General features: G+C 52.2%; 3 protein-coding genes across 5 annotated transcripts in view; 2 read left to right on the forward strand and 1 right to left on the reverse strand.

Moving 5' to 3' along the window:
• The first annotated feature begins 5,942 nt into the window (after positions 1-5,942).
• Positions 5,943-22,013, forward strand: LAD1 (ladinin 1). Its single transcript, XM_061161155.1, has 10 exons — positions 5,943-6,343; positions 16,885-17,019; positions 18,001-18,646; positions 19,104-19,214; positions 19,503-19,546; positions 20,503-20,575; positions 20,659-20,796; positions 21,039-21,125; positions 21,317-21,397; positions 21,570-22,013. The coding sequence occupies exons 1-10, from the start codon at positions 6,306-6,308 to the stop codon at positions 21,573-21,575; spliced, it is 1,359 nt and encodes a 452-aa protein (XP_061017138.1). The 5' UTR covers positions 5,943-6,305; the 3' UTR covers positions 21,576-22,013.
• Positions 22,014-23,831: 1,818 nt separating this feature from the next.
• Positions 23,832-35,673, forward strand: TNNT2 (troponin T2, cardiac type). 3 transcript variants are annotated; one of them, XM_061161302.1, is made up of 14 exons: positions 23,832-24,798; positions 27,922-27,971; positions 28,609-28,734; positions 29,437-29,502; positions 29,839-29,874; positions 30,821-30,854; positions 31,864-31,924; positions 32,150-32,266; positions 32,655-32,732; positions 33,090-33,200; positions 34,150-34,259; positions 34,596-34,686; positions 35,162-35,202; positions 35,434-35,673. In XM_061161302.1, exons 2-14 carry the CDS (start codon positions 27,962-27,964, stop codon positions 35,477-35,479), a joined length of 927 nt encoding a protein of 308 aa, XP_061017285.1. In that variant the 5' UTR covers positions 23,832-24,798; positions 27,922-27,961; the 3' UTR covers positions 35,480-35,673. The 3 variants fall into 3 exon arrangements, with proteins under 3 accessions (XP_061017285.1, XP_061017286.1, XP_061017283.1); XM_061161303.1 differs by having other exon boundaries at positions 29,842-29,874; XM_061161300.1 differs by having other exon boundaries at positions 29,842-29,874; positions 35,182-35,202.
• Positions 35,674-65,365: 29,692 nt separating this feature from the next.
• The window catches only part of LOC133068910 (patched domain-containing protein 3-like), a 36,701-nt gene continuing 32,436 nt past the window's right edge, over positions 65,366-69,630 (reverse strand). The window contains 3 exon segments of the mRNA XM_061159822.1: positions 65,366-66,870; positions 69,339-69,379; positions 69,381-69,473. Coding sequence (XP_061015805.1) covers positions 65,366-66,870; positions 69,339-69,379; positions 69,381-69,473 — 1,639 coding nt within the window.

The following is a 69,630-nucleotide window of genomic DNA, read 5'->3' on the forward strand; positions in this document are numbered from 1 at the left end:
ACTCTTAGTCACGACTGATAACATGCTTCATCAGGATCACTCATTACGTACTCACAGAAACCTATGCTCAGATCCTGTTACTTTAGACCCATTCACACACGAGGAGACAGAGGTTTGGAGAGCTGAAGTCATTCACCACAAGTTTTGGGGTTTGACAGCTGCAGACTGAGGACAGGGATCTGGGGGTCACCCTTTTCTGGGCTCAGACTCAACAGAGCCCAACCTGTAACTTTCCAGAAGGGACGTGGCCAGGGACCAAGGGCAATGCAAACCTTGAAGTTTGCCTGTTCCCACAGAGGGGAAAACATTCAAATGAGATACAAATGCACCCGACGGGCGAAGGGTTTTCTCCCACCAGCAGGGATGCAGACCTGCAGCAGCGGCTTAGGGCGGGGTAGGGGGCGTGGAGCTGCTCCTCCTGAGGACCCCTGGGTGGAACGCCTCCTGTGTGCGCTCCAGCCAACCCTGGGCTCTGTCTTCACGGGGCAGGAGGCTGAGTCCACTCTCCGCCTGGAGCCCCCCTCACAGCGGGTGGGCCCTTCAGTCCCTGGGCGAAGGAGGGAGCCCGTTAAACATTAGCCCCAGTGGCCCCCTACGAAGGGAGGCAGGCTTCCCGCAGGGCTCCGGGCTGGCCAGAGTTGTTCCAGGTGGGTGAACAGGCTGCTGTCCCAGCCAGGGACAGGCCGCTGGGACTGTAGGGGCGGCGGTCTCCTCCCTGACCCCCAGAGCAGCCTGCGGCCACAAGGGAAGGACAGCCCCGCACCCGGGAAGACACTTCCTGGCGGATCTGCGGGTCCTGGAGAACACGAGCCCCGCGGTGTCTGGAGGCAGAGAGGGAGTGGTTCCCTGAAGGTCACGGGCCTAACGGGGCTGAGACCCAGGGGCTGGACTCACCGCAGACGGCAGGGTCAGGGCCCAAGGGCCTCGGCAGGCGGCCCCTCTGGCTCTGGCTCCACACCACTGGGCTCCACGGTTACACAGGCGGGGTGAGCCCACCCTTGGCTCTGGGCTCAGCAGAGAAGTCTGGTGTCAGCTGGGCGCCAGGACAGGCATTCCCACGCTGGAGCCCCACGGAGGAGCATGTGTGTGTGCGTGTGTGTGTCCATCAGAAGGGGTGAGCCTGGTGTGTGTGCCCCTGTGCACGCACCTGTGAGGGCGGTGGCTTGCCTGCCCGAGTGTGATGGACGGCACGTGTTCCTCCTGTTAGAACTTCCCAGATGGTGATTCTGATCAGATCTCTGCCCCAACTCCTACTGCAGCTTGCCAGGAAACCCGGGCTTGAAGTTTCTGTAAAGCTAGTGTATTCAGTGAAAAGGATTCTCCTCTGTTCAAAGTATGCATCAGTCAGTCAGTTTAGTCGCTCAATCATGTCCGACTCTTTGTGACCCCATGAACCACAGCACGCCAGTCCTCCCTGTCCATCACCAACTCCTGGAGTCCACCCAAACCCTTGTCCATCGAGTTGGTGATGCCATCCAACCTGCTCATCCTCTGTTGTCCCCTTCTCCTCCTGCCTTCAATCTTTCTCAACATCAGAGTTTTTTCAAATGAGTCAGTTCTTCGCATCAGGTGGCCAAAATATTGGAGTTTCAACTTCAACATCAGCCCTTCCAATGAACACCCAGGCCTGATCTCCTTTAGGATGGACTGGTTGGATCTCCTTGTAGTCCAAGGGACTCTCAAGAGTCTTCTCCAACACCACAGTTCAAAAGCATCAATTCTTCGGCGCTCAGCTTTCTTTATGGTCCAACTCTCACATCCATCCATGACTACTGGAAAAACCATAGCCTTGACTAGATGGACCTTTGTTGACAAAGTAATGCATGTCTTAATTTTATTATTTTAGTATCAAATACCCTTTACTTATCGGGTGGGAGTACAGGAGGTGGTCATTATTGTCTTTTAATTTCTAACTTCAAAAAACAATATGGTGGTAACACCATTGGTATATTCATATTTTTAAAAAGCATCAGTTTGTGAAAATCCAAAGTCAGGGAACCACTGCCCTGGATTCTTTAGGGTGTGGGTCTTAGCTCTCATTTGGGAACTGACACATCAGGCTGACTCACAACCTTCCTGGCCTGGAGCCCACCAGTCTCCACTCTGGCTCCTGGGGAAAAAGAAGTTTCCTTATGTCCTGTGTAGACAGGAGTTGGGGGCTGGGAATTCCAGAGCCTGACATCTTCCTTGGGAGGGGAAGAGAAAGGGGCTCCCCCTCCCACTGGCTGTGGAGTCTTGAAAACTTCCTTCCTGGAGCAGGGGTTCCTGGGCTGAGAAGCCCTGTCTTCTTGGATTCTCCCCAGGAGAAGTGGCCACTGCAGGCTCACACCAACCTGCACCAACCTCTAATTTTATGAACTAGGGGATTGCAGTTCAATATCTTATAATAATGTAGAGCGGAAAATAATCAGAAAATAAGAAAATAATTATTATATATATATATGTGTAACTGAATCATTTTGCTGTATATCTGAAACTAACACGATACTGCAAATCAACTATACTTCCATTAAAAAAACCAGGTGATCGCAAATGCTTTTGAAGCCCCTGTGTGTCCCTTCCCAACCACAGCCCTTTCTCTCCCCAAAGGCAAACACATCCTCAGCTTGTGTGTTTCACTCCCCTGGTACTTTGTGTTTCTGGTTCCTGAAACAATACATTGTATTTGTTTGTCAGTTTGACATAAATGCTTTCTGCTTTGAAGTTCATCAGAGGCAGAGATTGTAGTAAAAGAAGAAAACAACAAAATACCAACATTTACTCCCCCATTTTCCTGTGAACAGACCTCTGGGTGGTCTCCAGAATTTTGCGACTGTAACCAGTGCTGCTCTGTGTCCTGTTGGTGCTGCGGTCACAGTGCTGGGCCGGCAGCCCTCAGCCCTCGCTGGGTTGTGGCACAGATGCTCTCGCAGCAACTTACCGTCAGGGCCACCCCGAGCCTGGAGAAGATGGGTCCTGGGTGCTGAGAGACCCGACCCAGTCCCCTGGCTAATGGAGGCGATCTTGGGCCTCTGGGGTTTCCTGGTCTCCTTCCCAAAGGAAGTTACTGCAGTTCTCCAAGCCTAGACACGGGTGAAGGAGGCATCCCCCTCTCCTCAGGACGCTCGAGTGTCAGGGCACTGCATGGCACGGATGAGTGGAACACCGTCCCTGCCTCGTGAGTGTCCCCTCTCCCCCTGCCTGCACGTGCCCCGGGGGCTGTGTCCCGAGCCCGTGCTGGGCAGCTCCCTGCTGTCTCAGGGCCTCCCCGTCCAGCAGGTTGGCTAGGGGTGCTGCTGACCTCACGGGCTGTGGACAGCCCCATGTTGTGCACTCTCAGGCCCTGGGTCTCAAGATGCCGAGCCTCAGGCCCCTGGGACACCTGCCCTCATTGCCCCTACTACAGCTGTGGGGGTGGGGGCGCCCGGCCTTGCCCCCCACCTATGGCCAGCCCTGTGACCGCTCGGCCTTCTGGAGCTCCACTGCTGCCGCTGCCCCTCCTCTGGGCTGCCCGTGCTCAAGCCCCTTCTTTCTTTTATAGACTTAAAAGTAACCCCTCCGCGGTGGCCTCCCCTCTTCAACCTGACCTCTTGACTCGCAAAGTCTCAGGGGTTTTCCCACTCAGAGGTTGTTCACCTTTTCATTTCAGGCCCTCCCTGTTCTGCGGGGTCACAGCCAAGCTGTGACAGGAGCGCCTCTCCTTGCCTTACCGCCTCCCGCTTGCACCCCTGCATCTTCATTTGCACCCCGTCTTGTAGCCGGTCTGTTGCCACCTTCTCTGACAAGTGAATTTGTTTCACTCAGCCTTCAAGCCCAACCCGGGTGTCCTTGCCCTTCAAGGTGCCCCAGTCCCTCCGTTAGACTTAATCTCTCCTGATGACACAATTTCGATTTTCATCACAGCCTGTCTTTTAAAAAATTTATTTCCACTGGAGGATAATTGCTTTACAATATCATGTTGGTTTCTGCCATACATCAATGTGAATCAGCCACAGGTATGTGTGTGTCCCCTCCGTCTCAGCCAGTCGCGACCACAGCATGCTGTATGCATCACGGAGGAGTGCATACATGTGAGTAGGTACGCTTGTGCGTGTCTGTGCAAATTAAAGTTTAGGAGCACATGTGTGTGTGCCTCTCCACTGCCTGAGTGGGAGTGTTTTGGAGTCAGGAACCGAGTCCCCAGCATCTTTGAATCACTGCAAGCCAACACCGTTTGCTGACTGCAACAGGAACTGTGTTCTCCCACAAAGACGCGGGCAACCCCTAAGCCCTGCCAGCTGTGAGTGCCGGCCTCTGCAGATATGATCAGGGTGGGCCCTGGGCAGGGACTGGTGTCCTGATAGAAGGGGGACTTTGGACGCGGGTGCAGAGAGGCCGGCATGGCTCCCCGGGCCTCTGAAGGCAGACATGGAGTCACGCAGCCGCAGGCCCAGAGCTGCCGCAACCACCGGCATCAGGAGGACGCAGGACGGATCCTGCCCCAGGGTCTCTGGGGGAGTGTGGTCCGCTGAGGGACCACAGCCCTCGGAACTGTGAGAATATAAACACCTGAGCTCTGCAGCCACCGAGCCGGTGACACTGGTTACTGCAGCACTGGTGCTGCACACGCAGAGCGAGTGCCCGGGACGCAGAAAGGGTCTGCCCTCAGCAGACTGCAGGGCCCTAACACACACAAAGCTCACTTTCCTGCACCTCTGGAGGGATCTGCACACCAGCCTTCCATGTCTTTCGGTTTTGTGTCCATAGCACCGGTGGTGGAGTTTGAACTTTTGGAGACACTCCAAACTGCTGGCTTCACAGAGTGTCCCTGGAAGGGCTGGGCTTCCAATGACAAGGGTTACTTTTCTTTCTCAGTTGAAAAACCAAGGGAAGGACATTTTCTGGGTCCCTGGGGACAGCAGGCACCCCGGAAGGGGTGGCCCCGAGTCCCAGCACACAGGGGCCGGGTTGTTGCCACCCCCACTTCCTCTCTCCCTGGAGGAGTCAGTGGCCTGGCCTGCCTTGGCCTCGCATGGACCTGGGCAGCTCTCACTGCTCACCTCAGGTTCACCCGCATTCAGCAGCAGACTCATTTGACCCCCACAACCTGGAAGGAAGCTGGGTAAAGTGTCATTTCTACTACCCAGCAGAGGAAACAGGTGACTGGCCCCAGGTCACATGGCTCATCCATGCCAGCGCCCAAAGCCTGGTCTCCAGCTCTCATTCTTTGAAAGTCGTTCAGCTCCTCTAGCCAAGAAGGAGGACTCCCTGGAGGAGGGGGTGTTTGGGGAAGGGGCTGCCTTGTGTGCCCAGGCTTTTTGCTCAGCAGCAGGCTTGCCCTTCACTGGGGATCTCAGAGCTGGGAGGCACTGTAGAGACCCCCAGCTCCGGATCAGCGCCCCAAGGGGGCCAGGCTGGCCAGCGAGACCCAGCAGGCCGCGTCATTTCCAGCCCTCCTACCCCCGTCTTCTCCTACTGGTGCAGGGGGTTGCACCTCCTTCCTCTGGGAGCCGCAACAGTCTGATGCCCAGGGAAGACAAGATTCCCCTGCTAGGCACTGACCCTCCCTGGTCCCCTGAGGTCCTGTAGCATGGGAGGCGCGCGCAACCGGACGTGCACCTAAAGGGAGCCAGGTGGTACCTCACTCGCTCCAGAACTTCCGCTCTAGTCCCCTGTTCGCTGTGCCCTGGGGGAAAGCCGGCCGGGTTCAACCCCCTGCCCCGCCAGCCCAAAGTCCGAGCGCGCCTCCGAAGCCTTGGCTTCTTCGGAGCCGTGAGCGCTCCGTGTGCAGAAGGAATCCCGGCTCTTCTTTCTGGAGGGGCGTGCCCGCAGTTTTCCGCGCCCCGCGCACTCCTGGGAAGAGCTCTGGCTCTGGACCCAAGATGTGCGCCTGCCCACCCGCTTCCCAGCTGGGTTTCGCGTGGTCGAGCCGGTCGGCGGGCGGAGAGCGGGCTTGACCCGGGGCACCCCACTGCCAGTCGGGCACCCGCGGGAGGGGGCGGCCCGGCGGGCTGGTTCGACAGGTTCGGAGCAGGAAGTCTCGGTCCCCACCCTGGGCGGCCGCCCCGCCCCGCGCGGCCTGGGCGCCCGTCCGCCGGTCCATCCGTCCGTCTGTCCCTCAGTGCGACCGGTCTAGGGCGCGGGGCCGGGAGGCCGGGGTGGGGATCGGGGAGGCTCTGTCCACGACGCCCCCACCCACAGGCCAATCCGAGGCGGCAGGCGGCGCGGCTGCGCGGCTGCGGCTGCGCAGGGCGCGGCCTGGGATAAGAGGCCAGGTGAGCCTACCTGCACCGCGGGCGGGGCGCGGGGCGGCGCGGAGCGGACGGGACGCGCGGCGGTCCGGCGGCATGTCGGTCAGCAGGAAGAGCTGGGCCGCTCTGTCCAGGTGAGCCGGGGTCCTGACTGCTCCGGGGGCCACAGGGTCGGGGCCACGCCGCACAGCGCCCGTGGTTCCGGACCTCCTTGCTCCTTGGGGACGCAGGCCCGAGCAGGCTGCCTGCTGAGGGCTGTCCAGCCCGGAGACGCCGCTCTGGGGGCTGGGGAGGCTTCCGGAGGTAAACGGCCAAGTCTCAGCTTCCAGCCGCCCCTGACTGCCTGTGTCAGTCTCTGGAGAGTCTGAGAGGCCCCTCCGGGAGAAGGCCGCCGCACCGCCTCAGAGGGTCAGTGAGTAGGCCAAGCGGGGCAGGTGCCTTTCCAGGGATGAGGCTCAGGTTCTGGGCACAGCGTTTTGGGGTGCTGTCGGGGCTGGGAGAGCTCACGCTTGGCACTCCCCTCTCTGCCCTTCAGTCTTCACTCACCAGTGGGGCCTTCAAAGGGTCCAGGGCCTGGGTGTCTCATCCTTGTCTGCTGGACAGCTAGTCAGGTCAGAGAAGCCTGGGGGGTGGGTGTCCAGGAGGCAGCAGCCCCATGAGATTGGTGACCTCTGAACTTCTCTTAGGGTCTCCCCAAGAGCATCTCCTGGCCCCCCGCCCAACACCACCCCCAGAAAACTGAGGCCCATGTAGTGGATGGGCAGGAGTTGGGTCCCTACTCTTTGACCTGAAGGCTCTTGCTGGTAGAAATTGGCCCCAGGTGGGTGTTTGGGTGGGGAGGCCAGTCTGCCTCTGCAGGTGTGGGCAGCTCTGCCCATCAGGACCTTGACCCTCCCCTCCCCCCCACCCCCCAAGGGCCCCAAGCTCCAGGGACCCCCCCCCCCCATGGCAGCACCCCCCCAGGGCTGGGGTCCCCCTGGACTCTCTGTCCTCACTGCTCTGCAGCAGAGGCCTGTGGGGTCTGGAGAGGGGAGGATACGCCCCAAGAAAGGAGGTGCTTGGTGCTCTGGATGGGGGCCCAGCGTCTCAGAGGCCAGTCACACCCAGGGAGGGTCTGTGCAGAGGGTGGGGCTGGCGGTCAAGGTCTTGGACTCTGCATGTGGGCCTGATGTGGGAGTGTCTTTTGCTTCCAGGCGGGGCCTGTCTGTGTTCGGATGTGTGTGCACACGCACGTGTGGGCCCTGCATAGTGCATAGTGCTGAGAAGTCTGGGTGGGTGGGAGGTTCTGACGTTGCCATTTGGGCCTTGGGCATTCGCGTCTGCTCAGATGTCCATTGAGGACGACAGTGCAGGATCTGGTCTTCACTGGCCCTCTGCTCAGAGGCCCCGGGTTCCTGTGTCTGCAGGGGTGGACTTGAGTGTCCTGGGGAAGCTGCCCTGCCTCCTCAGCGCCCTGGGCAGCTGCAGCTGTTGGCAGTGCTCGCCCAGGAGGCAGCTGGAGCCGGGACCCTCCGCCCTGCTCCTGGGAACAAGCCCCAGCTGGCAGAGGGAAGGGCTGTGAGTCACTGTCAACCAAGCTTCCCAGTCAAGGGTGGGGGGTGCTGAGGAGGGGGTGAGGAGCGTGGCTCCAGGCAGGCCCAGGTGGGCAGCGGAGGGCCAGCAGGCCCCCCATCCTTGGTGCCAGGTTGAAATGCAGACGTCCAGCCCTGGATAGGTGCCTGGTGCCTGGCCCTCTCCTGCCCATGAGGTGGTGGAGGGGGGGAGGGGGGCCCTGTCCGCAGGGAGCAAGGGTGGGTCGGGTGCCCAGGACAGAGCGGTTGGGGGTTAATCATTGCCCTGCCTGGCCTCCTGCAGCCCTGCCACCTCCCAAGCCACCTGGTTCTCCTTGGCACCTCTCCTTAGACCGTCAGGGCTGGAGGGGACCTCACTGACCACCCACAGCGGCCCCTCTCATGGGGAGGCCAGCTCCTCTCCCGCAGCACACCAGCCCCAGGTCACAGGGCTTGGTGTCAGGCCTGCACCCCCTCTTCCCCTCCCAAGGTCTGCACATCCTGTCCTTTGAGCCTGGGCCTCCACGGAATGCCCTGGGGTGGCCACTGTGCCCTCCCCTGCTAACCCTCCCCAGGCAGCTGAGCCCTGACCTGCTGCACAGAGGACTTCTTTGTGCAATTCCCTTAGAAAGGAAGGGTTTTGCTGGTCAACCTGACCGCAGGGACACCCCTGCCCTCAGCTGCTGACCATGGGCAGGGCAGACTCAGGAAGAAGGGTCTGGGGGAGGGAGCTGAACCGGCTCTCCCATGCACAGCGGGCAGGTAGTTTCCTGAAACACAGAAGGGAATAGGAGATCCCTTCCTCTAAGGATGGAGCGTGGGGGTTGGCAGGCCTGCCTGGAGTGGAGAGGGCTGCGTGTCCCAGTGCCGGCTAGGTGGTGGGGGGTGGGGCGGGGGTGGCTGCTGGGGCTTCAGCTGGTGGCTGTGGCTGGCACCCCCGGGTGTCGGCGTGCACTGACTGTGGTGCTCTAAAGGACAAACTGTTGGCCACTGGGTCTCCCCAAACCTGCTTCCCCAGGCTGCGCCGGAGCTCAAACCGGGCTGGGGAGTCCTACACCTTCTGGCCCCTCCCAGGCACCCCACTCCCTCTGACTGCTCAGCTCCTGGGCTCCTGAGAAGGTGGAGCCTCCCCGGGCATCCTTCCTGGCACGGGGCCTTGTGGTTAACAGGCTGCCGTGGCTGGGAACCTTGGCTCCTTCTTTTACTGGCCATCCTGCCTTGGGTACGTGGCTGATCCTGCGAGCCTTGGAAGCCTCATCTGCAGAATGGAGGTGACCCCCCACCCCTGCATTCCTCAAGGTTGTGGGGGCCTCTTGTCAGTCGCGCTTGTGAGCACCCGGTGCTGTCTAGGCACATGTCAGAGCCCTTACTGCTTCCTTTATTTATTGGTTTTCTGGTCACTGTATTCACCAAACATGTGTGCTTCTGAGTGCTGAGCACTGCTCTGGGCCCTTTGTTGTTGTTCAGTCCCTTAGTCATGTCTTTGTGACCCCATGGACCGCAGGAGGCCAGGCTTCCCTGTCCATCACCAACTCCTGGAGCTTACTCAAACTCACGTCTGTTGAGTTGGTGATGGCATCCAACCATCTCATCCTCTGTCGTTCCTTCTCCTCCCACCTTCAATCTTTCCCAGCATCAGGATATTTTTCAATAAGTTGGCTCTTCCCATCAGGTGGCCAAAGTATTGGAGCTTCAGCTTCAACATTGGTCCTTTCAATGAATATTCAGGGTTGATTCCCTTCAGGATGGACTGGTTTGATTTCCTTGCTGTCCAAGAGACTCTCAAGAGTCTTCTCCAGCACCATAATTCAAAGGCATCAATTTTTTGGTGCTCAGCCTTCTTTATGGTCCAACTCTCACATCCGTACATGACTGCTGGAAAAATCATAACTTTGACTATATGGACCTTTGTTGGCAAAGTGATGTCTTTGTTTTTCAATGCACTATCTAGGTTTGTTATAGCTTTCCTTCTAAGGAGCAAGCATCTTTTAATTTCATGGCTGCAGTCACCGTCCATAGTGATTTTGGAGCCCAAGAAAACAAAATCTGTCTCTCCTTCCACCTTTTCCCCATCTATTTGCCATGAAGTTATGGGACTGTATGCCATGATTTTAGTTTTTTGAATGTTGAGTTTTAAGCCAGTTTTTTTCACTCCTCTTTTATCCTCATCTAGAGGCTCTTTAGTTCCTCTTCACTTTCTGCCCTAAGAATGGTATCATCTGCATATCTGAGGTTGTTGATATTTCTCCCCGCAATCTTGATTCCAGCTTCAGATTCATCCAGCTGCATTTTGCATGATGTAGTCTGCATGTAAGTTACAGACATGTAAGTTATAGTCTGCATTTAAGTTATAAGGGTGATAATATACAGCCTTGTTGTACTCCTTTCCCAACTTTGAACCAGTCCTTTGTTCCATGTCAGGTTGTAACTGTTGCTTCTTGACCTGCATACAGGTTTCTCAGGAGGCAGGTAACATCGTGGTCTGGTATTCCAATCTCTTAGAGAATTTTCCACAGATTGTTGTGATCTACACAGTCAAAGGCTTTATCGTAGTCAATGAAGCAGAAGTAGATGTTTTTCTGGAATTCCCTTTCTTTCTCTATGATCCAGCAGATGTTGGCAATTTGATCTCTGGTTCCTCTGCCTTTTCTAAACCCAGTTTCGCAATCTGGAAGTTCACAGTTCACGTCCTGTTGAAGCCTAACTGGAAGGATTTTGAACATAACCTTAGCAGCATGTGAAATGAATGCAATTGTCCAGAAGTTTGAACATTCTTTGGCACTGCCCTGGGCCTTTGGGTACTGTATATTCATTGCTGGGGCTTCACCTGCCCCCCTGGGAGCCTGACCTCCACCCCTCCTGTCCTTCTTTCCCTTTCCTTCTCCTAAGAAGGGTAGCTCTTTGTTTGGTGGAGATAACGTTTCTCTTGGGCTGGGAGGTGTGGTTGGGTGGGTGACCACATCACCAAGGTGAGCAGTGGGGTCTTGATGTACAGCTGGGGGTCACTCCAGGGCGCCTGGGCTGACACCCTCCAGGCAAGGAGCTGTCTGGGGTGAGTCACTTCCCTGAGACTAGGCTCCAACAGATCACACGCTGTCTGACCCAGGCTCCACTGACAAACCAGCAGCTCCCCTGAGGGCTGAGCAGCCTGCGTGGGAACAGGCTTGCTCAGGCCCAAGGAATCCTGGGCGTTCCATCCCTGCCTGGCCACAGGTGTGTGGGGGAGTCCCGGCTTTGTGGGCCAGTCTCCCTGTCGGGGGTGGTCCCTCATCTCTGCAGTGCATGGCCAACCGCAAACTGTGGACTCGAGGGAGGGTCCACAGGGGGAGGGCTGACCATGTGAACCCAGGGGAAGCCACATGCAGGGGGCCTTTATCATCTGGACAAGTGCATCAGGGCCTGGTTGGAGGGGCCGTGGGTTCCCGTGGAGTGAGTGAGGGCAGAAGCCTGGGGTGGTCCGGTTTCCACCCCGTGATCAAGGCCGTGGGGCCTGGGCTGGAGCCCTTCCCACCCACTTGGGGGTAGTCCAGCCCTGACAGGCAGGGGTGCTGAGGTCTGCACTGCCAGTGAGCCTGACGGCCAGGTGTGGGCAAGTGCCAGTGTGGGGCCTAGGGTGTGCTGCCCCTTTGTGCTCCCACATGTCAGGCAGAGATCTGGTAACCCCGCGAGGAGGAGCGCCCTGCCCCCTGTACCTGGCGCCATGTTTGGTGGCACGAGTGTTCTGGGCACCGTGGTGGATGCTCCCTGTCCTATGGCCTTTTCTCTCCCCGTGGGACAAGTCTCCACACTTTGTTTGCAAATCTCTGATACTGCTACTTGTTAACCCTTCTCAGATGCTGGGCATCACCAGCTCCCCCTTCTGGAGCCCCCTGGTTGTCTCTTGTCTAGTCGGGCTCTTTCTAAGGGTCTGGGAGCCTCTTTGCCCAGCATTGCCTCAGCGGGCCCCTTCCTGCGGTCCGCCAGGCTGGCTCCTCCCTCCTCCGTTGAGTGAGTGTCTCCTCACCCTTCATGTCTTCCTGCCCCCCTCCCCCCACCACTGCTGCAGATATCTCACTGAACCCCTCCCTCTCCGATGGCCCCCAGCCTTCTAAAAGCATCACAGGAGCTGCTCAAGCCTGCTTTCCTTCATTTTTCTCGTTTCCTCGCTGGCCCCCCATCCCCATCCAGCCCCCCAGCAAACCCAGTGGACTCTGCCTTCAAATTGTGTCCCAGATCCATCACTTAAGTCTCCTAGTGGCTCCCCACACACGGAGTGAACCCGCGTCTCCTTGGTCCCCAAGCACCTACCCTGGCACCCCTTCTGCTGAGTCCAGCGTCCCCCCACTGCACATCCTGGCAGGCCTGGGCTCACACTCCGCCAGCACACCCTGCTCCTTGGAGCTCTGTCCCCTCCAGCGCTGCTGCCCCTTGTTCTTGGTCCCTCCTGTCCTTTTGTTCACGAGTGGGGGAGCCCTGGAACCCGCTTGTGTGTAGACCCTGCTCAAAAAACGTGAGTTTACCAAACACCAGGTCAGTAAACATGACACTGCGCCTGAATGAAGAGGTCAGGGTGGTGGTGTGGCTCCTGCCCCTTTTAGGGAGGAGGACTGGGGAGGTGCAGGGAAGTGACCCCCCCCTTAGGTGGGAGGATCAAGCAGGCTGTCTGACCTGGCCCTGCAGAAGTCTCCCCAGGGTCGGGGGGCTCTTTCCTTTAGGAAGCTTCTTAAATAGGTTTTATATGTCATTCAGTTGATAAAATTTGTGGGTTTCCCCCTGGAAACATGCCTGCTCCTCTTGTGATACTTCTTCCGTGGTTGCACATGAGACTCTGTAGAGGCAGGCAAGGCCACGGTAGAAACAGGGCAGCGGAGAGGCTGGGGAACAGGTTTGGGTGCTGACCAGGCGGGGGCCTTACTACCCTGCAGTGATGCCAGGAGGCAAGAGGGCGGCCTTCCCCGGACCCTTCTGATCGGGGCCCAGACAGTGCTGGAAGGTGCCCACGGCCCACACGGCCTGGAGCTTCTCCAGGGGAAGCTCGGCCTCGCTCCCCGTGGTCCCCGCCCCTGGCCCCCCTCCCCGCCGGCCCCGCCCCCGACCCCCCTCCCTGCAGGCTCTGCCTCTGGCCTCCAGGCTCTCCTGTCCCCCTCTGAAGTCCAGCCCTTCCCCTCCCGGTGCAGGCCGGGGCTCACCTCCCTTTTTCGGTGTTTGGCGGGTGGATCTGTGACCCCACAGTTCACAGTGGGAGGCTGGCCCAGCTCGGTTCCTCAGAGATTCTTTGCTCTTTGACTAGAATAGGGGTGGGGCGCTGGGGGGAGGTAGGTGTGTGGGCAGGTGGGTGAGGATGACTGGTGGGAGGCTGGGGCAGGGTGCTGGAGGCGGGATGGTGGAAGGGGGGTTCTGGGGGGTGGCTCTGACAGGGTCCGGTATGAGAGTCACTATGGCTCAGAGAGTGACTATGAGTGACTGTGAGTGACTATGGCTGGGAGAGTGATTGAGTGACTGTGAGTGACTAAGGCTGGGAGAGTGACTGGTGTGAGTGACTGCGAGTGACTAAGGCTGGGAGAGTGACTATGAGTGACTGTGAGTGACTATGGCTGGGACAGTGACTGATGTGAGTGACTATGGCTGGGAGAGTGACTGGTGTGAGTGACTGCGAGTGACTAAGGCTGGGAGAGTGACTGGTGTGAGTGACTATGGCTGGGACAGTGACTGATGTGAGTGACTAAGGCTGGGAGAGTGGTGTGAGTGACTGTGAGTGACTAAGGCTGGGAGAGTGACTGGTGTGAGTGACTGTGAGTGACTATGGCTGGGAGAGTGACTGGTGTGAGTGACTGTGAGTGACTATGGCTGGGAGAGTGACTATGAGTGACTGTGAGTGACTAAGGCTGGGAGAGTGACTGGTGTGAGTGACTGTGAGTGACTATGGCTGGGAGAGTGACTATGAGTGACTGTGAGTGACTATGGCTGGGACAGTGACTGATGTGAGTGACTAAGGCTGGGAGAGTGACTGGTGTGAGTGACTGCGAGTGACTAAGGCTGGGAGAGTGACTATGAGTGACTGTGAGTGACTATGGCTGGGACAGTGACTGATGTGAGTGACTATGGCTGGGAGAGTGACTGGTGTGAGTGACTGCGAGTGACTAAGGCTGGGAGAGTGACTATGAGTGACTGTGAGTGACTATGGCTGGGACAGTGACTGATGTGAGTGACTATGGCTGGGAGAGTGACTGGTGTGAGTGACTGTGAGTGACTGTGGCTGGGAGAGTGACTGGTGTGAGTGACTATGGCTGGGACAGTGACTGATGTGAGTGACTAAGGCTGGGAGAGTGACTGGTGTGAGTGACTGCGAGTGACTAAGGCTGGGAGAGTGACTATGAGTGACTGTGAGTGACTATGGCTGGGACAGTGACTGATGTGAGTGACTAAGGCTGGGAGAGTGGTGTGAGTGACTGTGAGTGACTAAGGCTGGGAGAGTGACTGGTGTGAGTGACTGTGAGTGACTATGGCTGGGAGAGTGACTGGTGTGAGTGACTGCGAGTGACTATGGCTGGGAGAGTGACTGGTGTGAGTGACTATGGCTGGGACAGTGACTGATGTGAGTGACTATGGCTGGGAGAGTGACTGGTGTGAGTGACTGCGAGTGACTAAGGCTGGGAGAGTGACTGGTGTGAGTGACTAAGGCTGGGAGAGTGGTGTGAGTGACTGTGAGTGACTAAGGCTGGGAGAGTGACTGGTGTGAGTGACTGTGAGTGACTATGGCTGGGAGAGTGACTGGTGTGAGTGACTGCGAGTGACTATGGCTGGGAGAGTGACTGGTGTGAGTGACTATGGCTGGGACAGTGACTGATGTGAGTGACTAAGGCTGGGAGAGTGACTGGTGTGAGTGACTGTGAGTGACTATGGCTGGGAGAGTGACTGGTGTGAGTGACTGTGAGTGACTAAGGCTGGGAGAGTGACTGGTGTGAGTGACTATGGCTGGGACAGTGACTGATGTGAGTGACTAAGGCTGGGAGAGTGACTGGTGTGAGTGACTGTGAGTGACTATGGCTGGGAGAGTGACTATGAGTGACTGTGAGTGAGTATGGCTGGGACAGTGACTGAGTGACTGTGAGTGACTATGGCTGGGAGAGTGACTGGTGTGAGTGACTGTGAGTGACTATGGCTGGGAGAGTGACTATGAGTGACTGTGAGTGACTATGGCTGGGAGAGTGACTGGTGTGAGTGACTGTGAGTGACTATGGCTGGGAGAGTGACTGGGTGACTGAGTGACTGTCGCTGGGAGAGTGACTGGTGTGAGTGACTGTGAGTGACTATGGCTGGGAGAGTGACTATGAGTGACTGTGAGTGAGTATGGCTGGGACAGTGACTGAGTGACTGTGAGTGACTATGGCTGGGAGAGTGACTGGTGTGAGTGACTGTGAGTGACTACGGCTGGGAGAGTGACTATGAGTGACTGTGAGTGACTATGGCTGGGAGAGTGACTGGTGTGAGTGACTGTGAGTGACTATGGCTGGGAGAGTGACTATGAGTGACTGTGAGTGACTATGGCTGGGACAGTGACTGAGTGACTGTGAGTGACTATGGCTGGGAGAGTGACTGGTGTGAGTGACTGTGAGTGACTATGGCTGGGAGAGTGACTATGAGTGACTGTGAGTGACTATGGCTGGGACAGTGACTGAGTGACTGTGAGTGACTATGGCTGGGAGAGTGACTGGTGTGAGTGACTGTGAGTGACTAAGGCTGGGAGAGTGACTGGTGTGAGTGACTGTGAGTGACTATGGCTGGGAGAGTGACTGGGTGACTGTGAGTGACTGTCGCTGGGAGAGTGACTGGTGTGAGTGACTGTGAGTGACTACGGCTGGGAGAGTGACTGGTGTGAGTGACTGTGAGTGACTACGGCTGGGAGAGTGACTATGAGTGACTGTGAGTGACTATGGCTGGGACAGTGACTGAGTGACTGTGAGTGACTATGGCTGGGAGAGTGACTGGTGTGAGTGACTGTGAGTGACTATGGCTGGGAGAGTGACTATGAGTGACTGTGAGTGACTATGGCTGGGACAGTGACTGAGTGACTGTGAGTGACTATGGCTGGGAGAGTGACTGGTGTGAGTGACTGTGAGTGACTAAGGCTGGGAGAGTGACTGGTGTGAGTGACTGTGAGTGACTAAGGCTGGGAGAGTGACTGGTGTGAGTGACTGTGAGTGACTATGGCTGGGAGAGTGACTGGGTGACTGTGAGTGACTGTCGCTGGGAGAGTGACTGGTGTGAGTGACTGTGAGTGACTATGGCTGGGAGAGTGACTGTGAGTGACTATGGCTGGGACAGTGACTGATGTGAGTGACTATGGCTGGGAGAGTGACTGGTGTGAGTGACTGTGAGTGACTATGGCTGGGAGAGTGACTATGAGTGACTGTGAGTGACTAAGGCTGGGAGAGTGACTGTGAGTGACTAAGGCTGGGAGAGTGACCGGGGGCCAGAGGCAGGCTGTGCCCCTTGCTGCTGCACACGGGGAGGCTGGTTTTCGGAGGTGAAGGAGGCTGACGGAACGCCTAGGTGGTAAGGGAAGTGATGCTGGGTTCCCCTTTAGGGATGGCTGGTTCATCTGGGATCTCTGTCTGGGGGAATGGGATGTCCCAGGGGAGCTGGGGAGCTGGAATGTTTCTCAGTAACTGTTCAGCTAAGAGCCTCAGATCAAAGCTGGGCTCTGCCAGGTTCACCTGCCTCCTTCGGGCCAAGGACACCCACCCTGCCATGTCCCTGGGCACCCAGGCAGGTGGACCCCCATTCCAGTGGGGGTGTGGGGGCCACCCAGGTGGGTGGACCCCCATTCCAGTGGGGGTGCGGGGGGCCAGGTGGGCAGACCTCTGTTCCAGTGGGGGCACGGGGTGTGCCCAGGTGGGTGGACCCCCATTCCAGTGGGGGTGTGGAGTGTCCAGGCAGGTGGGCCCCCGTTCCAGTGGGGGTGCAGGGGCACCCAGGGTGGTGGATCCCCATTGCAGTGGGGGTGCAGGGGGCCCAGGCAAGTAGACCCCCAGTTCCAGTGGGGGTTCAGGGTGAAGTCTGGCCCGCCACCCCTCCCCCCAATGTCAGCCACGGGGACACTCTGGGCATCACCCTGAGGCCTCACTGACCCCTGTACCCCCCAGCCTGACCCGGCAGTGGACCCTGGAGGATGAGGAGGAACAGGAGCGAGAACGCCGGCGGCGACACCGGAACCTGAGCTTCGCCGCGGACGACGAGGACCTGCCCGCCCGGGATGAGGACCCACCGGCCCCCGAGAGGTGCGGGTGGGAGGTGGGATCCCAGTGAGGATAGACCAGCCACCCCTGCCCGGAGAGCGGGCTGACCTTCTGCAGGCCCCACCCTGGTCAGGACAGCAGTCTGGACCAGTGTGGGTGAGCTGGGCCACTCTTGCTGGGCATTTTATAAGCGTAGCTCATCCTTCCATGCTCCTGAGAGGGTGCTAACCCGCCTCACGTGTGGGCAGTGGTCAGAGAGTGTGCGGCTCATGCACCGGGGCAGGGCCTGGGGCTTGTCGGGCCCTGGGCTGACCATGCCCCTTCAGCCTGGCCCTTTCCCGCTAGTGGACCCCAGTGGTTTCTGACGGGAAGGAGGCACCACTGGCCTGACCACCAGCCCCGAGGCTGAGCGCCCTGACACACCTGTCCGTGGGGACAGGGCCCACTCAGGGGGTGCGTCTCCTCTCGCCTCTGAATGAGCCCAGTTCGCAGATCTGGCAGCGGGCTCAGCGAGCGAGCGAACTCACCCAAGCCACGGGCGGGCGGATGGAGGCACAGGAGGGGCCTCTCTGCTGCAGGCTCGGTTTGGGGCAGCCTCGTGTGTGCCTCCCTGGCTCCTGGAGAGGGGGCCGCGGGGTGTGCGGCCTGTGCTGCACCCATGTGGCTGCGGAGGCCTGGGCTCCACTCCCAGCTCCCTGCCCGTCCCCGTGTGACTTGGGCCAGCTCCCTGCCCATCTCTGCTCCTCATCTGTAAGCAGCAGGGCCTGACACAGGAGAGGTGTTAGTTGAGCATGGAGTGGTTGCACCTTACAGGTGTTTATAATTTTTTTTAAGCCTCTTGTGCTTTGTTCAGATGATACCTCGGAAGCCTGATGGGTAAAGCATGAAAGCGATCCTAATTTAAGGGACAGTGGCTCGAGGGGTTGGGAGGGCATCAGGTGCCCTGAGGCGTCCCCCTGGGTCGGGTGCTCCTAGGGTCTCTCCTGCCACTGACTGTCTCCCACCATCTCCCTCCCGACTCAGACTGCTGAGTGTGGAGGAAGCAGAGGGGCCCCAGCCACTGGCCCCAGACCCCAGAGATGAGGAGGACGTCCGGGCTGTCCTGAGGACGCGGCAGGAGCGGAGGCAGAGGTGCCGGGAAGCCCAGGAGGAGGCCAGGCAGCCTCCCCCGGTGCCTGAGGAGCAGGTGCAGTTGCCGCCCGGCCAGAGACTGAGCCCGGAGTGCAGCTCCGCGGAGGAGGGGAGCCTGGCGGGCAGGGCGCCTGCGGGCTCCGAGAAGCTGTCTGCTGCGGGGAAGACACTTGAGCCGGAAGCAAGCCTGGACCCTGAGACCCCCAGCCCCAGTAAATGCTCCGTGTCCCAGAAGATCGCTGTGCTGGAGGAGAGAGCTGTCTCAGGAAAGAGGGCTGTTTTAGACAAAGCCAGCATCTCGGAGAAGAGACTGGTGTCTGAGAAAGCCACCATCTTCGAGAAGACCCCGGCCCCCGAGACACAGCTGGCCCCAGGCAGGGCCGTGGCCCCAGCACGGCCCCAGGCCTGGGAGCACCCAGCCTCAGTGGGGCGCCCATCCAGCCCCGGGAGGCAGCGGGACGCTGGACCTGAGAAGGATCCCGAGTCCTCGGCAGGGCCTCTGCCCCGGGCGTGCGGCCTCCCGCCCGTCATTCTGCAGGTGTGCGGTGCCCCCCGCCTCCCTGTCCTCCCAACATCTCTGGCTGCCTCCCCGTCTCCTGTCCTCCTGTCTCCTGTCCTCCCAGTGTCTCTGGCTGCCTCCCTGTCTCCTGTCCTCCTCCCTCCAGGCCAGCCCCAGCTGTGTCTCCTCTCCTCGCCTGCTCTGCCGCCTGCAGGACAGGGGACTGGGCTGGGGTCTCACCTGGCACCCACACAACACTCTCATCCCAGGCCCAGACCCCAGGGAAGCCTCAGATGCTTCTAGAAGCCCCCTGCCCTCAGAAGCCCTGTTTCCTGGCCTGGCCCTGGGCCTGTGGCCGCACCCCCACAGCCCAGGCAGCAGGTGGGAGCAGAGGACCAGAGTGCTGCCCCTGCCCTGTGGCTGCTGGGGTGAGCTGGGCCCACAGGGGCTCCAGGCTGCCCGTCCTCCCGCATGACTTGCCCCCTGCTCTGTCCAGGTGAGGACCCCCTGCACGGAGGCTGAGGCCGAGGCCCCATCACCAACACGGGCCTCGCCCACCTTCAGCAGCGCCCTGCAACGCTCCAGCCCCCGCACCATCTCCTTCCGGGTGAGCCTGGCTGCCAAGGGCCCCTCCATACAGGGCTTGGGGCAGTGGGGAGGCAGGCAGGAGGCACCCCAAGAAGATCTGGGGAGCCTCAAGGCGGGGCTGCTGACCTGGCTTGATGGGAGGGGCTGTGCCCCAGGCCAGAGGTGGGCCTTTCATGGGGTGTGGCTGGGGTCTGTATAGACCGGGGGCAGACCCCAGGGCGGGCTGCGTTCTGAGAGCTGAGTCCTTCCTTGTGGAGGCCGTGGCTGCCATGGACCCCGCTCACTGGCGCCTTCCTTCTCCTTCCAGATGAGCCCCCGGAGAGACGGCTCAGAGGTGGCCTTAACCCGCAGGTCAGGGCCTGGGGGCCCCAGGGCTTGTCTGACGTGGGGCTGAGGCCCGAGGTGCAGCAATGGGAGGGTCCGGCTGCCTGGAGGGGGTGGGCGGGAGGGGCCGTCCTGAGCCACGGGGGTACCCTGGGGGGAGTGGGTGTGCCAGGATCGTTTGAGTCAAGCACTGGGGATTCATGCACGCAGGCCGCACTGTCTGCCCCAAGACTGTCTCTGAGGCCAGTGGTCCTGGGCGAGGCCAGGGGGCGTGGGGCACACAGTGGATGAGGGAGTCGCTGCCCTTGCATCAGAATGAGACGTGCAAGAACCATGGGGCACGGAGGTGCTGGGGGTTCAGAATGGGAACCGAGGGCCGGGAGCCCCTTGTGGACAGGGGAACTCAGCCTGTGAAAGTGGGGTGAGGGTACAGGGTGGAAGGCATCAGGGGGCGTGAGGTGGGGAGAGCTCTGTGAGAGAGCGGGGCGAGGGCACGGGGCGGCGGGCATCAGGGGGCGTGAGGTGGGGAGAGCTCTGTGAGAGAGCGGGGTGAGGGCTTGGATTGGAGCCCATGTAGAGGCCAGCCAGCTTGCATGGCAGCATGGGGAGCAGGGTGGGGGTGCCAGGGTCAGGAGGGCATCAGACCCTGGTCATGAGCCTTTCATGCTGCTTGTGCCTGAGAGCAGCATGGGGTTGATCTGGGATGGGGGCCCTGGGGACTGGGGGTGGGGTGGAAGGTGGAGAGAGGGGAGCAGCGTCTGAGGCAGGACTGACTCCATGGGGCAGGGACAGCAGCTGTTTCTGGCCTGGGGGGCGTCCTGCTGAATGGAACATGTCTCAGGAGGACAGGGAGACCCCTCAGTCTATATATGGAGACCGTATTCTCTTTGCCAGAGTGAGGTGGGGTGCAGGGGCAGGCCCAGTGTCCCGTGGGTGGGCAGAGCCTCACCGGCTTTGTCTCGCCCTGTCTTCCTGCCCTGCAGCGCCAGCGTGAGGCTCCCGGCCAGCTCAGTCAAATTAGGCCCAAAGCTAGAGCGATACCACTCGGCTATACAGGTGAGCGGGCCAGTCCCTGGAGTGTGCTGGGCGTGCTGGGGCCTCACCCTCCAGGGTCAGTGGCCTGTGCTCTCTGCTCCCAGAGATCAGAGTCTGTCAGGTGTGCAAGCCCATCCCGCACTGAGTTCCTCGTGGCTCCCGTGGATGTCGCCAGCAAGCGCCACCTCTTTGAGAAAGAGCTGGTGGGCCAGAGCCGAGAAGGCCCAGCCTCCAGCCGCAAGGTAAGTGGCTCTGGCCTGCCAGGTGTCTGCAGGCCGCTGAGCCTGGGGTCTGCAGGACAGCTCCATGCTTTCCTGCATCCATCTGGTGGACTCGAGGGCCTGGCCATGCCTGTCGCTGAGCTCCCAGCCCAGCTGTACACACAGCTGTTGGGGAGGGTCCCATGGCCTGAGCTGTGCAGATGTGGTGAGGGGGGCCCTCTGGAGATGCCAGCCCAGCCCCAAGGTGGAAGCTCTCTTCTCAGGAGAACTTGCAGCTCTCAGGGGTGGTGACGTCGCGGCTCAACCTGTGGATCAGCAGGACCCAGGAGTCAGCACAGCAGGGCCCTCAGGTACCGCGCCCCTCTGCCCCGCCCCCACCCCGGTCTCCCTGCAGGCCTCGCATAGCGGGATGACCCGTCAGGGGAGGGACAGCTTGCACGCGGGACAGCGTGGGGAAGCCTGCGGGTCAGAGCACGGAGAGGATGGGGTGAGCCCGGGGGCTCTGCGGTAGCCTGAGCCCGGTCTCTGTCCCAACACCCAGAACCAGGAGATGCAGAGGGAGTCGGCAGCCGGCAGGAGGTCCCAGTGGAGGAAGAAGCCAGAGCCCCCGCTGGGTGCCGAGGTGAGCGTGGGCCCAGGGGCTGGGGTGGCTGTTTCTAGAGAATTCGGGCTGGCAGGCGCCGACTCCTCCACTGCAAGCCTGGGCTTTGCCCAGCGCAGGGGGCCTGGGGAAAAGGGGGCATCCCTGCACTGCCCTGGGAAACCCCTCATCCTAACCGCCCTTGGTCCCGCAGGTGTGAGGAGCCAGTCTCAGGCCAGCAGCCATGGTGGTCACCTCTCCCGCCCGCTTCCCGCCCTGGACCCAGGAGGACACTGGCCAGCATCCTCCCCACCCCTCTGGAGCAGGCAGGCGTGCCCCGTGCCTTGGCCGGCTGCGGGCACTGCGTGTCTGCACACAACCTTGCCACCCTGTCTACGTGGACTCCTGTTCTTCCTCTTCCTCCGGGGCCGTCGGGTCGCACCAGTGTCTTTGTGCACCTCTCCCCGGCTGGCCCCCACCGTCCCTGCGCCGCTTGCCAGGCTGGAGGAGCTGTGCCAACCCCTCCCAGGCCCTGCCTCACTCCCCTTCATGCCACACCTGCTGCTGTAGCCAAGCTGTCCTGTGCCCTCTCCCCACTCTCAGGAAAGAGATGATAAACTCATTCACTCAGGTGTGACCAATAATACCTTAAAAATAATTCCTTCTGGAGGCTTTGCTTTTCAGTGGAGACTGAATGGCTTGAGGAGAATGTTTTGGCTGCAGGGGCCCAAGGAGGGCAGGCATTGGTCTGCCAGCAGCCTCTGCGGCCACAGCCCTGCACACCTGCCCCCAAACCCGGTTCTCTGCTCCCCTGCCCTCAGTGGGCCGGGGGGATGCTGAGCTGAGTCTAGACCAAAGCAGCCGGAGCCAGCCTGCATGCTGTGTGTGGCTGAGGGTGTGTGTATGTGTGGGGTGTACGTGTGTGTGTGCGTAAGTGTGTGTGTGGTCCACACGTTTTCCCATCACTAGACTTAGGTTAGAACCCTGCTCTCAGGTGCCTGCTTGGGTTTCTCTGGAGTCAGCGACACCCCACACCCGCTTTGCCCCAGCCCCCCTGTGGGCCTGGTCCTGAGGGAGGCTCCCGTCCCGTGTCCTGGGGCCAGGGACGGAAGGGCCTTGGGGCCCTGCCTGTGAGCCCAGACTGGCCCGCCTCTTGCAGGGGGTCTCACATGGCTGGCCCCATGCCCGCCTGGAGCTGGGGGCAGCGGGACCAGGAGGCCCTGGCCGGCCACCCCCACCCACCACCACACGTGCAAGCCTGGAGCTGCTGGACGGAGCCAGGAGGGCTGGGCTGGGCTGGGCGCCCCCAGAGAGGCAGGCCCCGCTCTGGGCTGCCCCACCAGGAGCTCGGTCAGCAAGCGACGGAGAGGTGCTGAGCGCCTGCCTGCTCCACTAGGGAAGGTTGTGGCAGGGGGGGTTTGCCCAGCACAGCAGAGCCCTCCCTCCAGCATGGGGGTCTGAGAGGGACCCGAGGGGTCTTGGCCCACCTGGCCCTGGGGTCTGGGCATCTGGTGCTGCTGTCCTCGGGGGGAGCCCTTGGTGCCCATCGGGGCTGCCTGGGCAGGGTGCGGAAGGCAGCACCACGCCGCCCACCCCTTTGCACTCACTCATCACACACACGAAGGCCCTGTACTCACCCTTCTCGGGGGGATGCACGCCCAGGGTGACCTCAGGGTGACGTGTGAGGGGCACCTGCCTGACAGGGGCCGTGGAGAGGCTGCCCCGCTCCCTGCGGGGGCAGCACAGGCCCTCAGGGCTGAGGACACCATCTCTGCATTCTCGTCCCTCCTCTGCTGTAAGCTCGGGGAGGTGGCTTCACCTCGTCTGCAAGGGCAGAGCGTCTGAGGCAGGCCAGCTGTGGCAGCTGCAGTGACGGCCGCCTGCGCTCTGAGTCCATCCTGCCTTAGCACGGTCCCTGGAGGCTGCACACAGGCAGGCCATGGGTGCCAGGAACCTGCCAGGCTTTTCCTGTGGGGCCTCGGGTGCCAGAGCCCTCTCCCAGGCATCCCCGCAAGCAAATTCTGTCCTGTTTGAAGGACTTTTGAGCTTACAAGTTGCCCACTGAAGTATTCGAGTTAAGGGAAGCCGTAGGAAAAGCAGTTCCTAAATTGCAGGAGATTTCGGGCCAGGACACAAAGCCTGGCTGTGACCCCAGGGGCCAGACCAGGAGAGCAGATGGCGGCCTGGCCGCTCACTGTCCCCTGGTGCCGGCTGCTGGTGTGTGGCTTCAGCCGGTCCCGCCCTGGATCTGCTGGCGTGGGAAGGGCCACTGAGCCTGGAGGAGGCGACTCAGGCCACTGGGCTCAGAGGCCCCCAGGGATCATGGCAGGACAGCCTCAGCTGAGACGGGGCCAGGTCGATAGCAGAGCGGGTGAGGAGCGCGTGACGGATGGGGCCTGGGGCTTCCCAGGCAGCGAAGTTGAGGTGGGGCGGGATGTGGGTCAGGCGAGGGGGGAAGTGGGGAGAGGCTGTCCTTGCCCATGGAGAGGAGTGTGCATCACCCACAGGTGGCCCTTGGCAGGGCTGGGGCTCAGGGCCCAGGGGGAGTCAGGCAGGACGGTGGCCCTGAGAATTCAGAAAGCAGGCCTCCCCCAGGTTTGCTTCCTCTTCTTTTGTCTTGTCATGAGCCCTTCCATGACCCAGGTGCTGTGCTGGAGGCTGCAGACACAGGTGTGCAAGCAAATGCGAGGCCCCTGGGTGCTGGCCGCGTGGACCTTGTAATCTAGTGGGTTTAGCAGATCGTAATTTTAAAGCCATCATGGCGTGAACTTCAACCATCTTCCCTGCCCCTTCACTCAACCAGCTGCCTCTTTGAAGAGAACCCTCACTCTTGGCTGGAAGTTCGACCTTGAATCTGATCCCCTGCAGTGGGTCTACTCCCTGCCCAGTGGGGAGGGCTTGCCACGTGGCTTGGGGGGCAAGCAGACTGCTCTGTAGATGTGCTCACTGAGGCCACCAGAGCCTGCCTCCCCCACAAAGGGTGTTCACCCGCTAGAGGAGCCAGTAGCCTGGAAGCATCCTTGTCCACTCATCACCACAGCTGAGCTTCTGAGGCCGCCCTGCCCCCAGCCTGCCTTCCCGACTGCTGGCATCCACTTTATCGGGGTTCTCGGGACAGACAGCTGGCCTGTGTTATGTGCCTGCTCCCTCCTGTCCCCTGCCTGTCTGTCCTGGTTTTAAATAGCTTATCTGAGCAGCTGGACAGCCGCATGGGCTTATATGGCCTGGGGTACACGTTCCCTTAGCCCTGTCCCCGGCACCTGCCAAAATAGCAGCCAACACCCCCTCTCCCCCAGCCCCCACCACCCCTGGCGTGACTCCTGAGCACATTCCTCTCACCGCCGGGCCGCGGGCCTGCTTAAAGCCTGTCCAGCCCCTGCCCTCGCCCAGACCCCGCGAGGCGGAGCAGACAACACAACACCCGTTGGCAGCTCCTGTTCTGGGTAAGACTGGGGCAGACTCTAAGAGCAGAGGGGTGTCCTGTCGTCTGGGTCCTCTGTTCCAAGTGGCAGTGTCCACTCTGACTGGGTGTTGGAGCTGGGAGAGGCCCCCTTCCCTGGGGAGCTTTAAAGGGCGGGGCCTCGGAGATGAATCCCTGAGCCTAGTTTAACCGACCCTTTAGCCGGACGCTGGAGACTCGGGTTTGAGTCACAGACCTCCCACTGATGGCTTGGGGTGGGTGGAAGATCTTGGGTGAATAGCTGTCCTTCCCTGGGTCTCTTGCCTCATTTGTGGGATGGAGAGATAATTGCCAGGCCTCTAAATGAAATGATGCTCTCACCCTCGGGGACCCCCCTCTGGGCGCCTCCTCCCTCCAGGCGGGAAACCCCTGCCCCATCCTGGGCAGGGCCTCCCCTCTCCCTGGGGAGCAGAGCCGGGCCATGTGTGCCCACACCAGTCAGAACAGTCCTGGCGGCCACATTCTCCTCCCTGGGGTTCAGAAGCTGTCAGAACTGCTGAGAAAGGCTGCCCACCAGAGGACCAGGGGACCAGGGACCCCGGAGGCCCTTCCAGGCAGATGCAGGGCTGAGCCCCATCCCGGACAGGGCGTGGGCTGAGCGGCATGGAGAGACCTGCTTCCTGGGGCGGGGGCGGGGGGCCTGGCTCCCTGGGTCAGGGTGTTAATCCTAAGTCCAGTGCCCCTAGCCCAAGACCCCTCGCACCCCCCACGCCCCTGGGGAGAGTGCCTGCTGGAGCTCTGGGGGGAGAACTGCTCCCTCCTGAAGGGACACCGGGGGCTGGCTCCTGGAGATGGGCATTTGAGGCTCATTTTTGTCAGGGTGCAGCTGGGAGGCCTGACCTCCCAAATTCCTCCTCTGACCTGGGTCTTTGTGCAGGAGAGGAATCTGGGAGGATCGCATTGCCCTGGTCCAGCTCTGCGGGTGGGCCAACAGCTGCGGTCAGGGCGAGTCCAGCTGCCTGCCGGGCACAGGGCTGAGGGTGGGGCCTCTGCTCTTCTGTTTCATGGATAGGTTAACGGAGGCCCAGAGAGGTTAAGTGACTCAGCTAAGGTCACACAGCAAAGCTGGGTGTTAAACCTGGGTGTTTGACAGCACGGCCAGTGTTCTTTCTGCCTTCTAAGGTTTCTGCTTTACTCCCCAAGAAAGGTGACCCTGGCCTTTTGGCTGTAATGGCGACCTGCTAGAAAGGGTGGGTGGGGGCTTGGTGTGGGCCTTCCAGCCCTTCTCCCAACTGAAGGCCCCCCTGGCCCCCCCAGCCCCCCCAGCCCCCCCGCCTTCCTGCCACCAGCGCCTGGACACAATCTCAGACGCCTCCTCTGGCCTGGAAGCCCTCTCCCACCCCAACCTGCCTCTTGAGCAGCTCTATTTTTAGGAGCTGTGCTTGCAGGAGCAGGGGGGCTCGCAGGGCCGTGCGGGGGCTCAGAGCCAGCAGGGGGGTGGGCCGCAGAGGAGATAGTGTGAGAGCCGCATCCCAGGCTGGCCAATCCCCTCCCAGGAGGCCTCTCTGCACCCCAGGGTGACAGACTCCTCCCGGGGCTCAGGCCCCTGGCCTGACTGCTACCCTGGGGCTCCGAGCAGTGCTGACCTGCCAATCCTTACCCACCCTGGGCTGGGGGCTGTCCCTCTGCCGCTCTTCCCCCAGGCCCCATTTGGAGACTCTCTGGGATGAGTACCCCCACCCAGGGGAGCCAGCTTCAGTCCAAAGCGCCCCGTTGCCAGCCCCACCCTGCCTGCCCTGCTGTAGGTCCGCTTGCCCTGACCCAGCAGGGCTGGATGACTGGGAGCAGGCTCAGAAGAGCTGCCAGCCTGAGGCTGCCGCCCGAGGTGGTGTCCCCCCCGGGGGCTGCTAGCGGGGCTCCTTCAGCACCTCTTAACCTCAAAGGGGCTGCCTTGCGGTGGACACCATGCCACCTGCCAGAGCTGGGGCTCGCGGCACGTCTGCAGACGGCTGCCTGGCTGGGTCTCAGCTGTGAGGGCAGGGTGTGGGGGACAGGTGAGGGGGCATCAGCACCCCGTCCAGGGCATCGTCACTGTGGCCTGAGTCACAGGTTGGTGGCCGCAGTGCTGGGTGCAGCCTCCCTTCACCCCAGCCTTCCTCCCCTTGGAGAAGAGGAAACTGAGGCACAGGGGGCCCACAGCCTTCCCACGGTCACACACACTGGGCGTGGAGTTCGCGTTCCGAGCCAGGCCCGCCTCCCAGTCACCCCTCTGGCCTCTCCCTGTGCTCACAGCGACGGGACAGCAAGATGCTTCTCCGTGTGGGACCCTGGGCTGCCTCCCCACAGGCCTTGAGAGGGGAGCTTGGGTCCTGGCTTCTGTTCCCAGTGCAGCATGGGGGACACCCTGGAGAAGCTCCACAGAGCTGGCCTTTTCGTAGAGACAGCGGCTGTGAGAGATGAACAGACCCCACACCCGCCCAGGGTCCCCAGGGAACCACCACACAGGCTGGGACGTGGGCATTCCCTCATCTGTGATCCTCCTTGGATTCCCTGCTCAGCTCGCACTCCCCTTGTGTGGTGTGTGTCTGGGGTCTGGTGTGTGTCTGGGGTCTGGTGTGTGTCTGGGGTCTGGTGTGTGTCTGTGGTGTGCTGTGTGTGTGTGACTGTGTGTGAGGGTGAGCCCCTGTCCGTTTACCTGTGTGTCTGTGGAGCCACCAGCACAACAGCATGTCCCCCGCGTGTCCCCTGTGTGTCCCCTGCATGTCCCTCCGGCCTCCACAGGCCCCACGGCCCCGCTCCGTCCTCCGTGTCTGCCCCGTGGTGGCGCTGAGAGCTTTATAGACGGAACTGCACGCAGCGACCCCTCCCTGTGACCGTGGGCCCTGAGTTTGGCCCTGGGTGTCGGCTGACCCTGCGGGTTCCTCCCTGTCACCGAGCCGCTCCTGGGGGAGAGGTCTGGGCGGGCTGGAGACTCGGAGCTGCTGTCCAGCAGTCGGCCGAAGGGCGTGGAGCCTGTAGCCTGGCCCTGCTGGGATGGCGTCTCTGCCTGACAGGGGCGTGGGCCTGGGGCAGCTGGTCCAGGGCTGGGGGATGGCAGGCCTGGCGCTTCCCGCAGAGCCGGGGGTGGCTGGCCTTCTGCCCACCCGGACTGTCTCTCTCTCTGCAGAGGGAAGAGGAGGCCATGTCGGACGTGGAAGAGACGGTGGATGAGTATGAGTGAGTCCTGGGGTGCTGGGCATGGGCTGCACCTGTCAGGGATGTGGGGAGAGCTGCACCTTTGCTTCCAGCTAGGGGATGGGCTGGGCTGGGGGCTGGGGGCTGGGCCTCCTGAGAAAAGACCAGAGAGTTTCCGTGAGGACCCAGAGGCCACAGAGCCACTGTGTCCAGAAACCCTCCCCAGACCTGGCATCATGGTCCTGGGGGCTGCCGGCCCTGCCCTCTGCCCCGTCCTGGGGGCCAGGGAGGGGGGCACGCTGCACCCCATCAGTCAGTCATCCCTGGGGGAGGCAGTGCCTGGGGCAGACAGTACTGCAGGCCTAGCTTGGACCCCGAAGACCCCTTCCTGGGCACTGAGGGTGCAGAACTTGGGGATGGGTGGAGGACTTGTGCCTGTGGACTTGGGCCGGGTGGATGGGGAAGGGGTCGTGCAGAGCCCAGGGACCAGCACTCGCCAGGTTTCCTGGGGGGGAGGCAGCTGAACGGAGCTGGGCCGGGCTGGGCTGTGCGTGGGGGGTGGGCGGACTCCAGGACCCAGCACGGGGGTAAACGTCTCTGGGAAAAGGCCGTGGGGTGTGTGCGCGCGTGTGTACATGTGTGTGCTGTGTTCCTGACAGCGTCTCCCCTCACGCTGCAGGGAGCAGGAAGGTAAGCACACCCCGACTCTCACTGGGCGGAAGGACGGCCTGGATGGAAACTGACTGTTTCTTCTCTCCTCTCTTGCGCTCACACCTCCTCTCTGGAGCAGAAGCAGCCGCGGAAGGTACGGGGGTCAGGGGTCGCCCAGGAAACATCTTGCCTGTCCCCACCCCCTGCTCCCAGCTGATCAAAGCCCCCCCAGAAGACCTGGCTTTCTGCGGGCAGAGTCCTGTGCTGGGGCCACGCCGCCTGTCTGCTCCACCACCTGACCGGGCTGGGGGCCACACCCTGCCAGCACGTGATGAAAATAGAAACCCCCCACCCCCGGCCCTCTTGCATGCTGGGCGGCCCCTCACCCACATGGGTCCTTTCTGGTCCCAGACACTGAGGAAGGGGCTCCAGGGCCTGAGTCTACCTGACCCTGTGCCGTGACGTCAGAGAACGAGCTGGGGAGGCAGGCTGAGTCAGACACAGGGCCTAGAGGCGGCCCCACCTCAGTGGCGCCTCCAGGTGCAGAGGGGGCTCTAGCCCCAGAGAGGCAAGTTTCAAACAGGAGGACCCTGTGCAGACTTCCCCTGAAGGAGCAGACATGGAGCGTTCCAGGCTTTGTGACCCCCAGTCCTGCTGAAGCCGCCGCTCCAGGAACACTCTGTTTAGAAACGGTCTGCCGGCCATTGGGCCCCAGTTTGTGGCTTCTGGTTTAAACCAAGAACAGACGGCCCCTGTCGGCCACACAGGTCCCCCCAGATTCACTGGGACCTCGGATGTCACTGGGCCCCATATCTCCCTGTGCCAGGCCTGCTCACTGTCTGGTTCACCTCTCCAGAGCACGAGGAGGTGGTGGAAGAGGAGGCTGGAGGCGAGGCTGAGGCTGGGGAGCCCAGCACCGCAGGTGAGGCCCCTCCTGGAGCGAGGGGGGGAAGGGGCCACCTGAGCTTGGGGTGACAAGGGCCACAGCGCCACCCCTGTGGCAGCGGGAAGGACCCTAGACCATGCTCTGCAACCTGGGCAGCCCCCTGTCCAGGCCGGGCTCTGCCTCGTCAGTACACGCTACACCTGCTTCCTTCGGCCAGGCGGGCCTGGCCCCAGCAGGTGTGCACAGGCGGATCCTGGACCTGGAGCCCTGCAGGGCCCCCTTGGCTGAGGACGTGTGGGGGGAACAGGGGGCTACTGGCAGGGCCTTGAGCTCAGAACCAGGACCGTGACTCCTTTCTCATGTTCTGTTCAGAAGATGGAGAAGAAGAGGAAGGTAGAGAGGCTGAAGGTGAGGCCTGCTGGCCATCGGGACACGGCAGGGAAGCCCCTCCTGCAGCTGTGGGGGAGACCCTGGGGGGTGGGGGAGACCCTGGGGTGAGGGAGAGATACCCTGGGGAGGAGGGGGAGACACTGTGTGGAGGAGGGGGAGACCCTGGGGAGGAGGGGGAGATACCCTGGGGGGACGAGGGGGAGACTCTGGGGAGGAGAGGGAGACCCTGGGGGGCGGGGGAGACCCTGGGGGGGGAGGGGGAGACACCCTGGGGAGGAGAGGGAGACCCTGGGGGGGCAGGCACAGAACCGTGTGTGTCTGCAGGTTGGGCTCCTCCTTCCAGAGAAAGTGCCTTGGGGGTGCCCAGTTGGAGAGGGCCAGGTTGGGTCAGGGCAGTGGTCACATCATGTCTGTCCATGAGGTTTCTGCAGCATGGGTGAACCACAGGAGGGTGGGGTGTCTGGGGCTGAGATCCCAGGTGTGGATGGTCCATGGGGTGGGTCACTGCTGTGGGCACTGTTGACCTTCACAGGGGCCCAGGTGGCCCGAGTCACACCTCCGGAGGGGGACAGCCGGTGGGGCTTGGAGTCACACCCATCAGCTTCCTGGTCCTGAGCTGCCTCAGGTCCGAGGGGTGACTGCGGAGGCAAAGACTTAGGCGTGGACTCTGGGGCCAGGACCACAGGACCATGTCCCCGGCCCCTTCTCCCTGTGTGCCAGGCACTGCTGAGTGAGAGCCCTGTGTGCACTTGCGTCCCTGAGACCTCCTGAGCATCAGCCCTGAGTGGAGCCTGGGGTTTGCAGCTCTGCAGCTTAGTTCTCTGGGTGCTCCTGCAACCCCGGGATGGGAGGGAATCACTAGTGATGGGCAAACGGAGGCTCATGAGTGCCAGCTTATCAGGGGCACAGTGGGGCCAGATCCAAGCCTCCCAACCCCAAGTTCACGTGCTTTCCTCCTCTCCAGATGGCCCGGTGGAGGAGTCCAAGCCCAGGCCCAGGTGAGTGGTGAAGCCCTGGGAGCAGAAGGCCCATGAGAGAGAACCTTTGGGGCAGGACTGAAGTGCACGTGGCACAGTGGGCACAGGCACGGACCACCATGTACAGCTGTACAGGCTGTGCACTGCATAAGAGTGTCTGCTGGGTGTGTGTGGGGTAGGGGGATGGGAAGACTGAAAACCACCCACACTGCGTCACCAATGCCTTGCCCTGCTACAGTCAGCACTATGTCCATCTAGAGGGAATGGATAGACTAGCCATGGACCCCTCAGGAGAGCTGGGACACTGTCCTCGGTGGCTGGAGGAGGACCTGGGGGAAGAAAATTTGGAGAAACCAAGCAGTGAAAGTGTGTCAGTCTAGGCATGTGGCTTCAGAGGGTCACGAAGGGACAAGACAGACGTGGGAGCTCTGGGTGCAGAGGGGCGGGGTTTCGGAAATGCCAGCCCTGCGATCTGGTGGTGCCTCAGCACACAGTCCAGGAGACGCTCCAAAAGCAGCCCAGCCTGGCAATCCAAGCCCCTTCCCATCCCCTCATTGGAGCAAACACTGCGGTGTCTTGGTTCAGATCCTCACACCCAAGGGCAGACAGGAAAGCAGGGCTCAGTGTCCCATCCTGGAGTCCCACAGCGCGTGGGTGAGGCCTGTGAGGCCGACCACTGCTTCCCGGGCTCCTGGAGTCAGCCAGGAGTGTGGGTCAGCCAGGGTGCAGAGCCAAGCCTCTCTGCTTCCTGGCTGCATGGTTTTGAGCAAAGCCTTATGTCTCTGAGCCTCTGTCTTCCTGAATGAGATGAGTGGTTTCCACTCCAGGTAACTGTGAGGATACACGAGGACACTGTAGGCGCCCCAGTCCTGAGCGGGCGTGGGGACCCCGGGTGGGCACCATGCTGGTGTCATCGTGTGGGTGGCTGGGTCTCCGCTTTCTGCAGGGAGGAGAGGGACCTGCCCACCCCCGTATCACACCCCCTCTGTGCAGGGAGGGCTTGGTGCTCACCCCTCCTTCTGCCCACCAGGCCCTTCATGCCCAACTTGGTGCCACCCAAGATCCCTGATGGAGAGAGGGTGGACTTTGACGTGAGTGCGGACTCAAGGAGGGCAGCCCCCGCCCCATTAAAGACCTCAGCACCGCCCCCCCCCCCCCCCACGCCCGCCTTCACGCTTGGGGGAGGACACAGGGGGAGGGGCACCGTGTCCTACAGCACCCTGGGCTCGACCCCAGTTGCTCCCACGACCCCAAGGCCTCGCTCCTGCCCTGCGGGCGGGGTCGTCTCTGAGTGCCGCCCCACCCCCCCCCCCCAGGACATCCACCGGAAGCGCATGGAGAAGGACCTCAACGAGCTGCAGACGCTGATTGAGGCGCATTTCGAGAACCGCAAGAAGGAGGAGGAGGAGCTGGTCTCCCTCAAAGACAGGATCGTGGGTGTTGCGCCCTCTGGGCGGCTGGGAGGAGGTCCAGTAGGAGCCCTCAGGGCCCCGCCCCGCGCTCTCTTCCCTCCCCCACCCCCCAGGGCAGAGGGGAGTCGGCATCTCCGCCCCCACCTCCCGTCCCCTGGGCACAACCCCGTCCCAGTGATGGAGGGCACGCGGTTCCCCTGAGCCTGGATTCTCTCTCCTCCACCCCCCAGCCTCTCCGCCCCGCCCATTCCTGCTCCACAGAGCTTGGCCTCCACCTCCCAGCACAGGGTGGCGTCCACAAGGGCGGGGGCGGGGGGCACTCAGGGGTCGCGGCGAAGGCCGCCGGGGCCCTCTCCGGGGGGGCTGAGGTCCGTCCCGAGTGACCGCACTCTTTCGGTCCCCCCCAAAGGAGAAGCGGCGGGCCGAGCGCGCGGAGCAGCAGCGCATCCGTACGGAGCGCGAGAAAGAGCGGCAGACGCGCCTGGCGGTGAGTGGTTGCCGGTCTCCGTCCGCGGGGCCCAGGGTCGCTGTCCAGGCTCTGACAGTGGAGGAGACAGAGATGCCCAGAGTGTCTAAGGAGACGCCCCATCCCTCCGCAGCGCGCCCCCGGGAGCTGAGCCCCTCAGCCCCCTCTGGCGCTGCTGCAGGTGGGCCCCCACCGCAGGGCCTCCTGGCCTGGAGGGGAGCATATCCTCGGGAATCGGAGCCCATCTGTTCAACCCTCTTCTCCCGCCGGGCACCTCCAGCGCCCTGTCTGTGCCGGGCGCGCACTCAGTGCTGGCCCAGACTCAGGACCAGGGCGTCTGGTCCCCAGCGTAACCCACTCTCTCCCCGCGGGAACCAGGAGGAGCGCGCCCGCCGAGAGGAGGAGGAGAGCCGCAGGAAGGCGGAGGACGAGGCGCGCAAGAAGAAGGCTCTGTCCAACATGATGCACTTCGGAGGCTACATCCAGAAGGTGGGGGCCTCCGGCTCCTCCTGCTGCGGCACACGTGCTGTTGCGGGGGTTCGGGAGAGAAAGACCCAGCCACCGCTGGAAGACCGCGTCCTCACACCCAGACCCTGAGCTGGCTCTGCCCGGCTGGCTTTCCCTGGGAGGAGCTGCCAGTCTGGGGGCTCCCACGAGTCCAGAGCACCAGCGCTCTTCCCAGCCCTGAACCCCAGCGGCTGGTGCAGCCCGCAGGCTCGGAGCCCCATCTCAGGTCTGCCTGGTGTGGCCTCCCGCAGCCTAGAGGCTTTCTCTCCATTTGTAAGATGGCATTATTGGTGCTGTCTGCCTGCTCTGAGATGGTCAGACTACCTTGGAAAGCAGCTGAGTGCTGCCTGGATGTGGGCTGGTTTCCTCCTAGGGCCCATCCCAGGGCCTAGTGTGATTGCCCAGCGCCCCCCCCCCCCCATTCCTGGAGGGAGGGGAAGGGGGAGCTGAACTCTCTGTGCCGTGGACCCGGCTAGCCCCTGGGGCCCTGCCTGCTGGTGACCCTCAAGCAGGGCCCTGCTGGCAGTCGGCCCTGGCCCCGCCCACCTGTGGGTCCAGCAGCAGGCTCGCCCGCAGCCGCTGACGCCTGTCCTCCATGTTTCCACTCCGTCCCTGTCCCTCCCTCTGTCTGTCGCCTCTTCTGTCTTTCTCTGGGGCTCTTCTCCCGCTGTCCCGTTGTGCAGGCCGAGGTAGGTTCCGGTCCTCAGGTCCTTCTCCTCTCCTTTGGGGAGCCTGGGGAGGGCAACATGCTGGGCTGGAAGTGGGGGGGGGGGTGCAGTGTCTCTGGGGAGGCCGGGTGTTGCTGGCCTGGGTGTGCAGCAGGGAGATGAGCATGGGCCCTGCTGCAGGCAGGCCTGTCTCTCTGCCAGGCCTGGGGATGCAGGGAAGGCAGGGCTTCTCTAGCCCCTCCCCTGCTTCTTACTCTCTCCAGACGGAGCGTAAAAGTGGGAAGAGACAGACAGAGCGGGAGAAGAAGAAGAAGATTTTGGCTGAGCGGAGGAAGGTGCTGGCCATCGACCACCTGAACGAAGACCAGCTGAGGTGGGCCACCTGTGGGGCTGCACCTCCAGGGGTCGTCCTGCCTCGTGTCACCGGAGGCTGCTGCCTCACTTTCCCCGCGGAGGCTTCGGGAGGCTGGCCTGGAGCTTCTTGGCAGGGGGCACCCGGCTCCCTCTCTTTCCCGCCAGGGCTCCCCAGCTCCATGTCCCGAGGCTTTGTCCTGGCAGCGCTGGCGTCCACCTGCAGTGCTGGGCACTGCCCAGGCCGAGCCAGGGTGTGGGGCCTGTGGGTGAAGGAGGGCAGGGCTGGAGGGTCAGGATTCAGATGCAGGCAGGCGGGGACCTTCTTACCTCCCACCCTTCCCGCCGGCCTGTGCAGGGAAAAGGCCAAGGAGCTGTGGCAGAGCATCTACGACCTGGAGGCGGAGAAGTTTGACCTGCAGGAGAAGTTCAAGCAGCAGAAATATGAGGTGAGCGGCTGCTGCCCGCGCCCCCACCGCAGCCTCTGTCCCCCCACACCCGCTGAGGCCTGTCTGGTGGTGTTCCCTGCCCTTGCTGGGGCTGGTGCTCCTGGAGCCTGAGGGTCACTGGGGCTGAGCAGATACTTCCTGGGGATCTGGCCCTGAGGGCCCCCACTTCTGGCCTGTGGCAGCAGCTCAGTGTCCTGAGTCCAACGGGAGGACCAATCACACAGGCCAGGCCTCCTGTGGAGTTAGGGGCTCACCAGCAATCTGGCCCCTTCACTCCCCCCACTGCTCACTTGGGGCCCCAGTGTGGGTCCTGGGAGAGGCAGTAGGGTCCCTGCCTCACAGACGGCAGGCAGGAGGACCGCTTACCCCCTTGGCCCCGCCCAGTCCCCGGGGCCTCTGGGACCCCCACCTCCCCAGGCCACCTGGGCCCGAGCGCAGGGGGTGCCTGGGCTACTCTTCCTGCTGTTTCTTTCAGATCAATGTTCTCCGAAACAGGATCAACGACAACCAGAAAGTGTGAGTGTCTGACTCCAGCCCTTCCCCGCCTCCCCCCCAACCCCTAGCCCCCGAGGTCTCCCGGCCCCTCCCCACTCTTGTGGTCAGGCCCCTGCCCCCACCGAGGCTGCTTTGGGCTGAGCCTCTACAGGCAACTCAGCGTGCCCCTGCCCCTGTCAGCCCTCAACACCCCCAAACCCCCCAGAGGCTCCCCCCCACCCGTCCCCTCTGACTGGGCCCTGCTTCCTGCAGCTCCAAGACCCGAGGGAAGGCCAAGGTCACCGGGCGCTGGAAGTAGAATGGCGCCTCCTTCTCCAGGACCTGCTCCTCACCGGTCGCTCCTGACCCACCTTCTCCTGCTCTGCACTGTCCGCACCCTGCACAGCCACCCCCCTCCACCGCCGTCCCCCGCCGCAGACCTGGAGCCGCCGGCCTGGCTGGAAGCTGCGCTTGTGCCCGCTCCCCACCCCCAGTCATAATAAAAGCACTGCACCCCCCGTACTCCTGTCTGTTCTCTTCAGGGGGAGGCGGCCCAAGGGGCACCAGGCCCCCAGGGGCTGCGCAGAGCTCCTGTCGAGGCAGTGGTTTCTGAGCTGAGCTCCCGGGGCGGGGCTTCTGCCTCCACCTCTATGTCAGGGTCGCCACTGCACACCTTGGCACACTGACACTGGTCCACAGAGCCAGGTCTGTCGGTGACCAGTTCTGTTTTCGGCTCAGCCAGGGGCTTGTCTGTTAGGTCTGGTCCGCTGGAGTTCACAGCTCTATGACCTGTGGGCGCAGCATTAAACAGGAGTGCTGTGCTGGATTCAGGGCTGGAGTATCACACGGGGGTTGTCAGGGAGAATGGCTTAGTACTGTCCTGAAGGCAGCCCATAGCCCCCTTTTTGTTCCAGCAAATGGAGGACCTGATGAGGCGCACACAGCGTGGATTGCCCCAGGGCGCGCCTCTCAGAGTCCTGAAGCGTGTCACAAGTAGCTGCCGCAGCTCACAGACAAGGAGACCAGCCCTTGGCAGCCTGTTCTAGTTGTTCTGAGAAGTAGGCAGCAGGTTGGGGGACATTTCCCAGGGTTTGGATTAGCACCCCAAGGCTTATCTAATGTGTCATGGACATACAGTTTGAAAGGTTTCTTTAGGCCTGGTAGTCCAAATCTGGATCTGAGCCTAAGTTCCTTTTTATTGTCTCAAAGGCTGTTTGGCCCTCTTTACTCCAAGTAAGAGGCTCAAGGTCATGTCCCTTCAGTGTCTCAGGGGCTTCCCTGTGAGCCCATAATTTGGGATCCAAATCGGACAAAACCCTACCATTCCCAGAAAACCTTTCAGTTGTCTGCAGATCTTCGGTGCTCCCAAACCTGTAGTTGCTTGCTTTCTGTCAGGCAAGCGGTCCAGTTGTCCTTGGGAGAGGACAAAGCCCAGATATGTGGCATGTTTGCATATCTGGGCTTTTTCCTGGGAGACCTTATATCCGCATTTGGCCAAATAGTTCAGGGTCCTGACAGTATTCTTTAGATACTAGTCATATGTAGGGCTTGCCATGAGCATGTCATCCACATATTAGAGCAAAAGTCCTTCATCCAACATTAAGTCTCTAAGGTCTCTAGCCAGCGTTTCCCCAAACAAGGTAGGGGAATTTTTGAACACTTGAGGCAGGATTATCCAATAGTAGTGTTGGACTGGCTGTGTTTCCAGGTCCTGCCATTCCAAGGCAAATAGCAGCTGCAATTCTTCTGCAACAGGAGTGCAGAAGAAAGCATCCTTCAAGTCCAGGACTGAGAACCAACTGTGTTCTCCAGGAACAGCTGTGAGCAGAGTGTGTGGATTAGGCCCCACAGGGTGTAAGCCGTGAACTACTTCATTAATAGCCCTCAAGTCCTGAACGAGGCAATACTCTCCTGAGTTTGGTTTTTTACTGGGAGGATAGGGGTGTTACACGGAGACCTGCAAGGTCTGATCAGTCCTGTTTTTAAAAACTTCTCCAGAATTGACTGGATTCTCTTGGGCATCTTGCCTCAGGGGATATTGTTTTAAATTAGGTGTTCCAGCATCATTTTTAGTGGGATTTATACTGGTCTTCCATTTATGGCCTTCCCCAGCATGCCATCAGCCCACACTTCTGACTTTACCTTGTGGTAGACTTCAGGGGGAAAGAGTTCTGTTTCCTTTCCTGGGGTTTGTATGAGTGCCACTTGGAGGCTCAAGGCGTGCTCCAGCAGAACCCTGATGTCAAGCTCTTCTGGTGAGATGGTTACTTGAGCATTTAATTTACAAAGGAGATCTTGTCCTCAAGGGGAATTGGACCCTCTGGCTTATATAAGAAGCTATGTGGAAGGGTAAGATCCCCTAGTTAGCATTCCAGAGGTTGTAAAAATGTTTAGTTGTTTTACTTATCCAGAAATCCCCATGACCCGGATAGACTGGGATGTTTTCTGTGCCGCTTCGGTGTTTACCACAGAGTAGGTGGCACCCATGTCTATTGGAAAGTCAAATCAACTTGTTCCCCACTGTCAGTGTTACCTGGGCCTCCTGGGGGAAATGAAGATCAGACGTTTTAAGTCCAAGGGAGCCCCCAGACTTTGCATTCATCATCAGGAGTGTTCCTCTCCTCGCCAAGAGAGGCTCCCACCTTCCCTTTGTTATTTTTCAGTTTAGAGCAATCTTTTCTCCAACGCCCTTTCTCCTTACTAAGTACATTGTTCCTTCCCCAGCGGTGGCTGACCTTCCTTCAGGCTGTTTGTCTTCAGGGGTGCTGCCAGAAGGGCCGCCTTCTGTTTTTCACCTTGTTTCTGCACTGTTCCCTATTGTTGAATACCTTAAAAGCAATTTCTACTAATAGACAAAATTTCATTCCAAACGCACCATCTAGCTTCTGTAATTTCCTCCTTGTGTCTGGGGTGCTTTGTCCGACAAAGTTCATATTTACCGTTCTCATGTACTCATGGGCCTCAGAGTGTGCCCCTGTGTATCGCCTATAAGCTTGATAAAGCCTTTCTAGAAACTCTGATGGATCTTCGTTTGGTTCTTGTTTCAGCTCCTGAATTTTGTTTAAGCTCTTTTGTCTGGGCACTCCTTTTCGAAGACTCATTAAAATACATCCATAATGTTCTAAAAGTGGGGTGCCCCCGTTATTAGGGTCCCAGTTGGGCTCACAGTGGAGACTGCAATCAGCTTCGTGAGTTGCACTCAGATCCACCAGATGGAGCTGGTGCGCTTCCTCCCTAACTTTGTCAATAACCATTCTTTTCTCTTCTGCTGCTGCTGCTAAGTCACTTCAGTCGTGTCCGACTCTGTGCGACCCCATAGATGTCAGCCCACCAGGCTCCACCATCCCTGGGATTCTCCAGGCAAGAACACTGGAGTGGGTTGCCATTTCCTTCTCCAATGAGTGAAAGTGAAAAGTGAAAGTGAAGTTGCTTAGTAGTGTCCAACTCTTAGCGACCCCATGGACTGCAGCCTACCAGGCTCCTCCGTCCACGGGATTTTCCAGGCAAGAGTACTGGAGTGGGGTGCCATTGCCTTCTCCTCTTTCCTCTTCAGTTAATGTCAAATCCATAAGCGTGTGACTATCCACCCAAGTGGAGTGGTGAGTGGCAGATATGGAGGTGAAATGCTCAGTTGTGCGGAGTGGGTCCTCTCGGTGAGCCGGGATATGGTTTCTCAGGTAAGAAAATCCAAGGCGGAGAAAGGAGTGTGAGTCAGCAGGAACCCAGCGGGCTGGCCGTTTGCATTAAGGCCCCCTGGGGTCTTGGCGCAAGGGGAGTCACCCTGCTGCTGAAGTGGCTCCCAGGCCAAACTGGGTGCCCTGTCGGGTCTGGGACGGTGACACCCGACCAGGTCCTGGGACTCGGGGGTTACCATGAAACGTCTGTCTGTTCCCCATTGGCAGTGTAAACGGGAGGCAAGGAAAGCGGTGAATATGCTGAGGACATGGGTGGCGCAGCCTGCTCAGCCAGTGGGGCTCAGGCTCTGGCGTAACCTTTCCCCACTCCCACCTTCTCCCCTTGTGGAGTGGGCTTTCCCTTGGGCTTCCTTTCAGGTCACTGCCCCACAAGGCAGCAGTCCTCGACTCTTATTCTCCTGATGTAATAATGTAATAGCATAAATGCTTCTGTTTATGGAATTTCATCTTTCTTTCCTGCTATTTTGCAGAACATTTCTAACCATGAAATTGTATAATAATTGGGGGAGTCATTTAGGTGTCTTCGCTCTTCTGATCCTAAAATATATTGTGTCCACACTTCATTACAGTATTATATCTTTCTTAGTCATAGGCTAATGGCTATATTTTGCCCATTTATCTAATATACGCCCCAGAGGGCTTTCCTTTGGGATAGATGGAGTACTCCCCATTTCTATAAGCTTTGTAACACCAAGACACAAGGACGTAGACAAATTCCAACAAAAACAGCACAAAGTCCAGCACCAATGGCATAGATGATCTGGCTCCCAAATCAAGTAAATAAATTTCACCCTACAAAACAAATGAACCAATTCCAACTAGACTAGTCCTGCCTCACAAGAATTAGCTCCCAGATGAATCAGTTCCCACTTGGATAGTCCAAAAAACACCTTCCCCCTGCCCCAAACGGGGTGCCTCAACCAAATTGGCTCATCCCAAAAATGAGAAGTCCTAAGCAAGGGAGGAATATGTTCCTGGTGTGCACACCAGAGTGATCTACCCTACAAAACCCAAGCTCATCAACTTATAACACAGAGGGGCACACAAACCACAAACAAATGAGCTGGCTATTGAATTGGGTAGACTTAACCCTACAAATTAAGTCAGATCCTTGTTACAACTGTGACGTGCTGGGGGCAGCTGGCACCATTTTCAGGGAATCTAGAGGGAAAGACTCCCAGAACAGTTGGTCCAGGAGCTGCTTAGGATCCCGTCTCAATGAGGTGAGCCAAGAGCAGCAAAGCTCCCGCTTTGCTGGTAACTGGCACGCCCAGTTGTAACCAAGTTCAAGCTCACTCTGCTCGCCACACCCTAGGCCAATAAATGTGAGAGATGAGGTGTTGAGGCAAGGAGCATGGCTGTATTTGGAAAGCTGGCTGACTGAGAAGATGGTAGACTAGTGTCTCCTAACAGCCATCTTATTGGGGCCTAGATGCCAGGAGCTCTCCGAATGAGAGACGGGGGAGGTGAGGACACAAAGTAAAAAGACCATTAAGTCCTTGCAAGTATCTCCTAGAATGGCGAGCCGTAGGCAGTGGAATGTATTAGTTTTATTTCCTTACAGTCATTTCATGGGTGGTGTGAAACGGAACATCTTCTGTCACATCAGCAAATAAAGATGCCACAGCTATCTGTGATTCTGTCTTCTCCAAATGTGGATTTCCGAGCGGTAAGCAGGTGAGGGGTGCCGTTTGCCACACAAAGAGCTCAAGAATCTCACAGTCCTTCGCAGGTGGGAGGGCCAGGTTTGTCTCTCTGAGGCAGGCCATTATATACACCCACAATATCCGCAAGATACGGGTTAAAGTCGCGGAAGCAGACCCAGTGTTAATTCAAAATTAACCGTTCTGGTTACAGACTGACTTCCTAGCGCCATCTCCAGCGCTGCTCTCTGTGGAGTGTTCGACGGCGGCCATTCTGACAGGTGTGAGGTGACACCTCATTGCAGTCTGGATTTGCATTTCTCAAATAACTAACAATGTTGACATAATTTCCTGTGATTTTTTTTTAAAGGGTGTGAGTGAAACTTATCTCTTGCCAATGACTTCTTGAACATCTGCCTTGTTTAGAATTGGTTCTTGATGAACACTCCTGGAATGTTTCTTGAGGACAGCTGTCGTTTACTCACAACCCACCAGACCTTGTGAAGATCAAGTGACCATCACACAGCTTTTGATGTTGTTGTTATGGAAAACAGTCACAAGCATTTCTTCCTGTCCCTTTTTTCTGTTTCTTTCTTTTTTCCCCCTGTAATTTCATTTTGATCTACTATAAGTGAAGTAGCGCTGATGTCCAGTATTGCGTTTGTACAAGGTTTACAGGAATTCGGGCCCCTCACAGCAGCTGTCTGTCAGCTTCAGGGGGACCTGCTGTTCAGGCACCTTCTTGCCTTGTTGCTGCTGATGATGAGGAAGCACTGAGCAGAACAGTTTTAAGTCCTCCAGTGACCTGCGCTGGAATCAGTGTTTGTCTTCCAAATAAAAAAAAAGGCAGTTCCACACTCCTCTCAATAACGATTCTTACAATTCACATCCCATCAGCACCACCAAGTGCTCCCTTTTCTCTATGTCTTCTCTGTATTTATTCTTTGTAGGCTGAGGATGGCCTTTCAAAGGTGCAGAGTGATCCCTCGTTGTAGTTTTGATTTGCATGTCTCTAACAATTCGTGATGTGCAGCACGTTTTCACGGTTTTTGTTTTAAACAGTGTGTGTGGAACTCACCGTGGAAATTTTCTTCTTCACAGTCTGCCCAGTTTTTAATTATTTTCGATTAGTTACGCACCAACATTTTTATAGTGCCGGTATCATTCAGAGCCCAGCAGCCTGTGACTGTGACGCGCCCGTGAGGCTGGGTCCCTGGCCTTGCCATCCTCTCTTAGGGCCCGCGGCGTCATCTCCACAGAAGCAGGGGGTCAGCGTGAGACCAGCCTTCCTCTCTGCACGCTTCCTCTTTCTCTCCCAGCGATGGTGACCGCTGAGCTGTGCCGGAGCAACCCAGCCGGGAGCGTGCTCCCAGGACGCCGAGAAGCGGGGGCGCGCGGGGCTCCTGAGAAGCGTGACTGCGGCCACGGGCCGGGGTCTCCTCCGGGTGCCGTGCCCACGCCCTGCTCACCGGGTTGTCATCAGACTTGGTGGTGGACACGGTCCCGGTATTGAGATTTCACAGGTAGAAACCATTCATTTCTTTCCTGTGAGAGGAAGGTCCCCTTCTACTTTGTTTGGGAGACCCCCTTTGCAGATGACACCACCCTTATGGCAGAAAGTGAAGAAGAACTAAAGAGCCTCCTGATGAAATTGAAAGAGGAGAGTGAAAAAGTTGGCTTAAAGCTCAACATTCAGAAAACTAAGATTGTGGCATCTGGTCCCATCACTTCATGGCAAATAGATGGGGAAACAGTGGAAACAGTGGCTGACTTTATTTTTATGGGCTCCAAAATCACTGCAGGTGGTGATTGCAGCCATGAAATTAAAAGATGCTTACTCCTTGGAAGGAAAGTTATGGCCAACCTAGACAGCATATTAAAAAGCAGAGATGTTACTTTGCCAACAAAGGTCCGTCTAGTCAAGGCTATGGTTTCTCCAGTGGTCATGTATGGATGTGAGAGTTGGACTATAAAGAAAACTGAGTGCCGAAGAATTGATGCTTTTGAACTGTGGTGTTGGAGAAGACTCTTGAGAGTCCCTTGGACTGCAAGGAGATCCAACCAGTCCATCCTAAAGGAGATCAGTCCTGAACATTCATTGGAAGGACTGATGTTGAAGCTGAAACTCCAATACTTTGGCCACCTGATGCAAAGAAGTGACTCATTGGAAAAGACCCTGATGCTGGGGAAGATTGAGGGCAAGAGGAGAAGGGGACGACAGAGGATGAGATGGTTGGATGGCTTCACCGACTCAATGGACATGGGTTTGGGTGGACTCTGGGAGTTTGTGATGGACAGGGAGGCCTGGCGTGCTGCGATTCATGGGGTTGGACACAACTGAGCGGACTGAATTGAACTGAACTGAACTTTTTAATAAAGAAAAATGACTAGCCTTAATTATATAGTAAGGATTACACTGCATACACGTATACAATTAATCATAAAGATCACAAGACAGAGCAGGACGAGCAGACACCCAGGAGTGCCTTCTCCGGTCACAGCCTGCTCGCCCAGCCTGAGGTCACTGTCCTCCGCCCTGAGCTGGTGGTCTTGTCTGCGTAGTCCCCCGGGCATGCTGCCTGGCCTCACCCAGGCCCACTCTGTGCGTGTGTGCTGGTTGGCCCCCTGGGTGGCTCAGCGATGTGTCCCTGATTCTTTCATCTGGGGGGTAAAATTTTTTAAAGATAATTTTAACTCTAACTTTAAACACAAACTGACTTGACAGCTCTGGAGCATTCCCTCATCTGAGCTTGCATGCTTCATCTCTACATTGCTTATGACATCCTTTAGGTTGGTTTCGGGTCTGGCTCCTGAGGGTGCAGAGTCCATGCCTGTGTGTCCTGGCGCGGTGCTTGTGGGTTTGTGTTCAGGTTGGAGGAGCACTGTGGGCCGTGTGTGCTTGGACCCTGTGGTCTGAGGCTGGATAGGTTCAGAAGTGGTCACACCCCTGCGGCACCAGGCTTCCCATTGCTACGTGTCCTGCTGGTGTCTGATAGTGCGATTTTCCTGTCTGCCAGTCTGGCATCTGATACTGTGATTTTCCTGTCTGCCAGTCTGGCAAGTGTATGCATAGCTTATTCTTATAGTTTCAATCCCTCAATTATTAGGAAAGTTGTACATCTTATTGCATTCATGGACTATTTTCTGTTTTTAAGTTTTACAAATTTGTGGTTACATACACGTAATATTTGCCATCTTAATCCCTGTTGAAGTACGCATTTCAGGGTCCATCACACTGGTGTGCAACCATGACCGCTATCTCCAGAACTACTTCTATCTTGCAAAACTGAGACAGTCCCCACGAGACACTCAGTCCCCATTCCCCTCTCTCAGCCCCTGGCACCCACCATCCTGCTTTCTGTGTCTGTGGAGCCGACTGCTCTAGGCCTTGTATGAGCAGACTCAGACATCACCAGTTCTTCCGTGTCTGGCTTATGTCCCTGAGCATAATGCATTCAGGGTTCATCAACGCTGAAGCCTGTGTCAGAATCGCCTTCCTTTCAGGGTGAACAACATTCATTGTGTGGATGCGCCATGGTCTGCTTGTCCATTCTTCTGTCAGTGGACACATGAAATAGCTACATTCATCTCTTACATCTCATAATATTTGTGGAATGACTTCAGAAAGTGCCATGAACCAAAATTCGTTTACGTTAACTTTTTAAAAAACTTTTTATTTTGAAAATCTTCAAAGCTAAGAAGAAGGGAAGAATACACACGAGCTTCTTTTGTGTTTAGGAATTAATGCTTTACAGTATTCACTTTAGACAGGCATGGGCCTGTTTGCCTCTTTATCCCCATGGAGACTCCTCAGGGGTCTGGGGTTCCTGGAGACTCCTCAGGTGGGCTACCTGGTATTTATTCCAATTTACCAGCACATTCAGGTTGAGTAGGGAGGTAGCTTCACTTGGTGAATTGATTGCAGGGCACATGGATCAGGCAAAAAGCCAAAGGGCAAGTGAGGTTGCTGCTGGGACCTCCTTCTGGTCGACGGTCCTTACTCAGCAGAGAGCAGACCTGCCCCTCGGCTCCCAGCCTGTGTGTGGTGTGTTTTCTCAATACTTCAGTGGGATGAGAAAGCACCGAGACTGCCAGACCAAGGTGGTGTGGTCACCATTATCATGACAGCTGAAAAAGCAGTTAACATCACACAGAACCAAAGGGAAAGGAGAGGACTATTCTGGGACAAGTGTGGGGAGAGAAGACCGACCCTGCACTTCTTTCGACCATCCCAGGAGTTTACAGAAATCCACTCACTTCTGTCTTAAGGACCCAACAAGCAGAGACATGGTGTCCTAACCAAGGGTCATGCCACTCCAGGTACAGGGTATGGGGATGGTGTGGGTCTCACCCAAACCACATGGGTCAGGATCCTGTATCCAGAGACCCCATATCTGCTGTTTACCTGCAGTGTCTTGTCCCTGATGAGATTTCCAACATCTGAATTGAGGGTGTTGCCTTGATTAACCTGTGGTCAGTTTTCTTAATTTTCTTGCATTCACATGAGGTCAGGCACCTTTGAATGGGTTGCTGCTCTGTGTTCTGCTGAGTGAAAACCTTTGGTGGTGTCATATTAATATCGTAGCATATCACATATGCAATTCATAGGGTCACAACTGTCTGGTTTCCCCTAGACCAAGCTCAGGTAATTTAATTTGTAATTTATTTGCTATTTTATATCGGAGTAGAGTTGATTTCCAATATTTTGTTTGCTTTAGGTGTACATGAACTTGATTCAGTTATACATAGATGTATATCTATTTTTTTTCTGTTTTTCCCTCAGATAGGTTATTACAGTTTGTTCAGTAGAGTTCCCTGCCCTTTGGTAATCACAGCTTGGCTCTCTGTCTGCGAGTCTGTTTGTTTTGTGCACCGGTTCACTGGGATGAAGTTATAGGTTCCACCTGTATGTGCTTCTGTAGGATATCTGTCTTTTTCTCCCTGATTTACCCCATTAGGATGATACTTTCTCGGTACATCCTTGCTGCTGCCAGTATCAATATTTCGTTCTGTTTTATGGCTGAGGAGTATTCCAGTGTATAGATGTACCACATAGTCTTCATTTTTCTGTCAGTGGTGAATTCTGTGTCTTGGCTGTTGTAATAATGCTGCCCTGAAAGTCAAAGTGCGCATGTCATTTTGAATGGTGATCCTCTCTGGACCTAAGCCCAGGAATGGGATTGCAGGATCATATGATACCTCTGTGTTTAGTGTTTCAAGGACCCTCCATGCTGTTTTCCATCGTGGTTTCACTGTTTACATTCCCACCAAGATTGTGGGAAGGTTGCCCTTTCTGTGCATCCTCTGCAGTATTTATTCTTTGTAGATCTTTTCAATGATGGTCACTGTGACCAGTGTGAGGTGACACCTCATTGTGGTTTTGATTGCCATTGATTTAATAATTATTGATGTGGAGCATCTTTCCATGTGCTTTTATTTTACACTTTGTGATTACAATTTACCTCTTGAAAGTTGGCCCTGTTTGGAATTCCTTTCCAATGATTTACCCAGGACATTTCTTGAGGGCAGGTGTCATTTACAGCCCTGTTAGACTTGTGACTGTTTAGAGCCCTTCAGCTCCTGTTTCAAAGTGTATATACTGATCTGAACCAGCTCATTGCTCCCTGTCCTTCTGCCTTTCTTTTTTGGTATCCATGCATTTCTTTTCTAAGTCTGTGATGCTGTTTCTCTTTTGTAAAGAAGTTCACATGTGTCTATGTTTAGTTTCCACCGGAAGTGATAACCTATGACACTCGTCTCAGTCTTTCTCACTTACTTCACTTAGTACCATCATCTCCAGTTTCTTCCCTGTAACTGGAAGTGGCATTATTTCACCCTTCTTTGTGTCTGATTAATATTGCATCGTGTATATGTACCCCGTTTTTCTGTATCCATCCATCTGTCCTTGTATATTTGCTTCTGTGGCTCGGTTATTGTACCTAGTGCTGCCATGATCTTTGGGGTGCAGGTGGCTTTTTAAATTTTGGTTTTCTTTGGATCTCCACCTAGGCAGGATATTGACAGTCTCTTGGTTCTTTTATGTTTAGTTTTTTAAGAACCTCCATAATGTTCTCCCTAGTGGGTGTACTGATTTATATTCCTGCCATCAGTGTAGGAGGGTTCGCTTCTCTCCAAACCTTCTGCAGAATTTATTTAGGTTTTTTCATACAGCTATTCTTGTCAATGTGAGATGATACCCCATTGTACATTTGATTTGCCTTTCTCTGAGAACTAGTGATGCTGAGTGTCTTTTCTTGTGCTTTATGGCCATCTCTATGACATCTTTGGAGAAATGTGCATTTAGATCATTGGCTAATTTTTTATTGGATTTTTTTTACATTGAGCTGTGCAAGTTGTTTGTATGTGTTGGACATAAATTCTTCGTGGGTATTTTCCTTTGCAAGAAGTTTTTCCATTCTGAGTGTTGCCTTTTTCTTTCACTGATGGTTTCCTTTGCTGTGCAAATACTTTTTAACAGTAGGTCCCATTTGTTTACTTTTTATTTTTCATGATTCTATGAGGTGAATCAAAAAAGAACTTGCTGCATTTTATGTCAAAGCGTGTTCTGCTCTTTTTCTTAAGAGCTTCGTAGTACCTGTCCTTTTATTTAGATCTTTAATCTATTTGGAGTTTATTTCTGTGTATAGTGTTGGGGAGCATTCTAATTTCATTGCTAAGGAACCTGCCCGGTGTCCTCCACAGTGGCTGCTCCCAATTTCTGTTCCCAGTGTCAGTGTAGGAGGGCTCCCTTTCTCTACACCCTCTACAGCAATTCCTGTTTGTACAGTTTCCATCCATGGCCATTCTGACCGGTGTGAGGTGATACCTCACTGAAGTTTTGATTTACATATCTCTCATACTTAGTGATGTTGACATCTTTGCATGTGATTTTTAAAATTTGATTTATCTATTTTAATTGGAGGTTAATTACTTTACAATATGGTGGTGGTTTTTGCCATACATCTACGTGGATCAGCCACAAATGCTGCATGTGATTCTTTAAAACAGTGTGAATTAAACTTACTTATTCAAATTGTCTTCTTGAACGCCTGCTCTGTTTTCAATGTTTTTCTGATGACCTCTCCTAGAACATTTGAGGGAGGGGTTTTTCACTTACAGCCTGCTGACCTTGTGAACATTAAGTGCCCATGAGCAATGGTGGAGAAGGAAATGGCAGCCTACTCCAGTATTCTTGCCTGGAGAATCCCATGGACAGAGGACCTTGGCAGGCTACAGTCCATGGGGTCTCGAGGAGTCCGACACGACTGAGCAACTCACTACACAAGCAATGGTTTCAAAGTTGTTGTTATTGGAAATGCCGCATCGCGGCAGCATGTTAATGCCCAACTCTGGTTACTGGGGCAACCAGAGCCTTAGGGAAAGTCCTGTTCCTGGATTGCCAATTAGAGTGGAATGTGCCGGAAGAAACACCCAAGGCTTGTGTGTGTGCCTCTTCCTTCCTTAGCCCTATGCCCTGGGCACATCCCAGTTCCTGGAACACCACTCTGTGGAGGGTGCTGTCATCTGTAGGTGGGGCGACCCTAAGGAAGGAAGATGGAGGTGGGAACCCTATCACCAGGAGACATCAAGCCCAGGGGTCTTTTCAAAGCTCTTCTGGGCCAGCGGTGCCACTGTCCTTTGGGTGTATTAGGCGGAGTTTCGCTTCAGGAGGACCTATCTCTAGTCCCCTCAGTCCCAAAACAGTCCGCCCACAGGCCCCAGGCCTGCCCAGGCTTCAGGGATGGGGCAGCAGCCAGGCCACCAAGGCCCGAGGGAAAGAGTCAGTGTTCTCTCTCTGTAATCTGTATTTTGTATTGGCGTACAGGTGACTCACGGTGTTGTAGAGTGTGTTGTTTGTCTCAGGTGGACAGCAGAGTGGTTCCCTCATGCATAGCCGTGTACATGTTCCTTTTTGGGTTCCCTTCCTGTATAGTTTATTATGTAGTATTGAGTAGGGGTCCTCATCCAATAGTGGGTTCTTGTTGATTATTTTACAAAGAGTCGTGTGTGTATGTGCATCCTACCTGCTCATTTCCTCCACCCACCTCACTTCCCTTTTGGTAACCATAAGGCACTGCGCTATGTTGTCAGGCCACTTCTGTTTGGTAAAGAAGTTCATTTGTATCCATTTTTTAGAATCCACCCCTAAGTGATGTAATAGGATGCTTGTCTTTCTTTGTCTCAGGTCACCTAGTGTGATCATCTCTACTCCCTTGCTTGTTGCTGGACATGGCGTGATGTCATCCTTTATGATTAATGTCGCTCTGCGTGTGTGTCCCCATCTTTTTACCCATTCATCTGTCCTTACCCACTTAGGCTTCTTCCATGTCTTCGCTCTTGTACATGGTGCTGCCATGAACATTGGGGTGCACCTGTCTTTAAAATTATGGTTTTCCCTGGATCTGTACCCAGGAATGGGATTGCTGGGTCCTATGGTACTTCTCTGCTAAGTTTTTAATGAACCTTTATCCTAATGTCCTTTGTAGATTTACTGACTTTCATTCCCACCAACAGCTAGGAGGGTTCTTTTCCCTTCATTCCCTCTCCAACATTTATTGTCATAGATTTTCTAGGCTGACTGTTGTGATGTGTGTGAGGTGATGCCACTTCTGATTCACAGTTCTCTAATACTTCAGATGCTATCTTTTCATGTGCTTCGTGGCCATCTCTGTCTTCTGTGGAGAAAAGTCTATTTAAATCTTGTGCCCCTATTTGACTGGGTTGTTTCTTTGATATCGAGGTGCATAAGCTGTGTATGTTTTGGAGAGAAATTCCTTGTGGGTGTCTGTTTGCACAGATTAGTTCCATTATGAGGTTTGTCTTTTTTTTTTGTGTTTATGATTTCCTCTACTGTGCCAGTGCTTTAAAGGGGAGTTCAGTTCAGTTCAGTTCAGTTGCTCAGTCGTGTCTGACTCTTTGCGACCCCATGTACTGCAGCACGCCACGCCTCTCTGTTCATCACCAACTCCCGGAGTTTACTCAAACTCATGTCCATTGAGTCAGTGAGGCCATCCAACCAGCTCATCCTCTGTCATCCCCTTCTCTTCCCACCTTCAATCTTTCCCAGCATCAGGGTCTTTTCAAATAAGTCAGTTCTTTGCATCAGGTGGCCAAAGTATTGGAGTTTCAGCTTCAACATCAATCCTTCCAATGAATGTTCAGGACTGATCTCCTTTAGGATGGACTGGTTGGATCTCCTTGCAGTCCAAGGGACTCTCAAGAGTCTTCTCCAACACCACAGTTCAAAAGCATCAATTCTTCGGCGCTCAGCTTTCTTTATAGTCCAACTCTCACATCCATACATGACCACTGGAGAAACCATAGCCTTGACTAGACGGACCTTTGCTGGCAAAGTAACATCTCTGCTTTTTAATATGCTGTCTAGGTTGGCCATAACTTTCCTTCCAAGGAGTAAGCATCTTTTAATTTCATGGCTGCAATCACCACTTGCAGTGATTTTGGAGCCCATAAAAATAAAGTCAGCCACTGTTTCCACTGTTTCCCCATCTATTTGCCATGAAGTGATGGAACTGGATGCCATGATCTTAGTTTTCTGAATGTTGTGCTTTAAGCCAACTTTTTCACTCTCCTCTTTCAATTTCATCAAGAGGCTCTTTAGTTGTTCTTCACTTTCTGCCATAGGGTGGTATCATCTGCATATCTGAGGTTATTGATATTTCCCCTGACAATCTTGATTCCAGCTTGTGCTTCTTCTAGACCAGCGTTTCTCATGATGTACTCTACTCTGCATATAAGTTGAATAAGCAGGGTGACAATATACAGCCTCAACGTACTCCTTTTCCTATTTGGAATGTCTGTTGTTCCATGTCCAATTCTAACTGTTGCTTCCTGACCTGCATACAGATTTCTGAAGACGTAGGTCAGGTGATCTGGTATGCCCATCTCTTTCAGAATTTTTCACAGTTTACTGTGATCCACACAGTCAAAGGCTTTGGCATAGTCAATAAAGCAGAAATAGATGTTTCGCTGGAACTCTCTTGCTTTTTCCTTGATCCAGTGGATGTTGGCAATTTGATCTCTGGTTCCTCTGCCTTTTCTAAAACCAGCTTGAACATCTGGAAGTTCACAGTTCATATACTGTTGAAGCATGGCTTGGAGTGTTTTGAGCATCACTTTGAGATGAGTGCAATTGTGTGGTAGTCTGAGCATTCTTTGGCATTGCCTTTCTTTGGGATTGGGATGAAAACTGACCATTTCCAGTCCTATGGCCACTGTTGAATTTTCCAAATTTGCTGGCATATTGAGTGCAGTACTTTCACAGTATCATCTTTTAGGATTTGAAATCGCTCAACTGGAATTCCATCACCTCTACTAGCTTTGTTCATAGTGATGCTTCCTAAGGCCCACTTGACTTCACATTCCAGAATGTCTGGCTCTAGGTGAGTGATCACACCATCGTGATTATCTGGGTCATGAAGATCTTTTTTTGTATAATTCTTCTGTGTATACTTGCCACCTCTTGTTAATACCTTCTGCTTCTGTTAGGTCCATACCATTTCTGTCCTTTATTGAGCCCATCTTTGCATGAAATGTTCCCTTGGTATCTCTAATTTTCTTGAAGAGATCTCTAGTCTTTCCTATTCTATTGCCTTCCTCTATTTCTTTCTTTCTGTCTTTTTTTTTTTTTTTGCCTTCCTCTATTTCTTTGCATTGATCACTGAGGAAGCCTTTCTTATCTCTCCTTACTATTCTTTGGAACTCTGCATTCAAATGGGAATATCATTCCTTTTCTCCTTTGCTTTTTGCTTCTCTTCTTTTCACAACTATTTGTAAGGCCTCTTCAGACAACCATTTTGCTTTTTTGCATTTTTCTTGGGGATGAGGTCCCATTTATTTATTTTTGTTTTATTTTTCATGATTCTAAGAGGTAGGTCAAAGGAAAACTTGCTGCATTTTATGTCAAAGCATGTTCTACTTTTTTCCCTTAAGAGTTTCATATTTTCTGTCCTTTGGTTTAGGTCTTTAATTTATTTGGAGTTTATTTTTCTGTATGCTGTTAGGCAGTGTTCTAATTTCATTCTCATGACCATTTCTTAAAAAACCTGCACACTGTTCTTCATAGTGGCTGCTACTAATCCACCTTTTCACTAACAGTGTGGGAGGGTTCCCTTCTTTCCACACTGTCTCCAGCGTTTATTGTTTGTCAGCTTTTGGACAACAGTCATTGTGAACCATGTGAGGAAATACCTCATTGTAGTTTTGATTTGCATGTCTCTAATATTTAGTGATGTGGACATCTTTTCATGTGATTCTTTTAAAGGGCGTGAGTTAAACTTACCTCTTGAAATTGGCCACTTGAACGCCTGCCTTGTTTTGATTTTTTCTTCAGTGACACCCAGGACGTTTCTTGAAGGCCGGTGTCTTACCTTCAGCCCCTTGACCCCTGTGCATTAAATGCCCCGCAGCGCTGCTTTCCACAGTGTTGGTAAATTAAAAGGCCACGAGGGGGCAGCACTTCTCCATGGCCCACTCCTCCCCGCGCCCGCCCCCCCCCCCCCCCCGTAATTTCCTTGTTATTTTATGTTGGGATATTGTTGATTTCTGATGTGTTTGTTTCAGTTGTGCAGATACATGATTCAGTTATGCATAGTTGTTTATCTATTCTCTTTGGGTTCATTTTCATGTATAGGTGATTACAGAGTGTTCATCAACTTTCCTATGCTATTCACTAGTTATGTTTTGATCATCTATTTGATATATATATTTCTGTGTATATGTTAATTCCAAACTCCTAATTTCCCCCACTTGTTTCTGAAGGTTGGGGGCTCTGCAGACGGCAGCAGGCACCCTAGGTCCACTGTGGGGGCACGCTGCCTGCCATCTGCTCCTGGCTCCCTCAGCACAGGACACTCAGCCTTGGTGCCCAAGCCAATCAGGCTCCAGGGATAGGACACCAGCCCAGGTCACCGTGGCCTGAGGGAAATAGAATCAGCATTTCTTGTTCCATATTTTTCTGTTTTTACCCTATGATTTGAACTGGAGTATATAGGTGAATTACAATCTTGTGGGGCTTTTTTCCCTTTTCAGTCTAATGCAACTTAATTTTCTTGGTGACTAGAAGTTTCTTTTCTAAATCTGTTGGGCTGTGTTTCTTTGGGAAAGAACTTCATTTGTATCTACTTTTAGGTTACACCTAGAGGTGATATCACCTGATATGTGTCTCTCCCTGTCTCCCTTACTTCACTCGGAATGATTATCTCTACTTTATTTCCTGTGGCTGGATTTGGCATTATTTCCTACTTCCTTATTGTTGAGAAACATGTGCCCCGTCTTCTGTTTTTATTCATCTGTAATTTCTACATTTAGCTTGCTTCCCAGACTTGACTATTGTACGTTGTTGGGCCAAGATTGCATGGGTTCCCATGTCTTTTAAATTTTTTAAAAATTAAAAAAAAAGTGTTGTCCCTTACATTACCAAGTATGTGACAAAATAGTTATGTAGCGCCCCCAAACTATGGTCAGATTCATGACCCTGAAGGGGCTCTGCCATCTACCTCTACAAAGATTGAATCACGGCCACTGAAGCTGCTGACCTTCAACACCCCTGAAAGGAGTTCAGGATGGAACTTAGAAATGGGGCACTCTGCGCTCCAAAAACAAACAAACAAACAAACAAAAAACACCTGCAGAAGAGGCCTTCAGGTAGTTGGACACTTTTGGGAGGAGATGTTTATGACCTCTGATTCTTGTATCTTCTCAAACCTGGAGAAACACTAACATTACTGACAGTAACAGCCACTTTGGCTGTTAAGAAAAAAATTTACAGTTAAAGTCAAAATAGAGTAGCTATGGAAATACCTAGGTGACACTGCGGTGTGACTTCAGACAAGCCCTTGTGTTGCTGAGAACCTGAGTTTTCGAGCTGTGTCAGACTGAGGATGCCATCAGCCATTCTGAAAACCGAGTCTGCTAGCAGCAGGTGACTGCAACCTTACTTTTTAAAGGTCTCTTCTTGTAACTTTATATGTTTAGACAAGGAAATTGCTCTGGATCATATGTTGACAAGAAAAAAACAAATGTGTAATGACCAATAACCACATTAAAAGTTAAGACATACATTGATAAACCTAGACAACTGGCTACCTGGCTACATGTCCCCTCAAAGTGTTAAGTCTAAATTAGGATTCAGGCTCAATTTCAGGCTTAGTTTTTTTCTAATTTGTCTATTAATGTTCAGGTTGTTATTCCTCCAGCTATTTCTGGGTCCGAATGGCTCCATCCCTTTGGACAGGATGACCGAAGCACTGACCCTTTCTGGACCACAATCAAAATCGTCCTCAAACGTAACTTGTTTCTTACCTTTTCTTTGAACCCTAGTTACAATAACTCTTTTGCTGATCTATGGCCTCTATTTTGTTAAACTACCTATTAAGACTTATCTCCTCCAGATGACAAAATATTTATTTCAAGATAATAATGATGCGGAAAGAAAACCCACGCCCCCAAAGAGGTTACAGCCACTCCTCCGAACAGATCCTCTGGGAATAACCACAAAAGTCACCCTGGGGCCCCTTAATAAAACAGGGTTAGGGCTCCATGACCCCGATTAGATAGGATCTATGAATCCCATGTCAGCATTGAAGTTATGAAAGATTGACCATCTGTCTCATCACCCCAGTAAAGATTTCTTGGGGTTCATGTCTCTCAAGGAAAATTTGAAGCAGGAGAAAGATGGGCCCCTGGGCTGAACAGCTGGTGATCGTCAAACAGAGCAAAACTGAGATCTTGTCCTCAGCCAGACAAGAACAAGAATGAGACCTATTTCCCTTTCTCCATTGATACGGAGGACATAAAATGATGGGGGAATTGGTTGCAGTGAAAAGAAAAAAAAAAGGAGTGAGTTTTTTCCTTTTCCTTCCTGAGAACAAAGAATATAAAGAGCACAGTGAACAGGCCTGAGCATTCCTAGTTTTATTTTCTTTTTCTTTTTTACTTTAGCTGCTCTCCACTCTGCATGTCGGTAACCTGGTGTGCTTTTCCGCCTGCTCACTCTGCAGGAGTTGCACCTCACACCCAGAGGCCTTTGCTTACCCCTACGACGGCCTTCCCCTTGTGGTTACACCTCAGAAAGGAGGCTGCAGGGCCCCTGAAATGTCAGACTCAATTACTGGGTAACTGATGCCAGCCTGTGACTATTCTGGGGAAGATTCTAACACATTTGCTCCTCATCACCAGCCCCTCACTGTGTGCCCTTGCCTTATATAAGCCTCATGGAGGGGGGCTACCGTGTTCCCCCCTCCACTGGCTGAGGATTGAAGCCACCTCTCTATCTCCTCCAAGCTCTGTATCTGTATATTTTTATTCAGCTTCGGTGGACAAAGAAAGCCAATATTATTGCCAGGAACACTTTAATGTTATTTTTAAGTTATTTTAAGTGACATTGTCCTAAGTACATTGCGAACAACAGTGCAGGAGGGTTCCTTTCTCCCCACACCCTCTCGGGCATTTATTCTTTACGATGTTTTGAGGTGGCTAATCTGATGAATGTGCTTGCCTCATTGGACTTTGATTTGCATTTCTCTAGTAATTAGTGATGCTGAGCATCTTTTCACGTGCTTATCTGCTGTTAGCTTTCCTCAGAGAAATATCCTTTTCAATCTTTGGCCCATAAAGAAAGCTGAGTGCCAAAAATTGATGCTTTTGAACTGTGGTGTTGGAGAAGACTCTTGAGAGTCCCTTGGACTGCAAGGAGATCCAACCAGTCCATCCTAAAGGAGATCAGTCCTGGGTGTTCATTGGAAGGACTGATGCTGAAGCTGAAACTCCAATACTTTGGCCACCTGATGCGAAGAAGTGACTCATTGGAAAAGACCCTGATGCTGGGAAAGATTGAAGGCGGGAGGAGAAGGGGACGACAGAGGATGAGCTGGTTGGATGGCTTCACTGACTCGATGGACGTGAGTTTGAGTAAACTCCGGGAGTTGGTGATGGACAGGGAGGCCTGGAGTGCTGTGGTCCATGGGGTCGCAAAGAGTCAGACACAACTGAGCGACTGAACTGACTGACTGACTGTTACCGAATCCAAGCTTGCTCTGCTTGCTACCCAACAGACCAATGAATGGGAACTGAGGTGTTGAGGCATGGAATATGACTTTATTCGCAAAGCCAACTGACCAAGAGAATGGCAGACCAGTGTCTCAAAATAACCATCTCATTGAATCTGGATGCCAGTTTCTTTTATAGATCAGAGATGGGGGAGGTGGGGAAATAAAAAGGCCCCTTCCCTGTTCACCTGAAACCACAACATTGTTAACTGACTGTATCCCAATACAAAGTAAAACGTTTAAAATTTGAAAACAATAAAAAATAAAAAGACCATTCATCTTGCAAATATCTCCTAGAATGGCCCACCTCAGGGAGGGCATGTGTTAATTTCTTCCTTCTTACCGTCCACAGGTTGACAGGGTTCTGAACAAAGGCACTTCAACAGTCAGCCAGATGGGCAGAATTCTCTGAGGCAGGCGATTATCTATGACTATAATAACAAAAGCAAAGGAAAGCAAGTCAACGAAGCAGTTCCAACATGGAGTCAGAATTGCCTCTTCCCAATTCGGCATGTGTGGCTTAAGAATCTTCCTGTTTCTCTTCTTCTTCAACTTGGGTATGCTCCAACCCAGGAACTAGAACAGGAAGATGGAGAAGAGGAAGTCCTGTGATTGGAGAGGCCTGGTAATTCTTAAAATGGTGTGTCCTTTTCACTTTAAAAGCAGTTTTTCTATCCTCCTCTCCCTTCTCATTTTTGTTTTCTAAGAGAAATGGTTTCCTCTCTAGAAGAACAAACTTATGAGGTAATTTGAGTTACTCATTGTGGTAAGTCTCTTTACCATCTGGGGTCACCTTTCTCCTCCTTAAATCTCTGCCCAAGCCCCAGGGGTCCCAAGGAGCAGGGCCCATTCTCTGCCTGGCTTGGGCTCAGCCTGTGCTCTGACAACCAAAACATCTCTGCAGTGGCCCCACACAGGTCTCCAGTTAGCTTAGGACCCTGACCCGACACCCAGAGTACACAGGCAGGTCCAGACTTGAGGCTCGGGTCTTGCTCCTCCCCACCACTACTCTTTCTGGAGCCGCCCCAACCCACTCCTTGAGGTGACCCCGGTGCTGATGGCTGACTGCAGAGAAGCCTCTCAGGCTGACAGTCATGTCCTCGCCCCGCCTCTGATTCCACTTCTTGTTCAGCTTCACTTCCTGCTCTGGGCTCCCTTCAGCTCAGGGTCCCCTCAGGACCATCTCTAGAGAGAAAAGCCTCACTTCCAGGAAGGAAAGCCCATGTTCTCAAACAGGACAGAAGGTCAGAAAGGAGCTCCTGGATGGAGCACCCATCTCCTCCTACCCAACAGTTTCCTGGAGAAACTCACAGCGAGTCTGTTTGAACCTGGGCTGGAGCTGCGTTGGTGGGCACATAGTAACCTTGAGGCAGGAGATAGGGTAAAGCAACTTGAGATTGATTCCACATGGACAAAAACTTCAAGATGAGATAGTGGGACAATTAAGGGAGGAGACTGAGCCCTGCCCAGACCACATATTTCTCATTCTCGGGAGACCTTGCTGACCACACATGTGCAGAAACGCTCTTAGGAAGTCACATGGGGAGAGATGTCAAGGGATGCTCTACCCACAGGCCTTGGCAGTAGAATCCATCTTGGCTAAGAGATGGATGTGTACAAATGGGAGGATCCTGAGATATACTGAATTTAGGCTGTGAACTAGGTAAATGATTGGCCAAAGGAAATCCAGAGACATACCCCATAAAAGTAATTCAAGTTACTACAAGAGTAGAACTCAGCCCTCTCTCTCTGAATCCACCCGTGTGTGTGTCCACATGCAATATACTGTTTTTCCTCCAAATACACACTCTCCTTGCTTTACTACTTTCCATCTTCGAGGAAGTCCTTTCCTGCAAAGCAGAAGGGCCAGGGCTCTTGTCACTGACCACTGGTCTCGTGGTCAGAGTTTGGTGTTCTCACTGCTGTGGCCTGGCCTCAGTCTCTGACTGGGAACCCAAGCCCCGCTTCAAGCCACTGCAGGCCGAGGCCACCCGAGATCAGCCTAACTCACCCCAAATTTGTCCCTGGTTCTCATCCTTTCAGGATACACTTAATACAAGACACACTTCTTTAAGGCAAATGAAATGAGTGCTGTCCTACATGGCTCACAGTTTACTGGGAGAATTTGGCTTGTTCATGGACACACACACACACACACACACACACCCCTCACACACAAGGCATAGATATTTCATGTATTCTAAAAAGGCAGCTTTTACCAACGGTATTTTTCACAGAACTAGACCAAAGAATTTCACAGTTTGTATGGAAATACAAAAAACCTCGAATAACCAAAGTAATCTTGAGAAAGAAGAATGGAACTGGAGGAATCAATCTGCCTGACTTCAGACTCTACTACAAAGCCACAGTCATCAAGACAGTATGGTACTGGCACAAAGACAGAAATATAGATCAATGGAACAGAGTAGAAAGCCCAGAGATAAATCCACGAACCTATGGACACCTTATCTTTGACAAAGGAGGCAAGGATATACAATGGAAAAAAGACAACCTCTTTAACAAGTGGTGCTGGGAAAACTGGTCAACCACTTGTAAAAGAATGAAACTAGAACACTTTCTCACACCATACACAAAAATAAACTCAAAATGGATTAAAGATCTAAATGTAAGACCAGAAACTATAAAACTCCTAGAGGCGAACATAGGCAAAACACTCTCCGACATAAATCACAGCAAGATCCTCTATGACCCGCCTCCCAGAATATTGGAAATAAAAGCAAAAATAAACAAATGGGACCTAATGAAACTTAAAAGCTTTTGCACTACAAAGGAAACTATAAGTAAGGTGAAAAGACAGCCCTCAGATTGGGAGAAAATAATAGCAAATGAAGAAACAGACAAAGGATTAATCTCAAAAATATACAAGCAACTCCTGCAGCTCAATTCCAGAAAAATAAATGACCCAATCAAAAAATGGGCCAAAGAACTAAACAGACATTTCTCCAAAGAAGACATACAGATGGCTAACAAACACATGAAAAGATGCTCAACATCACTCATTATCAGAGAAATGCAAATCAAAACCACAATGAGGTACCATTACACGCCAGTCAGGATGGCTGCTATCCAAAAGTCTACAAGCAATAAATGCTGGAGAGGGTGTGGAGAAAAGGGAACCCTCTTACACTGTTGGTGGGAATGCAAACTAGTACAACCGCTATGGAGAACAGTGTGGAGATTTCTTAAAAAACTGGAAATAGAACTGCCATATGACCCAGCAATCCCACTTCTGGGCATACACACTGAGGAAACCAGATCTGAAAGAGACATGTGCACCCCAATGTTCATCGCGGCACTGTTTATAATAGCCAGGACATGGAAGCAACCTAGATGCCCATCAGCAGATGAATGGATAAGGAAGCTGTGGTACATATACACCATGGAATATTACTTAGCCATTAAAAAGAATTCATTTGAATCAGTCCTAATGAGATGGATGAAACTGGAGCCCCTTATACAGAGTGAAGTAAGCCAGAAAGATAAAGAACATTACAGCATACTAACACATATATATGGAATTTAGAAAGATGGCAACGATAACCCTATATGCAAAACAGAAAAAGAGACACAGAAATACAGAACAGACTTTTGAACTCTGTGGGAGAAGGTGAGGGTGGGATATTTCAAAAGAACAGCATGTATACTATCTATGGTGAAACAGATCACCAGCCCAGGTGGGATGCATGAGACAAGTGCTCGGGCCTGGTGCACTGGGAAGACCCAGGGGAATCGGGTGGAGAGGGAGGTGGGAGGGGGGATCGGGATGGGGAATACGTGTAAATCTATGGCTGATTCATATCAATGTATGACAAAACCCACTGAAATGTTGTGAAGTAATTAGCCTCCAACTAATAAAAATAAAATAAAATTAAATTAAAAAGGCAGCTTTTACCTTTGGGGAGATAACCCAGAAGCATGGTTCTTAGGTAAGGCTTTGGGGAAGCTGGTAGACTTCATTTAGATATTTTTATTCTTTAACAATAGACATGACATTCTCCTTGTAAAAAGTTAGAAGTAAATGCATAGAATGAATAGTGAAAGAAAAGAACCCAAAACTCAACCCTAAAACTTCATTCTGTCTCATTCCTCTTCTATATAAATTTAAAAAGTGGGTGCTTATCATTACAAACTGTTTTCTTTACATTTGTAGGCATATCAAAATATATGCAAGTATATCTTTTTCATAAATACTACTACACTATCTCAGTATGCAGAATACATTTTTCACCAAATATGTCAAAGGATCTTAACATCTGTATGTAGACTTCTGTATGTAGACTTATCTTATTCTTTTTAATTGCTTTATAATTTTCCAGTGTATGGCTGAAACATAAATTAACCATAACCCTGCTGAAGCTGAAGCTCCAATACTTTGGCCACCTAATATGAAGAACCAACTCATTGGAAAAGACCCTGATGCTGGGAAAGATTGAAAGCAGGAGGAGAAGGGAGCAACAGAGGATGAGATGGTTGGATGGCATCACCGACTTGATAGACATGACATGAATTTGAACAAATTCAAGGAGATGGTGAAGGACAGGGAAGTCTGGCATGCTGCAGTCCATGGGGTCACAAAGAGTCAGACACAACTTAGCAACTGAGCAACTATTGATATATCTGTAGATTGTTTAGTGTTTTGCTGATATAAACAGTGCTAAGTGAGGGAATGTCTTTACTTAGAACATAAGAACTGTATTTGTGAGTTTTTTTTAGAAAGGGACTTAGTATGTCAAAGATATCCTCATTAAAATTTTTACAACTATTGAAAATTAAAATCTATGGAGGTTGTATCAATTTACACCCTCAAAAATAGTGTATGGTGTTCTGTTTTGCCACAGCCTTTCTCAGAAGGCCATTAAAGTGATTCATGCCACTGGTATCTTATTCTGATTTAATTCTTTTAACTTGTTGCTTAGACTAACCATATGTCTCTTTGGGATGTAGAAACTACAATCCTACATCTTTCACTGGTTTCCTTTTTCGGACAGTTACAATTTTCTTCTTGACTTTTTCCTGTGTGTTGAGGGCTCCCTTGTCTAACCTCTTTTTTCTAGTTGCTATGGCTTAAGTTTGTGATTGAATCAACTAATGCTTTTTTTTTTCCCTAATGAATTCAGGGCTTTGTGTCACAGCAGACAGATCTTTTTCTTTCTGAGATTATAATTATCTACCTTTTTACACTTAAATATTGATCCATCTGGAAACTTATTTTAAAGTAATGTAAAGTGGTTAAGAATCAATAATATTGAATGCTTGCTTCAAGCAAAAATTGTGCCCCCTTTACATAATATGGAATTTAATTGAAATATGGCTGCCCAATCAAGGACTGCATTTTCTAATTCCTTTGACTTACATGTGTGGCCACGTGACCAGTAGTCAGTACAAAATGTACGTGGGGGTGAAGTGTGTCACCTGTAGGCCAAGACCTTAAGAAGTTCTCTGTCCCGTCCGCCATCTGGACACAGGCAACAGAAGAGGCCATTTGGATTGCGACACCAGAAGTTGGCAGGAACCTGGGTCCCCGATTTACAGAGGTCAGGATAGCCACTCACTGACCAGGAACATCAACAGTGACTGTTACACAAGTGAGAATTAGACTCTCATTGTGGTGAGCCACTACAAGGTTGGGGTGTATTTACTGAAGTGGCCAGTGTAGCTTCAGTAATACAGAATCCAGAGAGGAGCTAACGTTCCTGAGCCCTTGTGTCTGAGCACACTTCATTGTATTCAGTGAGCACTCTGCCCACTGTCAATGAACAGGAAATGTTAGTTACATAATGTTCATAAAGGATTGGGAAGGGGGGTGGTTTATCAGTAGGTGACTTTCATAATTAACTACACATTAAAGTGAAAATTCTATTCAGTACACATGTGTCATCTACATCACTAGACTGGACTGTGGAAAAATCTGAACATAAAAAGCAGAGGTATATAAAACCAATCCAGGCTTATTTTAATTCATCTCTTAATAATAAGACTTCATTTAAAATAAGGCATCCAGTACAAACTTAAAATAGGTGGTATACCAGGATGACTGTAGGAACCAATTTTGGCTTCTGGAGACAGAATTCACAATTGTGTAGGAAGTTTATCAATGACCTATATTAAGCAAAATAGGCTTCATCTGTAAATGTGAACGGACAACCCAAGATTACACCTGGAGGAATACATGAAGAAGGAGGAGATGAGCTAATAAAACACCTAAAGTGACTGAACAACAAATATTTGGCAATTGAGATTTTGTTAAAAATATTCAGGCATGATAGTACACAGTTGTTTCTCTTAGCTGCCCAGTATCAGACAGAGTTTACAAATGCTTGATTCATCGTGGAACTGCTTTGAAAAATCAAGCTGTTGCCCTGCAAATTTATTGATCTAGTTTGTAAAACTGTGACTAGTTTCTGAATAGAGTCCTCTACTCTTTTTTGTTGCAGTTTGTTCAAAATCAGTGTGAATAATCAAAATGTTCAGTGAGGGGAACACCATAGAAACAAAGTTTTGAAGACCTTAGCAAAATGACTCCTGAGAACATGGTACAGAAACAGGAAGTAACGGAACTTGTCACATGACAGTGCGGGGCAGAGCGACAAGATCAGAGAGGAGGGGTGCGGTGTGCCTGACTGAACCCTCATATCTGTGGCTTGTAATTTCATACTTTGTGAGAAGAGTTTTTGAATGAGCTTCCATTTGGGGGTATATTTACATTCTATAATGAATAGAATGAAATTGAAAAGCCCTATTATTTTGTGACATCTCTGTTTTGTTTGGCAAAGTATTCAGGATAATTAGAAATGGAGACAATACTGTTGAGGAGTTTTGTGTTATATTTGTCTAAGAATGAGTCTTAATGAAATAAAAATTCTATGATGAAAATATTTGGACTAAAATATTTAGACATTTCCATACATAAAAGCATAATTATGTACCTTCACTGAGAATTTTCCTGAGCTTACCAGGAATCTCAACATATGTAGAAAGAGTTAATTTTTTCAACAAAATATGGGCTACAGAGAAGAGATTTTTGAAAGTGTCAATAAATTTCAATTTATTAATGATAAAATACAATCTTGGGGACTATTACCATTTTATGACAACTGAAAATAATGAGAACATATTTATAATTAAAGTCACTGAAGGAAAGGGGAGAGACAATGTGGCAGAAAAACATTTGAAGAAATAAAGGCTAAAATATTTCCAAATATGATGGAAAATATCAAGTCACAGGTCCTAAGTGCTTAAAGATATCTAAGAAGATTTAATAGAAAAAAAAAACACATATAATCTCATCATAGTCAAATTGCTGAAAACCAGTAATAAAAAATATTAAATGAATATGGAGGGAAAAAAGGCACATTCCATAGAGAAGATCAATATGAAAGTGAAGACTGAATTCATCAGCATTGCATCAAGAAGACAATGCAATGACATATTTAAAGTGTTGAAAGAAAAAAAGTCTTCTCAACTTAGAATTCTATATCTGTTTAAGCAGTTCTTCAAAAATGAAGAGAAAAGAAAGATATTGTTTAATTCATGGTCAAAGAAGAAATCACAAGGGAAATAGCTTATTTTAGAACGGATGATAATGAACATCTCTCATAAAAAAAATTTTGTGGATACAGTTAAAATAGTAACTAGAAGGAAATTTATAGCCAATTGGAAAAATGGCAAATTCCATACAAAACAGACATACCAAAATTGACCCAGTAAGAAAAAGAACATCTTAATCCTTCTATTTGTTAAAGAAAGTGAATTTGAAATAAACATCCTTCTCAGAAAAACTCCACGCCCAAAGACTTCACTAGTGAATTCTACCAAACATTTGATAAGAAATGAAAAAATGATATCAACCATAGATTATATATTTCAGAGAACAGAAGAGGAAGAATATTTATTGGCTTGTGTCCTGATACCATGACCTGAGAAAGGCGTTACAAAAAAGGGAATTGTAGACCAATATGCCTCATGAACATAGGAACGAATATCACTAACAAAATATTAACAAAAACAGCAATATGTGAAATAATAACATGCTTTGACCTAATGTGAATTATTCTAGGAATGCAAGGTTAGTATAAAATGATTCCATGTAAGTTGATTTGATTTAAAAAAATCATTCAGTGTAAGTTGTCACATTCCACAGACTAAAATAGAAAAACAGACATGGTAATCTCAGTTGACAGACAAAATCTTGACAAAATTTAATACCCATTCATGTTAAAACATGCCCTAAAACTAGAAGTAGAAAGGGGCTTCCACAACCTGACAGAAGATGGCTATGAAAACCTTCCAGGTAATCATTATATTTGATGAAATATTGATTCCATTCCTCACAAAGCTGACAGCAAGGCAATGATGTCACTATGTTTTCCTATATTTTCCTGGTTTTAAGCCTGTGCAATAAGGTAAGTAAGAGATAAAATTTATGTAGGGAGAAATAAAATGGTCTTTATGTGATCTTGACATAATTGCATAGATTAAAAACTACTAAAAAAACTAAAAAAATCTACATGAATAAATGAACCTAAAAAGATTACACATAATAAGGCAAGTATACCGAAACCAATTGTATTTTTATGTACTAGTGGAAAAAAATGAAAAAGGGGTTTAAAACATTTACAGTGCTAAGAAATTAATATACTTGGAAAGTAAATCCATGTATATCTATAAGGTACTTCTAAAAGACATGAAATAAGATAATAAGTAAGACACAAACCATGTTCACAGATTGGAAGATTTCATATTGCTAATATATCTATTTTCTCCAAATTGATCTGTAGACTCACCATGACCCAATTATGATCCCAGAAACATTTTTTTGATAAAAGGACAAGTGATTCTAAAAGTAGTATCTAAATGCAAAGAACCTATAACAGCCAAAGTAATTTGGAAAGGAGGGAAAATGCTGGATAACTTACCTGACCTAATTTCCATAATTAATATAAAGCTTCAGTAATCAATACAGTGTGGTATCCACTTTATTACAGAAAAACAGATCAATGCACAAAAATAGAGCCACACATAAATTGTCACTTGGTTCTCTGACAGAGGTGCCAAGTCAGACCCTCTGGTGACAGGATAGTCTTTTCACTAAAGATGTTGGATAACTATAATGGGAAGAAAACGAACTTCTACCCATACTTCCCAACAAACATAGGTCTATGATTCCTATGTAATATAATGTAAAATGTAAATATGAAACTATTAGCTTTGAGAAGAAAATATAGATGATTTTTTGTGATCTTGGATTAGGCAAAGATTTCTCAGAAAACACTAACCATAAAAAAAAGATAAACTTGATTCCAAAACTTTAAAAACTTCTGTTCATCAAAATACACCATAAGAAAATGCATAGAAAAACCCCAGACTAGGAGAATAAATAATAGTTACACTTTTACCCAATAATGCATATGAGAAGTACAATGAAAATAATATTCCATTTTAGAGTATAATACATAAAATATTTTAATTCCAGGCATAAACTACTAATGATGAAATAAAAGGACAAATAATTGGAAAGTTATGCTTGATTATACAATCATATACAAGACCATAATAAAGATGAAAACACTTCTTAAATTAGTAAAAATATTTTAATGTGAGACATTAATTTTTCTCAGGATATTTTAAATAACATTTTAAAATGGTATTTACAAGCCAAAAAAATGCCTTTGTTTTTAGTTTATTGACTATTCTTAATAGTGCATTTTAATCAGATTGGATTGGGCCAATCAGGAATTCTATAATTGGTCTTTGGTTTGTTAGTGGCTATTCAAAGTAACTTTCAAAAAAAGGTTAAGAATACTGGGATAAAAATTAGACCATGAGCAGCTCCAAATACCATCACAAGAAACATAATCTTGAAAAATGTCCTGAAGATGTATGCTTTAGCTGCAGACAGGACAGACACCCCTATTATTGTTGAAACTGCACTTTGTAACACAGGGTAGCCTAGCAGATACAGTGCCTCAATGGCTTTTCGGTCTACTGAGGGCTCTGAACTGGAAACAAATGCATAGGAAATGTGAGCAGAAAAGTCAAAAGAAAACCCTATACAAATGACAAGATTAATCATGAATATGGAATCAAGGTTGACATTCCAGAAGGCCATAAAACCTGTGACACCCACAATCACAGAAGCAATAGCAAAAGTTACCCACAAAGAACACAGGGGATGAGGAATTAACAATAAGGAAACAATGAACATAGCTGCTGACCCAACAACCACATTTCGAACAGTGTTTTCTGCTATTGCAGAATACTGATCAAAATATATGAATGCCGGGTTGTACACCATTAGGGGAACGTCACACTTCTCAGCCATGTCTTGGAACTGGAGTAACATCAGCTTCTTATTGGTTGAAGAAGAAATACCTATGGTTTGAATGAAAGCCCGGGAACAAATGATTTCCTGTGATGATGTTACATTAATATCATATGCAAAAAGTGGAAATTCCATTAAAAAAGTGGGAATATTGCTTAGAAACGCTGTCTTATCATTTATATCTTGACGGAGGTTTTCCATATATTTTATATATTCTCGTAACCAAAACTCTGTAAGGTTTTTATCTACATACTCACTGTTTTCAAAATTTGCCAGACATTTTTCCAGTTTTTGCCTAGCATTTTTATCCCAGTAGTCAAGAGCCTCAGTAACGATAACCATAATGCTGGGACCATAAGTAGAAAAATGGTCTTCTTCTACATTAAAATATGGTGTGATGTAGGAGTCGTCACTTGCCAAAGTTCGGAGGTCTAAACCTTCCTGCACATGGAAACACCCATATACACTAGCTATGATGTACGAGACATATAGGAGCACCACAAAAATCTTGGACTTGGTGCTTATGAGAAAAGGACCAAAACAGTCTCTAAAGAACAGATTCATTGGATGGATGTCAGCTTTATATTCATCTTGGAGAGAATTGCAAGGGAGGCAGCAGGAGTTTTTTAATGAGGAACATTTTTGGTCAGGTGTTTCTGGCTTCTACAACCAGCGTAGACAGACTACTTCTCTTTTCCCATCCAGGGCCATAAATGCTCCAAAACAGGTGATGTTATAAAAATAACAGAAGAGCAGGGTTGTTCCTGTATAGATGCAAAAGTATTGAACGGATCTGAAAGAGGTCATAATTCCTGTGTAGAAGGCCAGGACATTGGTGACAGTGGTGATGGTAATGGATACTGCCACTTTTGAATAGACATCAGACATCCGCTCGCTTATGTTATCCATGAGGCTGGTCTTCTGCCAGGCAGAAATCATGATAAACATGTCATCGACCCCAACACCTGTTAGAGAAAGAAACAGTCTTTGTACTTTTTAACATGCATTTAAAATTAACCAGATCAACTCAAACCATTTTCTTTGCTTGTCTCTCAAGGTCTCATTGATCTTGCGGAGTCTGGATACTGCTTTCTCTGACGCCTTCTCTGGTTGCCGCTGAATCCACAACACAACTCATCACTCCTTGCTCTGTAATAGCTCTGCACTTTGTACACATAGCACAGTACACTCTACTCCTAGTCATCATTCAGGGTGTTTCAATGAAGAGTCAGGAAACCTGGCTGACTGGGTATTAGGTGAAGCAGGATTAGCCATGCATCTCTGATTCCATCAGAACATTTGAGAGACCATTTTCTCTTATAAACCATTTTACTCTAAGGCACTAATACTGAGTTAGCATCCTGTTGTTTAAAATATGAGCCGGATTTATCTGTTCTCCAGTTAGCATCTAGCTATCAATGTGGTATGATTTTAAAGGTACCTCATAGTTTGTACACACACACACACAGATATACATACACATGTAGTTTTCTGTTAGTGTGGTTCTGACACCCGAGAACACTGTCATTCAAACTGCACTTGCCCAGGTTAAGGCATTATGTCAATAAAATGCAGGTACTCTTGAGATCAGAAATATGTACCAAAGTAAATCTTAAGAATCCTTTACACAATAAGTGAATACTAAAGTAACCCGTCTCTTCCACAGTGACGTTTCCTGATTGATTTGGAATAAAGAGACCAGGAGAACATTTGAGGACTGTGAAGTCATCACTGAAGGTTAGGAGAGGAGGACCACAGAGAAGAAAGGGGATCACCCAGGACAGCCTAAGCACGTTGCAGATAAATTTCACTTCCCTCAAGCTTCCTACCGCTTTCACTCCTGTACACCTGTTTCTGTGTGTATTGATACAACATCAATACTTGGAACCAAGTGCTGATTGATTTTATGATCAACTTTGGAAGAGCTTCTCCATGGATTACACGGGAAGGTACTGGGAATTGCACTTTGCCTCTAATTCGGATGTTCTGTGTGTATGGTCTGGCAAAAGGCTTGCAGTGACAGGCTTGTGTAGTCTGTCACAAACTGCATCCTGACACGCCCCCTGCAGCCAGCTTTCTGGATTTTGCTTGCATTCAGCTGGACAAAGGGCAAGAATCTGAAGTACTAAGGACCACAAATAAACTCATTGATATGCAACAGGTATTTAAAAGCCGGTTTTATTATTTATGGAACTTGGCTCAGATATTGTCCTCACACATTTCTTGAGCTACTGAAATCACAGCCCCCCCCAAACATGCACCCCTACACTAACATGTCTATGTATATACAGATAATATGAAGACGTTGATATGAAATCAGTTGTCTACACTTTAGTTGTTTATGGCTGTGGGAACATTGAGTGCTTAAGCGTGACTGTGTGCTAGGAAGGCATACATCCAGGGCACAGTTCCTCCCCTATCTTCCCTAGGAAACCAATGATTAATTCTTCCAAGTTGCTTACCACCCAAAATAGAAACATATTTGCCTTCTTATGCTTATTGTAAAATAAATCCTGAAAGTACAGGCAAATACAAAGAAAACCTTTAAACAACTGTAATTCCAGCTGTCAAGGATAATCCTTGCTAATATTTTAAGTATTATCTATCCAGAATTTGCTCTATACAAATATACATGCATATTTGTGTATCTCTCTGTTTTAAACAACTTGTTTCATAACCAGCATTTTTCATTTAACACTTTATATCTACCTCTTTTGAAAGACTGAATAGGATTCCAAAACTTTAATGTGATATGAGCAGATCAATCCCATGTTGATATAAGATTAGCTTGTTTTTTCCTATTCTAAATCACACTAAAATGAACATGTTTATTTTATTTTGTGAAAACCTGTCCAATAACTAGTACAAATTCCCAAAAGTGGAGTTGGCAGGTCAAACATATTCCATTTTAGATTTTTAAGTCTTTTGAATTGTTGCAAAGTTATATCTTAAAAGTGCACCAATTTACAAATCTCCCTCAGCAGAATATGAGAGAGTTCACTTGCATACCACCTTCCCCAAACCTTCAATCTTGCTATAATATTCATTAATCTAATAAGAAGACAAAGTATCTCACTTTTGGTTTAACTTGCATCCCTTGATTAATCGAAAGGTCAAATATTTCTTTCTTACATTTTCAATGATTAGTATTTTGGATTCTGTGTGTGTGTGTGTGTGTGTGTGTGTGTGTGTGTGTATGTGTGAAATGCCTGTTCATGTCCCTGGTCTGCGTTTTTCCATTTGGGGTGCCAGATTTTTCCAACCCTAAAGGCATATAATTCCATTTGATTTTCTTTTTCTCCTGATACCTCATTTTGGATCTATAAAGTCACCTACATATAATTATTTTGCTTAATCTAACACAATACCCTTCTTTTACCCACCCCACACCCCCACACACACAGTGTGCAGCCTCACGCTTTGTTTTACTCACCTAGGATAAGAAATGGTGAATTTGCAACTATGAGCACAAATGTAAAACATCAGGCCAAAGCCGCTTACCACTGCCAAGGCAACAGAAATGACTCCAAAGACTGCAACCCACATTTTGTTTCGTACACAGTCACACCTGTAAATTTGGAGGGAAAAGTCATGGAACTTGTGGTGGTAGCTTCCATACTGAAATTCCAGCAATTCATAACATTCTTGACTCGGACACCTCTTCAGAGCCCTCTTGGACAATAATCCCCATACCTGTCTGTTGGAGAACTTTAATTTCCAGGCAC

Source organism: Dama dama, chromosome 14, assembly GCF_033118175.1.
Source record: "Dama dama isolate Ldn47 chromosome 14, ASM3311817v1, whole genome shotgun sequence".
NCBI classification, from domain to species: domain Eukaryota; kingdom Metazoa; phylum Chordata; class Mammalia; order Artiodactyla; family Cervidae; genus Dama; species Dama dama.

Bases quoted from the DNA above. Each gene is read 5' to 3' on its own strand.
- TNNT2 (XM_061161300.1), top strand. The intron at 29,503-29,841 runs GTGAGGCCCCTC...TCTGTTCAGAAG, and splicing joins TGGGGAGCCCAGCACCGCAG to ATGGAGAAGAAGAGGAAGGT. The intron at 32,733-33,089 runs GTGAGTGGTTGC...CGCGGGAACCAG, and splicing joins AGCGGCAGACGCGCCTGGCG to GAGGAGCGCGCCCGCCGAGA.
- LAD1 (XM_061161155.1), top strand. From the start codon at position 6,306: ATGTCGGTCAGCAGGAAGAGCTGGGCCGCTCTGTCCAG. The intron at 18,647-19,103 runs GTGTGCGGTGCC...TGCTCTGTCCAG, and splicing joins TCCCGCCCGTCATTCTGCAG to GTGAGGACCCCCTGCACGGA. The intron at 19,547-20,502 runs GTCAGGGCCTGG...CCTGCCCTGCAG, and splicing joins GAGGTGGCCTTAACCCGCAG to CGCCAGCGTGAGGCTCCCGG.